This window comes from Schistocerca americana, chromosome 2 (genome assembly GCF_021461395.2).
Source record: "Schistocerca americana isolate TAMUIC-IGC-003095 chromosome 2, iqSchAmer2.1, whole genome shotgun sequence".
Taxonomy (NCBI): Eukaryota; Metazoa; Arthropoda; class Insecta; order Orthoptera; family Acrididae; genus Schistocerca; species Schistocerca americana.
The window spans coordinates 64,759,678-64,831,766 of NC_060120.1; the positions used below are offsets into that span (position 1 = coordinate 64,759,678).

At 40.5% G+C, this 72,089-nt stretch overlaps 1 long non-coding RNA gene across 1 annotated transcript; it reads right to left on the bottom strand.

Annotated features, from left to right (window-relative positions):
• Positions 1-25,670: 25,670 nt before the first annotated feature.
• Positions 25,671-26,940, bottom strand: LOC124595206. Its single transcript, XR_006978185.1, has 2 exons — positions 26,757-26,940; positions 25,671-26,668 (listed from the first exon to the last, which is right to left on the bottom strand). It is a non-coding gene; the product is annotated as an uncharacterized LOC124595206 (long non-coding RNA).
• Between the last annotated feature and the right edge of the window lie 45,149 nt (positions 26,941-72,089).

Consider the following 72,089-nt stretch of genomic DNA (forward strand, 5'->3'; position numbering starts at 1 on the left):
GTGAAAGTGTATTGGGTGTGACAGCAAGCTGTAGAGTGCTCACATTGGCCCCAGCATCAATGGGGAAAAATGTGTGCAGGTGCCTGACATGGACAAATAGTCGTGGACCAACACTGTGTCGGTGCTGTTTTGTTGTGGTGTCCAGAGATGTCTCGTTAACGATGAGCAGCCCAGTGCGCCTATGTCAGGTCGCCATTCTAATTTGGGTAAGCACAGTGTAGTCTGTCCAAATCTGATGTGAAACCAGCAGTAATGTTGCTGTGTGTTGGGTGTGGAAGCAGGCAATGTACTTGGCCAGCACAGCTTTTGTGTCAAGAAACTCAGCTGTCCAGTAGGCAACTGTTGTCTGCCAGAGCATTGAATGGTAAGAGATGGGGGCCAAGGCCCAGTTCAGGTTGGTATGGCTGTCGTTGGGTGGTCTATAGCTTCACAGAATGTCATGGAAGTTCAACTGGGATTGTGCAAAAACAGTTTCAATACAAGTGTACTGGGTGTTGACTGCAGTGTAGCATTGCTGGTTGTTGATTAGAATGCAGTGTTGTGATAGTGCCTGGATACCTTCAGCGAGTGGAAGTTTAAACTCCAGCAGTGCCTCCCCATGTGCTAGCAGCACTGTCTGGATGTCCTGTGGCAGAGCCAGTGTCCACAGCACGTAATTAGGCAGGAGTTTTGGGTCAAGTAGAACTCCCAGGCAATGCCAGATTGAAGACAGCACACTGTCGCTCAAAGCAGTCTCGTTGATGATGAGATGTAGCTGCAGTTGAGGCATGTGTGTTAGTCATTGTAGCAGTACTGTCTTGGCAGTTTCGTATTTGTGAGAAGCCGGAATGTCCAAAAGCAAGTTGTGAATAAGATCCACACTGTCTCCGAAGTGATTAAGAGAAGTGGTGAACTTCTTGGCATTCCCAATGATGTCACTGGCTGACAATAAACACTCACCAAGGGCAAACAACATCGTTGGAGAATCTGCATGGAGCAACGGTAGTTTCGGACAGTGGTGGATGGTATGTTGGCTGTCTGTGGTTTGATTTTAAGGCACCATTGTGAGGTGGGCATGGCACAGCATGGGAGAGACAGCCTACATTACACTTGTCTGTCCTCTGCTGGAATATTGCTGCGTCATATGGCATCCTTACCAGATATGATTGACGGAGGACACCGAAAAAGTGCAAAGAGGGGCAGCTCGTTTCGTGTTATTGTGCAATAGGGGTGAGAGTGTCACTCATATGATACACGAGTTGGGGTGGCAGTCACTGAAACAAAGGCGGTTTTCTTTGCAGCGAGATCTATTTATGAAATTTCAGTCACCAACTTTCTCTTCCGAACGCGTAAATATTTTGTTGACACCCACCTATGTAGGGAGAAATGATCATCATAATAAAATAAGAGAAATCAGAGCTCGAACAGAAAGATTTAGGTGTTCCTTTTTCTGATGCGCCATTCGAGAGTGGAATGGTAGAGAAGAAGTATGAAAATGATTTGATGAACCCTCTGCCAGGCACTTAAGTGTGATTGCAGAGTAACCATGTAGATGTAGAGACATGGGAGGTGCAAGAGTGTTGGTGCACGAGATCAGCAGGAAATGCGGTTTGGCGTAGGCAGCGCATTATGAGGCAGGTCATGTCACAGTGTAGGTGAAATCTGCGTCATGCAGCAATGTGCGCAGAGCTCAGGTCGCTGTTCGAAGAATGGTCGTGCTTGTGAATGAAGTTCCAGGGCCAACACAGTAAGTATGACTTTCCTAATGTCGGATGTCTGAGATGGTGGAAAATGCATGGGAAAGCACACATGAGGTCCTGGAACTGTAAAGAAGGAAGCCATAGTCCTCTTATTATCCAGAAGCACTGTCTGTGTGTCATGGAGTTCGTGCTGATGTGCAGTAACACATGGCACAGCTGACTCGGGTGTGACATCACTTGAACCAGGAGGTATCAGTGTCTGACCTTGATGAGGCGAGGTCATGAAAAACACATTCTCGGAGTCCATAGTTAGTTTTGGTGTTGGGTGCGAGTGCTCCAAATTTGAAGCATCGTGCTAGATTGGAAGCAATTTGGTTGCGATGTCAGGCACGGCGGGGATATGAGTGATGTCTTAGTCTTCCTCACGGAACTTGCGTTTAATCACAACAGTCAGAAGAAGATTTGGAAAATTGAAATGCACTGGTACTGTATGGTGATGTAAACCTTGACCCCACAGTCTGTTAGCAGATGGATGATGAAAAGGAACAATGGAGTGGTATGGCATGGGCCATTGTTGTCCAAGCATAGTGGCACTGTTGGAAGCTTCCATATGGTTCAGGTTGTCAATGGAAGTGTCATAACGTTCATAATCACTAGCACTGGAACATGTGATGTTTTCTCCTGTCAAAGGCACTTAGATTAACATTTGTTACAGAGGCAGGTGACCATTGTTCACTGCCAGTCTCTAATGCACTTTTGTCTGAAAGACCAGCAATAGATTCACTCGGTGTCAAATCTGGAATGTTTATCATGAAGACACTTAGTAAATTCGGCATTCATCAAGGCACAGTTCACTGCTTGACATCTGCAGGAATGCAAGGTTGGTCCGAAGATTTGGCAAACAATGAAGGCATTTTTGCTATGTTGTTTGTCACTGTAGTATCATCCAAGCCTTGGCAGATATTTAGCAATTTTGCACATGGGATGTTCATGGAATTTACAAGCACTTGTTGAGAAATTATGTCAACATTGTTGAAGAAATGATGAGGTTGTACTGTTTGTAATAGCAGCATTCTCAATTATATAACTGGGGTGGCAGATTTTCCACTTAACAGCAAACTTGCAGCGTGATGCAAAAATTCAGAGTCACCACTGCAGGAAGTGATATTCTGCCATCCATTCAATTGAAGAGTAGATACATAAATAAATCTGTAGTGCAGTCTTTTCAGCAGCAGTATGGCATCCTCATATACCAGTCACTTAAGCTCATCTACAGCCCACCTCATGCAACATTTGGCACATCCTCATGAAACATTTGTCCCTTGCACCCATCAAGCACATCCTATTCAATTTCCATTACAGGAATCTCCCAATAACCTATCAGAGACAGGTCTACCAGTGAAAGCAATTGTTCCGTAAAAAAGATCAGCTGTAACTTCTGCACTGCCTTGTATGTAGTTATGACCATCAGAGTGAATGGTCAGTACCATACTGTGACCAAGAGCTGAACTGACCATCTAATGGCACAACGAACTCAACTTCAATAGCTACTTCACGACCCATGCTATCTACATCTGCATTCCTTCTGGCCTCCATCTCCACTAGCTCCTGCTGCACACTCCCCATACAACCTCATCATTTTGACACACACATTTTCTATCTCTGCCCTCCCACTTCTTCCATTCTCTTCCTCCTCCACTCCACCAGTTTAGTTTTCCACAAGTAATTCTCATTGCTGCAGTAAGGTTACCTCTCAAGTGCCACACTCCTTTCCTGTTCTCTTCCTGCTCCTTCCATCCAGCTCTGTTTCCCTTCCTCCACCCATCCGAAACAATTTCATCCCCTCACCCACACACCTAACACAAGTCAAGCTGCAGCATGGTGAAAATGAGTTTGACTGGGTCAGTGTAGCAATCTGTGATTTCTAAATTAATTAGCTCTGAAAATAGACAATGTTTGAGAACTTTGCAACATTTTCAACCATGTTTTTATTCCAGGCAACTCCTTTGCATCTGGTTAACTACACCATTTTTCTTATTTGTGCATTTTGATTTTGAAATCTCTCTCATATAAAACACTACCATATGTGAAAGATATTTGATAACACATACTATCTGATGAATAGTATCCAGATACCTATCGGTAGACATTAATAGGGAGTGTGTCCACCATTTTACTTTATGACTCCAGTGGGGACACTCTCAATGAAACTTCTGAATGTATGTAGAGGACTGGCAGCCCGTTCTTCCTCAAGAGTCAAAAGAAGAGAAGGTGATGGCATAGGATGCTGTAGCAATGTTGACATTCTAATCCATTCTAAAAGTGTTACCTTGGATTCAGGGTCAGGACTCCATAAAGGCCAGTCCACTTTAGGAAAGTTATTGTACCCAAACCAACAGCAAATGCTATACCTAGTAAAGTACTGGAAATACCCTGAAAAAAAAGTAGGGTGAACACTTAAACTGTAACTGTTTACTAGGATAAATCTGTTTAGGCACAAAGATTTTAAATCACGTTATAAAAATTAATTGTTTACAAGGCTTTTTGGGGGAGCAAAGCTTAGAGCACAGCACAATGCTGTGTTTGCAGGACAAGTCTTGCACCTGTATGCCGAGTCTCTTCTTTGCTGTTTTGTTGCATACAGCATATATCTCTTTTAAGCTCACTCTTCTGTTTTTTGTTGCTGGATTTTCTTCTGGGAAATGTCTACCAGTAAGTTGGTGATAGTCACTGACAACATCAGAGGGCCTTCTTTGGTTCTGTTTGATGGCGCTGTGGCAGTAATTAATCATGAGCTCATGTGTCAGCTTCACTCTAAACTATAAATGGCCCTCCTTGTTCCCATTCTGGCAATACGACATGTAAGCATTTAGAACAGCCACATTCAACAAACACTTCAAAAGTTTTTTTGTACCAAACCTTCCTCTGCTTTTTTTCCACAAGGAAATATTCCAGTAACTCGTCTTTCAAGTCCAACCCCCCCCCCCCCCCCCCCCCCAAGTTCTGGTTGTAGACAGAAATACATAGTGGCACCTCAGCCACTTGCAGTTCTCTGTTCTTCCCCTTTTTTTCCATCTATTATTGATGGACCATGCTTTGCTGTTAGTATTGTAGCTTCCTTTTCATCCCTGCATTTCAGAGCCACCAATTTCCCCTTTTGTACAATGAAGATCTGTTCTTTCTGTGGTTTCCTATTTACAATATCTGGCGTTCTGGTATTCCCTTTACTCCAAGTTTTAGCTGTTCCTACTGCTCCACAAATCTTTTGAACAGGTCATGACTCAAGTAATAGTCGTCCATATAAATACACCTACAACATCTAACAAATTTCCACACAGATTTAACACTGCCTTTATTAACAGATCATCATCTTTAGTCATTTGACAGTCAGTTAAGATCAGTACCTCTTCCAGTGAACAAAATAAAGTGTCATAAATGCCCACTCTCGTCACAAGAATTCAAAAAATTTCATTCCAAAGTGTGTTGCTTTCAAAGGTATGTACTGCTTTCATAAGTCTCTCCCTTTTCACAGTAACAAGGATTTGTCAACACTTGTGTTATTTCCTGCCTTATAAGCTCTCTGAAATCTTGCTTTCAAATGCCCTTATCACAGGCATAATTTTACAAACATTTTTACTGTTTTCTGTTGTCAGCAAAATGTAGGAACCTTGTAAAGAGATTAGGGATCAAGGGCATTCGTAGCATTTTTTTCTGGTAAAATACATTTTAGTCGAACTTTTAGACATTACCCCAATCAGTAAAATTACAGCTAAAAGAAGTCTGACTTCAACATCAGTTGGAAACCACTTTACAAATTATGTTTTCTTCAGAGAAAATATTTTTTTCACTTTCCTTGTGTATTAAAAACTTTCCACATACACACTTGTTTCTTTGACAGTCATTTCTATTATTTCATTATCAAAGAACAATTCAAAGTAAGCTAATGGCCATGCATTACCAGGAATTCAGTGTTTCAGCCTACCTTCAGCAATGCTCGATGTAAATGCAGTTCATGCAGAAATATTGTCACACTTCCAGTCAGGTGAGACTGCTTCCTGCTCTGTCAGCCTGTCATCTGAAGATTTACGAGAAGACAATAAAAACTCATCTTCCTCATTATCATTCTCCATCAAAAATTGCAGAACTTTGTGCAGGGAGGAGACCTCCAAGAGGGATCATTACCGATAAAATTTTATTAAATAATTTTTCCATTCATAACGTACGGCAGTAGCCAACTCGGGCATACTGTGGTGGAAGGTGCTGGCTGGAAGACCGTGGTCGGTACTTTCCTGCCACGTGCTCCTCGGTCAGACGCTAGTCCCACGGGTTGGTTGCGCTGACAAGGGTACGCTACTAACAAGGCGCGTTGGCGGAATCAACCCTCCAATCAAAGACTAGTCATGTGATCATGTGGGGACGCAGCCGGGAGCGGCAAAGCCAGCTTGGAAACAGCTCCGCGCTCTCTTAGCTTCAGACTTCGGCCCCGAGTAGTCGCTCCTCTAGCCTCTGCCTCTCTCCTCAAACCTCCCGATGAACAGGCGGCAACTCCTCTCGGGGCTGCTCAGCCCTACGTAGGCACCCATGTACCATCGTTGCATGAATAAACAGGGTCCATTCCAGCTTGATTACTTTTAATCATCACAACGCCCACCGCTCCTGACCTCTATCCTAACAAACAAGTGACATCAGATGTGGGATGAGACCCACGTTACGGTTGTAAAATAAACTCATCAGTTGAGTATGAGTACGACAAAGGGGCCGAGGCTGAGCAAGTAAAGGACACTATGCCGAACGTGACGAGACTGCAGCGCGCCATGCATGTGCCAGCCAGTCACTTGCGTCGCTGAATGTGCGTGGCAGCGCACTAGCGCGTCACAAGCGCGACACAGTTTGCCGTCGGACGTGAGCCGAGGAGGGTCCACAATGCAGTCACACTTGCCGACACTGCCACCGCCGCTGTCTGTAGCTGCCATGGGTCACCGCCTGCACCAGGGTCCAGGGTGCGGCCCTTGTGCCATGCCGCCATGGCAGCTGTCCTTGCTGTCGCTCGCTGCCTGGTGCCCCCACGCGTGATCAACGCGCCTGTCGTCGCTCGTCGACACCGCTGCCATCCGTTGTCTGCACGTCACCAAATAATGTAAGTCACTAGCGACGCTACAGTGGTGTAGATGCCCACACTATTGTAACATGCCGACCACCAGGCAGCAATTGGAGGCAGGAGCAGCCAGAGAGGATAAAGATCCCCTCTCGGCACTGCAGACCCAGATAAATCAATTAATTTTAACTAACGCGGAGCTTAAGCAACAGATAGATGATCTTCAAATGGCTTCCCCGCAATCTAATGTTGCTAAGCAAGTGCTAGTGGAGGAACAGCCAAAGCAGGTGACTCCACCACTCACTAGTGCAGAATCACCTGTGGCAGTAGCCACCTCTACTTTGGTGCAGAGCTCTCCAGCACTAGCGTTTATTCCGGCGTTCACTGGAAAGCCGCACAAGAATATTCAAACGCTTGTCCAGAATATCCAGGACATCGGAAAGCTTTGCGGTTGACCAGATGAATTTATCTTAAACGTGCAGTCGGTTGAGAGCTTGAAAAATGTCCCTACCTTCCAGTCCCTTGCAAAAGGGTTGATTGAAAGGTATACAGACAAACGTGGCACTAGTTACTATCGCAACTTGCTTCCCACCCTTAAGCAAAAAACGGGTGAGGATTTAGAAGCATTCATGGACAGGATTAGAAGCATTGCATGCCACACATATGCACTAAGTGCCAATTCTGCTCGTAATAAGGTTCTATTGGAAGAATCAGAATGTCGTGCAATAGATGTGTTTATTCGTGGATTAAACCCTCAAATAGGGGGCGAAATCAAGGTAGCTTCCCCCCGCACCTTACACAAAGCCATGCGATTAGTACTCTTGAGAGAGGTGGCGAGCCGATTTGTGGCCGTCTCCATGCGGCAAAGCGAGCCCCGACGTGTCTTTTCGAAAGACACTAAGTGTGGGTGCTGTAATAGACAAGGACATGTGGCAGAGCAATGTCGCATGCCATATTGTCAGTGGTGCAGGAACATGGGTCACCAAAGTGTGAATTGTCCAAATAGTAGGCCACAACCACCTGCAAATTCCAGGCGAAATGCAAACCAACCACAGAATTCGGGAAGCGGCCACAGGGCAGGAAGTGCCACCCCTCCTGGCCCCCGTTAAAAATAGTGACCCCACTAGCTTGTAAGGGAATCACGCAAGTGGCAAGCGTGGTTGTCGATGGTGTTAGAGGCCGCAAACCAATACGTGCGCTAATTGACACAGGCGCACAGATCAGCTTGGCATTTTTATCGAAGAGAGATAAAAGAACACTGCAACTGCTGCAGTATCATATCAGTGGTATTGGTCCCGGCATAGTGAAACCTGATGGCAGCTGTTGCATTGAGTTTATGTTGCACTCCACAGAATATCTTGTACGATGGAGGTTGTACGGAACAGGCGCCCGGATTACGACATCATCCTGGGAAGTGACTTTCTGCGTCATTTCCAGGGGGTTATTGACTATAGGTTAAATACCATCCAATTTGGCGACAACGTGCACCATTTTGGACTGCACGTTGCGGGCGAGCAGAGCTGGGAAAAAGGGATCCGTCTCCCAAGTTTCAGAGTCTCCCGTAATGATGCTAAAAGCCAATAATCCCGTGAAGATATCAGAAGGCACAGGAAAGATTCTTTGGGTGCCTGTCGTGATACGTGAATCTGAAGAGGTTCATTTCTTGGCATATCCACTCTGCCAGAATGAAACTCTTGACCAGATGCAGGTCCACGTAAAACGTAGCCTGTGCAAAGCGCAGAAAGAAAACTGCATACACGCGTGTTTAGACAATTTTAGTCACAAGCTAGCTTTAATACCGCGTGGTACAGTATTAGCCAGCTTACAGGTTATCACAGAAGATGAGTTGCCAATGAAAACCCCTTCGCTGAAAAAGAAAAAGACTGCTGCCGCCTCTCAACACCTTTTGACAATCATGCCACATCTGACAGATAAGTTTAAAGCTAAGCTTAGTCACCTACCATTGCATGAACTAAAGCTAATAAATGAAGTATTAAATGAGTATTCATGGTTGTTTGAAGACAGGAAATATTTACCAGCAACAGATCTAATCCAACATGAGATTCCAACCAGAAATGCTAGGCCAATAGCTCAAAAAGGGTACCGAATTCCCTACCATCTTCAGTCAGTGATAGAGGAAACTATACAACAGCAACTAGAAGCAGGAATAATACAACCCTCTTCTAGTGCGTGGTCTAGCCCAATTGTAGTCGTTCCAAAGAAATCTATAGACAGAGAAAAATCCTATCGCCTCTGTGTAGACATGCGAGCCGTAAACAAGGTTACTACCCCCAGATCATTATGCATTACCTTGGATCCAAGACACACTCGGTCGTCTGGGCAATTGCTGGTACTTTACAACATTAGACATGCACAGTGGGTAACATCAAATTCCAATGGCTCCTCAAGATCGAGCTAAGACACCTTTTGTAGTTCCTTATATGAATTCTTAAGGATGCCTTTCGGGCTTCGCAATGTGCCAGCAACCTTTCAGCGATTTGCAGATCTGCTATTACATGGGTTGAAACCTACTATGTGCCTTGTGTATCTTGATGATATAATTATATTTTCAAAATCCATTGCTGAACATCTACGCAGTGTACTGCTGCGATTGCAAAATGCTAATTTACGCTTAAAATTATAAAAATGTTCTTTTGCTCAACCACAAGTGCAGTATTTAGGTCATGTCATCAGTTCCAGTGGAGTCAAGCCAGATCCACGATTAACTGAAGCAGTAGACACTTTTCCTACTCCAACAAATTTAAAGGAATTACAATCCTTCCTTGGTCTTGCAAATTATTACCGTCGTTTTGTTAAAGATTATGCTACTATTACCAAACCTCTTACTAAATTGTTGAAAAAGGATACTCCTTTTGTGTGGATGGATGAATGTTTGACCGCCTTTCAAACAGTGAAAACTATTTTAACTAGTTCACCTCTACTTGTTTACCCAGACTTCGCTGAACCTTTTACTTTATCTTGTGACACATCTCATTTTGCTGTAGGATTTGTCCTAAGCCAAGTGCAAGATGGTGAGGTAAAACCCATTGGGTATGCCTCTCGTCAACTGAATAAAGCAGAAACTAATTACAGTACTACAGAAAGGGAATTTCTTGCCCTTCTTTTTGGAATTAATTATTTTAGAGGTTACCTTTATGGTCGCAAGTTTACAGTTCTTACCAATCACTCTGCTCTGCAGTGGTTACTGAATCTTATGGACCCTAGCAGCAAACTTATGCGCTGGGCCATGTAATTGTCAGAATATGATTTTGAAGTTCGGCACAAGCCTGGTCAGTTGCATCAAAATGCTGATGCGTTAAGTAGAAAGGCGCATGTCATTCAATCAGATGAGGTACCAATTGAAGAGTTAAAAGAAGCCCAGCAGGTGGACGTTCAATGTCAAAGATACGCCACCTTGCCAGAATTTGAAGTAATAGACGACCTTTTGTATCGAAAAACTCCCCATGGAAATCGTTTGGTAATACCGGAATGCTTGCAGCAGCATATAATACGGCAATGCCATGATACAATCCGAGCATGTCACAGCGGAAAACGCGCTACGAACGCTTGAATTGCAACACGTTATTGGTGGCAATACCGACAATGTGACGTGGACAGGTATGTAAGATCTTGCCTGCCATGTGCACAACGAGCACATAATAGGCATCCGCGAGTGCTGCTGCAAACACTTCTTCAGGCATCTCCACCCTTCGAAATTCTTGGTTTAGACATCCTAGGTACATTTCCACAGTCGCAACAAGGTAACAAATACATTTTGTCTGTTGTTGATCACTTTTCACGTTATCTAATTTTGGTTCCCCTCGCCGACATGACAGCTGAAACTGTGGCGAGAGAGTTTGTAAATCGTGTGATACTACCTTTTGGAAGTCCCGATGCCATTTTAACAGATCAAGGAACCAATTTCATAATTTCATATCTGCTCTATTTGTACAAGTTTGTAAATTGCTAAGAATCAAAAAATGCTGTACAACTCCCTTCCATTCTAAAGCCAACAGTCCCATTGAACGCGTACACCGTACAATTTGTAAAATGTTATCATATTATGGTGCAAAAACGCACGCTGATTGGGACAGATATGTACCGTATATTTCTTCTGCATACAAAACCCAAATACATGAATCCACGGGGTATACCCCTTATGAAGCTGTTTTTGGACGGCTGATGAATTCGCCATTCGAAATAGACAAACTGCCTCAAGATGTAGAAATAAAGGAAGTAAAAGGTTTAGCCCGACGGCTAAAAGCAATCTGGTATAAGGTAAAGATGAATAATATCAAAGCTACTAATAAACAGTTGCACAGGAAGAACAAAAATGCTGTTTTACCGACTTATCAGAGAGGTGATTTAGTGTTACTATGAAACCCGGCATTCGAAAAGGGACGAACTAAAAAGTTCTCTGCCCTCTTTGAAGGCCCGTATCGGATTGTACGGTTGACCTCACTAGTCAATGCTGAACTGCAATTAACCGATCGTACGGTGATAGTGCACTTTGACTGCCTGCAACCTTACCATGGTAGGGCTGTGTCACCACAACAGGTCGCAGCCCCCGATCTGCCTGTGTCACCTCCACCTCAAGTGGAACAAAGACAAAAGAAAAAATGGAGGAGATTACCTCCACAGGGTTGTCCAAGATACGCCTTGCGGAATCGACACCCTTATGCTTTGAGATCGCATGATTAATCATGCCTAATTAATGTTTTATGTTATGTTTTATTGCAGCCTAGTACAAGTCATTTTCTCCAGGGACTTGGAAGCAAGACGTGCCTGTCCACCAAGGAGTTCCCAGCCATTCTCAATTGTCAGTTTCCAGTCTTGTCATATATTTTTGCTCATTTTTATATGTATGATTATGTTTTATGTTTTGCAAGCAATGCCACGCATTAGACGTCACGTAACTGACTTGCTTCAGATGCAACCATTACACTTGGTGTTGGCAGTACCGTGGCTGCTAACTACAAATAATATTCTTCAATGTCATCTATTGCCATCTATTTGGCAAACCAGTACATGTGGAGTGTTTATACTCAGAGTTTTTCTAATACTTGTTATGTTGATGTCTAGTGTATTGTACTATATGTCGTAGTTATGTATTTGCTGCAGCCAACCGTAAGTAATCGGAACAGAAAAAGCCAGGACTTGAAATGCATATGCCTTGTACGCTTTGTTTACGGGACCAGCTGTTGGCGGGGCCACACATCAGCTGTCGCCTCCCCTCCTCTCTTCAGCGCTGTCTCCTCCTTGCACCTCACCTCCCCTGTCCTCGCCAAGAACTGGCCAGCGGCCGTCATTGTTTCTCAGCCAGTAACAGCGCTCCACACGATGACGTATCTTATCACCATGTGTGCTGCCGCCTCCAGCGTCTCGACACGTGGCAAGTCCGAGTAGTTACAAAAGCAAACCGCAAATTACTGCTCTATACTCCGCGTATGACAGGCTACAATGCACTTAACATCATTTTATATAACTAATAGCTTTTTAAAACTTTTATTCTAGATGATTAGCAATTTCTAATTCATCGTTGTTTGTTGTACACGCTAAGTGCGTGATATTTGTTGCTACAGTAGTGGCCGGTCTCTCGTGGCTACACGCCATCTCACATAACTGCTGACATGCTTACTCCGCACCTACGCGTGCGCTGCGCGCTCGCTAACAGCTCCAAGCTGGTTTCTTTCATGCAGCCGGAAGACACAACAAACAAAATTCATTCCAACATCCCAATAAATCTTAACATAAATATTAAGTAGATGTGATTCATTGTTTAATTTCTTTTCCTTGTTTTGTTCCACATTAGCTGGATAAATTACAAGAAGTTCTTAACGATTTACATTATTCTGCATGCCTTAGTCTGCAAATCTCATAAGTGAAGTTTCATTATTGCTTTGATTCATTGTATAAGCTACAAACTACAGCCCTATCGCTCTTACACATCGAACTATGAGGACATTTAACGTTATCTTCCTTGGAAAAGGCCAGACATGGGCGAACTAATGCAATGCCACGGGTTTTTCATGCTGCTGACGTGGCACAAACGACCAATCATCCAGGCAGCCGTACATTGGCGGGCGATTGTTCCTTGGTTGCTACGCAGTTATTTTTTGCCCTCCCCTTTTATTTTACTGTACCGCTGTGGTCGTTATTCTATCCTGTTTTCCTTCTTCTGTCAACGATGAGGCCCCTACAACATGGTAGGTACCCTCTTCCGACAGTACCGGTCTTTTAATATTACCACCCATTTACGCTGAGATATAGCTTCTCCCTTGTTGCAGTCTTGCCCCCAAAATATCGGCCGATGATCCATTGTGAGATAAGTACTTTGCCTCTAATTAGCCGGTGATGTAAGCGCTACGGGAACTGTGCCTAGTTGTCCTTTCAGTTCAATTTGTTATCGTCAGTTTTAAAACTAACACACATGCAGCCTAGCAGCCAATCCCAGATGGTCAGTGTTACCTACATGTTAACATTGAGCAATCTCAGACCGAGACAGACGCCTCGAATCCTAAGACAACACATGTGCGCATCTGCTGCCGTCAAGCTTGCAGTAGTGTTGCGACACTTCTTTCTACGGCATACCAGAGCACGTGCACCGTGCCCTGTCGCCCCAACAGCCTACATCACGCTTTAACTTCAACGCGAAACTCTTATACTATCATTCATAATATTTGTTCCAACTACTTACAGCGCTATTACTATACATCATTGTGTTTAATTACGTCATTATGCTAGTGCTAGTGATTTATAGTTCATGATTTTCATTTTATGTATTGTTATGTACTGCGTGCACAAAAAGTGACGCTATTTATGCATGCATGCTATTCTAGCTTCAGAGCTATTTTTATGGGTTGAACAGCCGACATTTTCCTAGCACAGCACGTCGCTAATAACGCTGCTGATACTTTTATTCGATGTATCGCAGGAGACCCGTGTGCCTGCACTAATTCTTTATTAAGTCAGACGGACGCCGTTAGGCCCGCTGAGCCATCGTATCACAGATAGCTCCAATACACTGCCTACCCATCAATTATTAGACAGATTGCCTTAGCACTGTCCGCAGGTTGCTCCATTGCCCTGCAAATTATGTAATCATCAATGCAAGTCTGCAGATTGCACTAATGCACTGCTGAACTTATTAGTACAGTCACTCGTAGGTAGCTCATTCGCACCGCGACCTTGTACTTACACGTCACCGAATCCTAGGCTCCTCAGTTGACCACCAAACAATTTATACATCAATTACCGTGAGACAATTTTTGCTCACACTACGCCTTTGGCACTCAACCTCAAATGAACTGAGCCCCAGATGCTCTCTTATTACATTTTATACAATGCCACGGTTGTTGTATACACACACTCTGTCGGATCCTACTGATGTAGTCCCTTATGCACTTCGTCAACCGACTAAAAAACAACATCCCCTGACGGATTTTGTATCCAATTCGGAAGTTTATGTTTGGGAAATATTCCCTTGATTTTATTTCTTGTCAATTATTATTACTTCAATGTCATGTTTTGTTATTATTAATTTATAGTTATGATTCATGTTAGGACACATTATGGTTATGGGTTATTTTTGTGTCATATTCGGTATTCCCTTTTAATTTTCATTGTTTTCTCGACTGGAAGTATCTCTGATAGCACCTATTGGCCTTCAATTTGTATCCGCCATCAGCTACCATTAGTCACACATTTACACAACACTTCATACACACAATAACACACTTACAACACACTCACACTGTTCATATTCACATTACCTTGGTGTAACTTGTTGATGTTACCAGACCTCTATTGTCATATACTAAGTACATGAACAAGGCTTTTATCGTTTATGCCCTCCGCTCTTCAGAAGGGGAGAGGGAAGTACGTACATATGTACGTTATGTTAAGTAGCAGTTTCTTTTAAACAACTTTAACCTGAACCCCTATGCGAGGGTTAACCCCTCTGATAAAGACATAAATTGACGGTACTCTGCTTCCTGTAAGATCACTTCATTCCGCGTAGTATCCGTGCCAAGGTGATACGTCTTGCACGATATTTTTCAAGAGAGATACACTGCATTCAGTAGCACTTTCTTTTAATCAACAACGTTGAATATTCAATATCAATTTACCTGTTGAACACTTAAGTTGTTCTGTTAACGTGGAATCAAACGTCTTTGTGACATCAGCTATTCGTTTATTATTGCTTTGCAATAAACTGTCACTTTTAAGTTGCACTTATAATGTCTTAGTCTTGTTCGCAGAGCCTCTAGCGCTCTCTGACGCTGTTATCTGAGCTCAGCCCTCTGCTGGCTCAGCGCTGATAAAGCTGCGCTGTGCCGCCTCCACGGCTTCACGCCCAGCCTCTGTATTCACGAGCAACAGACTCGCTCTCACTAACATTCATTTCCAACTTCAGTACAGTTAACCTCTCTACTGACCACTTCTATAAGTAAAGATACTATGATTATTGCGCTAACTTGAGGTGTCCTACCCTCATTTGGGTTTTCTACAGCTGAAAAACCACTGAATATGATTTCTGAAATTTATGAATTACTTCACCTGTCTCGCTGTGTCGAACCTTAGCCTGGTGGGTGCCCCTGCGTAGTGGCCAATGCATGGGAGGTGCCTAGGCCGTGCAGGTTTACACCGCGATCACAGGATTCCTTCTCATTTCTATTCATTTAGCGAGTTACGCTTAGTCTGCGCTGCGTAGTACTGCCTCTGCGCTCAGCGTCTTTTTTGCTGACACGTGATTGATCAGCGGATACTCAGTGTTGAATTACACCATTGTCTTGCCGCCTTGCTACCCTACGGCTGTCAAACTGTTGGTTGCCTGCCGTGATTCTACTTTGTAGCCTTCTTCATCAGTAAGTGTGACTGAACTGGTTCATTGTCGCTACTTGCCAGGTAACTATTGCTACAACGTTGTACCCCCTGTCATCTCTGAATTACTCACCAAGTAAGCCAAGAAATTTTTACTTGTAGGGTCACTACTACTTTCTCTCGCAGTCGACCGTTATCAACATTGGAAGCTGAAAACAACCTCCGTTCAAATGACTGTCAATTTATCATCAGCAATGGGAAGCATGTTAATCTCAATGGTTGTCGTCGTTGCCGTTAAGGTGCCTCCATTTCACGTCTACCCTTTCACATCTGACGTGCTGTTTGGACGTCATCATAATCTGGTGCATACTCCACATTATGCTACTGTGTTAGCTGATGTTAACTTAACATTATTAGAAGATGAAGACCGTGCTTTATATGATACAGCTCAGCAATTGTCAAAATATGAAACCTTTTTGACGCAGACGAGGGAACATGAGTTTCTCCGATCTTTGTGGGAAGTGACAAGAATTATTTCAACTCTTCAAAGTAAGTTGAACAGTATTAGGGATTCAGTACCACGGCCTCGTTTCAAACGAGCCTGGTTGCCTGTTGGAGGTACATTATTAAAAACTGTCTTTGGGACTACTGATGAAACAGACGCAAAACGCTGGGATTTGGACACACAGCAAACGCTTTCGGAAACACAAGTTAATCACAAAGTGTTGGTACATCAACAGGTGCGCCTGACACATCTTAAGAATAACCTGTTAGCCACAACTAGAAAAATACAAGTTGTAGCCGATAGATTAACACGGCACTATGTTGCACTTGAACAATCCTTTAACCAAGATTGGACTCATCTTCGCTCGGGATTACGTAATCTGACTATCACATTGGACATTGTGAAGACCACGCACATTCTTCTATTTAATATACACACAGCACAGTTACACATACACATGTTACACTCGGCCATTCAACTCTGACTGCAAGGAAAACTCAGTCCACACCTGTTACCCTCAGACCCTTCTTGCACATCCTACACAATGTCGTCGCAAATTTTGGCCCCTAAACAAATGCTTTATGCCGTGCGGGAAAGCAACCTCCCCTTTTACCATCCTGCATTGGAGGTCCGACTTACCCATAATTTGGATGTGAATGAGGTTGCCAATCACGTGCGCAAATTGCGAATACGAGTGCTATCAAATACACACTTTTCCAGTCTCTTGGGCCACCCTTCACCACCATGTTGTTTGGCAGACTCAAGAATTTTTAATAGTTACTCGGGATCGACGAACCCACACCACTCTCTCTCGCGCTGAACTATCCAGTTGCACCCATACAACACATTACTTACTTTCCACGCTAATTTTACACACTAACACTACTGAGTGCTCAAGAACCTTCCTTCGGGCCCTTCAGGGCACTTTGTAACTTTTGCACATATTGATATCACTATGTTATGGATGTTAATTTCTGTGACCCTTCATAATGATCAAACATTTTTTAAAATGAAATAATCAATTGGAATAAGCTCATTCATTTTCATCCAGAGAGCCTTCTTAGGAAGTGGAAAGGATGTGCAGGGAGGAGACCCCCCAAGAGGGATCATTGCCGATAAAATTTTATCAAATAATTTTTCCATTCATATTGTACAGCTGTAGCCGGCTCGGGCATACTGTGGTGGAAGGTGCTGGCCGGCCGGAAGACCATGGTCAGCACATTCCTGCCACGTGCTCCTCGGTCAGACTCTACTCCCACAGGTTGGTTGCGCTGACAAGGGTACGTTACTAGCAAGGTGCATCAGCGGAATCAACCCTACAATCAAAGACTAGTCATATGATCACGTGGGGACGCGGCCAGGAGCGGCGAGGGCGGCTTGGAAACAGCTTCGCGCTCTCTTAGCTTCAGACCTCGGCCCCGAGTAGTCGCTCCTCTAGCCTCTGCCTCTCTTCTCAAACCTCCTGATGAACAGACGGCAACCCCTCTTGGAGCTGCTCAGCCCTACGTAGGCACCCATGTACCATCGTTGCATGAATAAACAGGGTCCATTCCAGCTCGATTACTTTTAATCATCATAACACCCACCGTTCCTGACCTCTATCCTGAGGAACAACTTCACCTTCAGCCTGCCTAATAATTGGGCACAACCTACAAAAAATCAGCAGGCATACAAAGACAAAAATTAACCTGCGCAAGTAATAAATGCAAACTGTGTCAACATGGAGCTAAGGACGTACAACAGTGCCACCTAGCTGTTGTCTTTCAAACTGCGTCCGCAGGGAGGAAAACTGTTTTTGAAAAGTGCAGGTGGCATATGACGCTGCACACACTGAGCGAGCATTTGGCAGAAACGGTATATGCTGTTGCACATGCTTGAGGGTTAAACTTCTTATACATAGACCTTGTGCTGGCTCGTCAGCTGATAGCATTTTGGAACTCATATGTGGCATCTGCCCGGTCTGGGTATGGCTGTGATCCACTTCAGGGACACATCATTAACAGTTGACTTGGGTAGGATCAGAAAGGTTGAAGAGTCCCTGATGTATCTGTCACTTGGGTGACATTCAAAAAATTGCCATATTCTAAGCAACAGCTGTCCTGAGCAACTGTTTCTGCTTCTCTACTAACAATACTCCGCAATTCCTTTTACTCTGGCACACCTGCCTCTTATGAGATGTAGAGGTCAATTCCACATTACATAACGTGTCCGGATACTTTTGATCAGGTCATGTAGAAAAAAATCCTATATTGAAGTGTGTTGCTGTTCTTTAAAATTTTCTCAAAGACTACTACTTTTATTCTGTAGAGGATTTTATGAGTGTTAGTATAAAATAAAATTCAATGTCTCTTACCTGCGTACATTAGTTTTTTAATTTTTACCCAATTCATTTCTAGCATGCAATAAATGTGAACTATCATTGTTTGTTGTTTTCTCTGTTCATGAGATTTTTTAATGTGAAATATACTGCAAATAGTACGTATGGGTGTGGCGCATCATACAGTAATTCTTTACCTGCCATTCCCAATGGCTCCATGTAAGAGCTTCGAATTAAATTTTTAATTATTCAACATAAGTTGATTGTATGTATGTATGTATGTATGTATGTATGCAACTTTAATTTATACAGTTCTCTTATGATTTGTCCCATATCTGTAGGTAATTACACGTTATAGGGTTTCTTGGATCAATAAAAAGAACTTGCAATATGATCAAAATGATTAATCATTACTTTTCACGCTAAAAATAATCTTTTTTGGAAAACCAGTATAATTGTGCTCATATATTCTTTATTCAATGACTTACGATCACAGAATTGTAAAGGACATCTAGTGCAAAATCACATTTACATTTATACACACCAGTTTTAGCTGACCAAAACAATCATATTCATATCATGTGCTTGTCAAGAAAACCATGTGCAATTGTTGAATAACAACATATGATTCCCTGGGTATTGCACGATCAAAAGATTGTCGAGATGGTTGAAATCAGTTATCCACAATCGTAAATGTGATTGTGTCCAAAAATAAAAATAATTTTAAAAGGACACTGATTAATCTTCTTCAGTACAGATACTTCAATCTGTATAATAAGTTAGAATATATTGTGAACACCAGAGTAGGGTAGAAGGTCAACTACATCACACAATTTTAATTAATTTGTTAATTTCTTCTCCAATACACATATTTCTCTGTTTCCTTACAACTATTCTCGGTATGTTACAATAATTTTTATTGTGTAAAGCTACTTCTGGATCTTTATTACTTCTTGCTGTCTCATACAGTTTTCTTTTTCTTACTGAAGCCACTTTAATACCTGTAGTAATCCAAGGTTTCTTCAAAAAGTTTGTGATGTTACATTTAGTAATTTTCTTTGGAAAACAATGTTCAAAAAGGGATATAAATTTATCAAGAAATATCCTGCATTTATCATTAGCATTTGGCTCATTATATACATCTTCCTAGTTTACATTTCCTAAACTTTCTCTGAAGTGATCTATAGATACCGGGTTGAGCACCCTCACACTTTTACTTAATGGTTTCTGAAGTATACGCCCTGTTAGGTTTTGTAAGTTAATCAGTTGTGCATCATGGTCAGATTATCCATTTACCACAGGGAAAGCATGTGTTTGTTCTTCATCCTCTTGCTGTACAAATACGTTATCTATTAGAGTACTACTATCCTGAGCTATACTTGTAGGGAAACTGATAACTGATTCTAAGTTATATGTTGTTAACAACACTTCTAGTTCACTTTTCCTATCAGAATTGCTTAGAAAGTTAACATTGAAATCACCACAGATTAATAACATCCTCTTTTTGTTTGACAGACAGCATAATAGGGAGTCAAACTTTTTTATGAATAGCTCCCAATCTCCTAGTGGAGACCTGTACACTTGTTAATATCAACACAACATTATCTAGCTGAAGTTCACATGCACAAACCTCAAAGTGCTGATCAACACAAAATTTTCTTACTTCAACAGTTGTGTATTTATATCCTTGTTTTATGAAAATGGCAACTCCTCCTTTATCCATCCTAGATCTACAAGTGTAAGATGCTAAATTATACCCACTTAACTGACACTATCCATGCCCACAGTTACACGGTGTTCAGACAGAGTATATCAATCTCATTCTCATTTTTGAGATCATCTAAACACACTAATAGCTAATCTACTTTATCTGCTATGGCCACAAGGGAGAAACAGATTACTAGGAAATACTTTATATGCTTCACTTCTTCACACCATTATTCTGTACTCTTAGCTGAACCAACCCATTAGTCTTACATATTTCAGTATTTATCTTAACATCACAGTACACATTTAAAGAGAATAATACCCCATTAATAAGTACTCCAGCAAAAATTGTACTGACACACGAAGTTTATACCATGTTTTATAATATGAGCTTTATTTACTCCTACTTCGATGGTGCCAGTCTCTCTTCCATATGGTAACAGTCCAATAAATCTAAAAGTAAATTCCCATTTTCTGTTAAAACTGTTCATTTGCAGAAGATGCATTGTAATGATAACACGTCTGATTTATGGAGGTAACAGCAATGATGATGAAACAGCAGGAGAGAGAGAGTGGGAAATTACAGCATCCTGTTGAGCATACATAACGTATGCACTACACGCAGGAAGTAGCTACAAAGGTAGCAAAGTGAATTTATCCAATCCTTTAATTTACACTGGTGTCCAAAATTAAAGCAACAAATTGCTGTTTCCCCTTCCTGTGTCTAATTCACAACATAATCATACAATCTGTCAACAGATGTTTAAACGATTGTGTTCTGCATGGAAGATGCCATTCTGATCAACGGACAACTACACCAAAATGATGTCAGGGCATCTAACAAGTGGGGTGGTGGTTCCAGGGTAGTTCCAAATCCACAATCACTATGTATAGTCACAGACAGTGCAGTATGTCACAGAGAAGACACCTACAGGCTCTCTTCTATGGAGGGATAGAGGAGGAATGGAAGCAGGAGAGTTGCAAATTGTTGTGGCCTGATAGCTTAATGTGAATCGTTCCATTATTTCTCAGACAAGGCAACAGTTTAGAGAGGCCGAAACTGTATCCCGGAGACCAGGACATGGTCGACCATGTGTGATATCAGAAAGGTTGGACTGTTATTTGGCTGTAAGGATACAACAGTACCATATTCGTACTGCACTACAACTGGCATCTGACATTGCAGCACCCACTGGACATGTATCGAGGCAAACGGTGTATAAAAGGCCTACATTGATGGAGACCTGCTGTCTGCTTACCTCTGGTGTCTCTTCACAGAAGGGAACGTCTAGAGTGGAGTCATGAACATTCCACCTGGACCGTCAAACATTGGGCCAATGTTCTTTTCACAGATGAGTCCCGATTTTGTATGGAGAGGGATTCTCAACGGATTTGCATCTGGAGGGCACCTGGAACATGATTTTGGGACACTAACATTGTGAAGAGAGACTGGTATCAAGGAGGATGTCAAATGGTGTGGGCAGGGATTATGTTGATCACTGGAACACATTAGGAAACTGTATGTGTGACTCAGCAAGATTTAACAGCTGTCATGTACCATAAAGAGATCTTGGGATCTCGTGCATGGTTGCTGCGAGGTGCTGCAGGCCCAGACTTTGTATTGATAGACAATAATGCTCAACCTTATGTAGCACAGGTGGTTGATGTTTGTAACGGAAGATACTGCACACATCGCTTGGCCTGCTCACTCTCCTGATTTGAATCGTATAGAGCATGTCTAGGATGCTGCATCATGTCAGCATCCTCTAACTACTCTCCGAGGCTTGAGAGCAACTCTGCAGGAAGAATGGGCATTATTGCCTCAACATGAGATTGATGACATCACTCAAAACATGTCCCATCATTGTCAGGCCTGTATTGGTGCCAGAGGTGGTCACATCCCATACTGAGGACATTAACCAATTGTCAGAATGTGTGTGCAAATCCATTAAGTAGGAAAAAAATGAAGAAAATTTTTGTCTACTGTTATGCATGTGGCAGTTTATTACACTCTGTATTCTTTACACGGTTCCTATTTTACTATCACCTGTTTATAGGGCTTTGTGGCAAAGTAAACACAGCCTTGCAAAATTTCTGTTTGTTGCTTTAATTTTGGACACCAGTGTATTTATTTTTGGGGATCGCAAAATCTCTACACAGGCCCCATAACTCACAATCTGATTTCAGAGACAGAATATCAGCACCATTCATTACAACGGGTAACATTCCTCATGGAAGATCAGAAAGAGAGATGTTAACACAGTACAAGTCAATTTTAGTGTTTGCAGAAATAACCCGGAATTAGCCCATCTTATAAACAATAGTAAAGGTCACTTGCTGCACTAGGGACAAGAATCTGTGTGAAACCAGATGTTAATAGCAATGAAAATCTACATTCTGACTGAAATTTATATTGCAGAGATAGGCTGATGTTTGAACAGAATATGACTGCAAAAATATTTGGGTGAAGAAATATGTTAAAAGTGGATAAAATTGGGTAATCAAATGCTTTTATAGATTGTTTACCTCAGGAACAACAGAAACAGTGGAACATTTCAGGGAAACTTGGAGAAGGTTAGTAGCAAATTTCCTGGTCCTTTAACTGATGTTGGGGGAGATTTCCACTTACGAGCTATAGACTAGGAGACTTAAGTGATTGAAGCAAGTAGCAGGGAGTAAGGATTGTGTGAAATTGTTCCAAATTCCTTATCCGAAAATTATCTCTAGCAGTTAAGAATTGGGCAGCAGTCACGCATATTTAAACTAGGCTGTTGGAAAATATCAGCTTTCGGTTACAGTCCTTCATCAGATGATAAAAAACACACACACACACACACACACACACACACACACACACACACACACACACACACAGAGAGAGAGAGATATTCATGTACCAACTCAGGTCCCACACTCGGGGCTACTGTCATCTCCTACAGTCCTTCATCAGATGATAAAAACACACACACACACACACACACACACACACACACACACACACAGAGAGAGAGAGAGAGAGATATTCATGTACCAACTCAGGTCCCACACTCGGGGCTACTGTCATCTCCAGGCACTGTGGCACCTGCCTGCCACTCTAAGCCTCCTCATATGGTGAGTAGAAATCTATCCTAATTATTATTCCATTCCAGATTTTTCCATTGTTTGAAGTTAAAACTAGGGAGATCTGAGCTCACACGAAGGTTTGGGAAAACTGTTTTTCCTCACACACTGTAGTTGCTCACACTCATGTCCCTATTGCTTATAATAATGGTACTTTTAATTTTGACTATTTACAGTATTCTAATTTGTCATCCATACTCCGCCCTCTTTCTGTCCAACAATACTTTTTGACTGTTAAATTTGACTGAACAAAAGCTGTTACTACAGTTTGTATTAATCAGGATAGATTCATCAAACTGCTTCTGATTTGGTAACAATTTTTGTTTTGTATATGTCGTAGAAAGAGGAGGCGCCAAGAAAAACATTCAATGCCAGTTTTCAGCTTCAATCAATGACCTAATGTTAAATGTTTGCTGTGACATCACCTTTTAGTGCATATTTTCACAGTTTTATTGTTACTCAGCTTAGCCATCAAACATGGAACCAAAAAGCTGGTTGTGGTGGCAGACTGTTCTGTAGTTTAGCCCATTTCACGTCATAACCATAATGTTGTTCACAACATTTGTCACATTTCGTACATCACTGGTCAATGCCAGGAACTAGCATGAAATATCTCTCTTTATCCAAAAGATGCAACAAGAGATCACATTTAAATAAGATACAACTTTTTACAGTCTAATTTTAAAGAGAATATTTAGAGCACTCTAATAATTGCTGAAGAAGCCCCTATGACTTCATATTTAATACAAGGTAGCTAGAGTAAAAAAATATTCCACAAATTTGAAAACAATGTTCCTTGTTTAAAAGAAGTTTAATGATGAATTTGATAAAAATAAGAGCACACAAATTTTCTAACACATTGTGCAGCAGGTTCCCTCCCCCCCCCCCCCCCCTCTTCAAGCAATGCAGATATTTTGGTAACTCAAGACCCTTTGGAGAAGGATACATGTTTTACTGGACAGCATGCAGGAGTGACCATCTTCCATAGTAACAGCTGACACAGAAAATCTCGAAGGGAAAGTTGTTAGCTACCATCCATTATGGTTACACTTATTTACCTCTCTGTCGCAGAAATCTAATAGACATGAGGTGCACGAACTGATGATAATGTCATTTAATTACTGTGCTGTCTTGTATTTACATATACAATTATTTCACATCAGAAGCCCATTTTTGACATCATGTTATTCCTTTCGAAACGCAGTTTTCAAACTGTCTTCAAAAGTTCATTGTTTTGGTAAACACAAGTATTATGAATGAAAAGCTTGGAAAGACATATATATATGTCCTTAAGGATGAGACAAACTGACTGTTGAACATGTCATTTCAATTTGCCACAAAGTATTCCAACTGAACACTCCTCTGTGGAATGAAAGATACAGCCTGCATTTGTTACGAATATTTTCTACATAAAGAAAAGAACATACCTTACATGCTATTACTTTGAAAAGATCTCCATACATTATACATGAACTGCTTATAACATCTCTTGGGATCCACATGTGTGGCACAACCTGAATACTAATCAAGCTAAAGCAATAAAAATTCTTTTCAGTATTAAGTTAAGGATACCTTCATACTATAGTGTTGTGGATTTAGTAGATACTAGAAAAAAAATATGATTTAGCTTGAAAATGTACAATTTAGGCAATATTACAGAATATCTTACAGTAGTAGATAAGTTACATGGAATTATGATAAAAACTGTCACCAAGAAATAATTATAACTAGGTTCCCTCTCCCATGGAAGTTAAAGCACTTCTTGTATATTAAAAATGTATCAGAGATAATACCGCTGTTAAAAAGTAATATATAAGAAGCCACAGCCACACCATATCTCCTCTCCAAACATATATACACACTCTCACTCTCTTCCCCCCTCCCCCCCCCCCCTTGTAATCTTCAATTTCTTGTGTCAGATTACAGTGAAAACTTTAGTAAAAGAATGACCAAAATATTGAAGCTGCCCTGATTCGTATGAAGCCATAAAATGCATTATTCTACACTACAGCTGTAGAAGAAACATAAGAACCCCCACCATTAGGCTACAGTTAGTGTAACAAGTTACAGCCGTAGCAATCTATTCACAACTGTGATCATCTGAGTACCGGGAACTACAGTAACACAAATGATCATGCCATAAGAGTGCAACAAATAACAGAAGTAATCTAAATCCATACTTACTGCCTAATATTACGACAATAAAAAAGTATATTTCTAAGTAGCCTATAAGGAACTTTAATTATCAGATCTGGTTCAATGCACCTATGAACTCTGACATTTGTGGACATATTATGTCACACTTGACAACAAAGTTCTTCATAGCTACGAAAGCAATTTTCACATAACTGCATACTGTTTGGTGAAACAGTATACGCTAACAAACATTATCTTACATTAATAATGAGACAGGGGACAGTAATATCACAGCACAGAATTCTTTAATAATGACTGTTCTCTAAATAATCTACAATTTTTGTCACAACTCTTCACAACGAGCGATAAAATACTGCAAAGGAACGTCAAATATCCTGCTTATCGAAGATCAACACTATCAATGTGGCTTTTTATCTTTTCAAGGATTTTCATGTAAGATTCATCCATTCGGTATACTGAATTGTAACTAATGATTGCCTCCGAAAAAGCGTCAACATCTTCATTTTCTGCGTGCTGAATCAGAGTTTTCAGCAACTTATATTCTCTCGATTCTTCGAATGCTGGATGCATATCTGCATATCGCATCAAGGCGTTATGTGCGTTCAGTGTGTCAACACAAAAATGACATAATGCTGCCCTGAAGAAATAATCAGTGGCACTATATTTCAGCAAGGCGCTACGAAGGGCAGCTTCAGCAACATCCTCATAAATCTGAATAGCCTTCGTGTAGTTTTCCTGTTGAAGAGAATATTCTGCTACCTTCAATAGACATTTGGTCGCCGAGGCTGTGCTATTTTCTGCAGAAAACATATCGGCCGCTTCTTGATAATGATGTACGGTTTGCTGCCAGTTCAAGAGCTGTTTCTCATACAATTCTGCTAACGCTTGGTGTTGTTTGGCAGCCATAACAAACTTCCCAGTCTCTTTGTAGAACTCGACAACTTCCAACAAGCAATGTACAGCCTCTTGCGGATTCGTTTTCTTGAAGCAGTTAGCGGCTGTAACTTTATTCATCACTGCGTCGTGCTGTCTACCTACCCTTTTCTGTAGTTTCGCAGCCTGAAGATAGGCGTCTGCGGCACTGTCCCAATTTTTATTCATTTTGAATAAATTTCCTGCCCTTTCATAATAGTCGATGGCTTCATCTGTGCTATCGTTCCCTCCCATTAAAGTCCCCAAAAATCCTTTAGCTGATTTCGATTTCTTCTCCGCTTCTGACATTAGCATCAGTGCTTTTTCCTCGCTGTCTGCCATGACGAGACGGTCTGAAATATCACACACTTTCAAAGTAATATAGAAGAGCATAAATTATAAGAACGAATTGAGTGCTGTGCATCATCGTAATAACATTACATGTATTATCAATCACCAAACTTCTGCTGAACAACTAAATACGACCAACACTATCATCTCCAACTCTACTCACAGTACTGTCAACTGTCATACAAACACTTCGTGTTTATCCAAGGTTAATCAACATGTAAGATATTACGCACGGAACAAATATAAATGCAGAGAAGACAGAATAAAGCAACAAAAATGGCGCCATTTGATGACCAACCGCTACGGTGTCACAGAAGTTGCATTTGGTAACACCTAAATTCCTGCGGTTTCACTCAAGTGGCGACATATTTAGCCAAACTACCAAAGCTGAAGTCGCCTTAAGTTTGTAACGACACATTTTTTCTCCCAACATCGGTTAATTAAAGCTCTGTATAAAGAAAGAAGCGCAAACTCAGGGCCGGTCGCAGTTTTGGACCCAAGACGCTATAGACAGAACGGTTAAATTCTTATTTACGAAAAAGTGAAAGAGGCTATATGGGCATGTGTAAAACAAACAATGGCCTACGGCTTTTAATTGTTTTCTGATTTCAACTGGAAATGTAAAGCGAAAAAAGTGATGATTTTCGTATGCCCGTCACTGAAAATAGGGTATTTTAATTAATCCATGTTGTTGTTGTTGTTGTGGTCTTCAGTCCTGAGACTGGTTTGATGCAGCTCTCCATGCTACTCTATCCTGTGCAAGCCTCTTCATCTCCCAGTACGTACTGCAACCTACATCCTTCTGACTCTGCTTAGTGTACTCATCTCTTGGTCTCCCTCTACGATTTTTACCCTCCATGCTGCCCTCCAGTACTAAATTGGTGATCCCTTGATGCCTCAGAACATGTCCTACCAATTGAGCCCTTCTTCTAGTCAAGTTGTGCCACAAACTCCTCTTCTCCCCAATTATATTCAATACCTCCTCATTAGTTATCTCATCCACCCATCTAATCTTCAGCATTCTTCTGTAGCACCACATTCTATTCTCTTCTTGTCTAAACTATTTATCGTCCATGTTTTGCTTCCATACATGGCTCCACTCCGTACAAATACTTTCAGAAACGACTGCCTGGCACTTAAATCAACACTCGATGTTAACAAATCAGAAACGCTTTCCTTGCCATTGCCAATCTACATTTTATATCCTCTCTACTTCGACCATCATCAGTTATTTTACTCCCCAAATAGCAAAACTTCTTTACTACTTTAAGTGTCTCATTTCCTAATCTAATTCCCTCAGCATCACCCGATTTAATTCGACTACATTCCATTATCCTCGTTTTGCTTTTGTTTATGTTCATCTTATACCCTCCTTTCAAGACACTGTCCATTCCATACAACTGCTCTTCAAAGTCCTTTGCCGTCTCTGTCAGAATTACAATGTCATCGGCGAACTTCAAAGTTTTTATTTCTTCTCCAAACTTTTCTTTTGTTTCATTTACTTCTTGCTCAATATACAGATTGAATAGCATCGGGGAGAGGCTACAACCCTGTCTCACTCCCTTCCCAACCAATGCTTCCCTTTCATGTCCCTCGACTCTTATAACTGCCATCTGGTTTCTGTACAAATTGTAAATAGCCTTTCTCTCCCTGTATTTTACCCCTGCCACCTTCAAAATTTGAAAGAGAGTATTCCAGACAACATTGTCAGAAGCTTTCTCAAAGTCTACAAGTGCTAGAAACGTAGGTTTCCCTTTCCTTAATCTTTCTTCTAAGATAAGTCGTAAGGTCAGTATTGCCTCATGTGTTCCAACATTTCTACTGAATCCAAACTGATCTTCTCCGAGGTCGTCTTCTACTAGTTTTTCCATTCGTCTGTAAAGAATTTGCTTTAGTATTTTGCAGCTCTGACTTATTAAACTGATAGTTCGGTAATTTTCACATCTGTCAACACCTGCTTTCTTTGGGATTGGAATTGTTATATTCTTCTTGAAGTCTGAGGGAATTTCGCCTGTCTCATACATCTTGCTCACCAGATGGTAGAGTTTTGTCAGGACTGGCTCTCCCAAGGCCGTCAGTAGTTCTAATGGAATGTTGTCTACTCCCAGGGCCTTGTTTCGACTTAGGTCTTTCATTGCTCTGTCAAACACAGTATCATATCTCCCATTTCATCTCCATCTAGCTCCTATTCCATTTCCATAATACTGTCCTCAAGAACATCTGTATACTCCTTCCACCTTTCTGCTTTCCCTTTTTTGCTTAGAACTGGGTTTCCATCTGAGCTCTTGATATTCATACAAGTGGTTCTACACTTCATCTTCTACACTTACAGTGAAAAGGTGCTTAATTCATTAGATAAAAAATTGCAGGCAACTGGTATATTTTGTGATCTGTCAAAGGCATTTGACTGTGTAAATCACAATATTCTTTTAAGTAAATTAGATTATTATAGTGTAACAGGAAATGCTGCAAAATGGTTCAAATCTTTTATCTCCGGCAGGAAACAAAGGATGTTATTAGGAAAAAGACATGTATCAAGCTATCAGGCATCATCCAATTGGGAACAAATTACATGTGGGGTCCCACAAGGTTCCATTTTAGGGCCCTTACTTTTTCCTGTGTATATCAATGACCTTTCATCAGTAACATTACCAGATGCCAAGTTCGTTTTGTTTGCTGATGATACAAACATTGCAATAAATAGCAAATCTAGTGTAGACTTAGGAAGATCAGTTAATAAAATATTTGTGGACATTAATCACTGGTTCCTAGCCAATTCCTTGTCACTAAACTTTGAAAAACCACACTACATGCAGTTCAGAACTTGTAAGAAGTGTCCGAAGAGTATATGCCTAACACATGATGACAAGGAGATAGAAGAAGTGGACAGTGTTAAATTCTTGGGATTACAGCTTAATAACAAATTCAACTGGGAAAAGCACACCACAGAACTGCTGAAGCGTCTTAACAAATCTCTATTTGCAAAGCGAATTGTGTCAGACATAGGGGATATAAAAATGAAAAAGCTGTCATACTGTGCTTACTTTCATTCCATAATGTCATATGGGATTATTTTTTGGTGTAATTCATCAAACCAAGCTAAAGTTTTCCAGGCACAAAAACGTGCAGTAAGAGTTATATGTGGTGTGAACTCAAGAACATCTTGCAGAAGCCTGTTTATGGAATTAGGGATAGTAACTACTGCTTCTCAATATATTTATTCTTTAATGAAATTTGTCATTAAAAATATATCACTTTTTCAAACCAACAACTCAAATCATGGAATCAATATTAGAAATAAGAATAATCTTAAGGATTTAAAGTCACTTAATCTTGTACAAAAAGGTGTGCATTATTCAGAAACACACATTTTCAATAACTTGACAGTAGCTATAAAAAACTTAACAACCATTGAAATTCAGTTTAAGAGAAGTCTAAAGGATTTATTGGTGGGCAACTCCTTCTAGTCCATTGATGAATTTCTCAGTAGAACCAACTGATTTGTGTGTGTATGTATATAAGTACAATATAACTTCTGCACAATTTCAGTGCAGTAATGTGTTCATTGTAAATAAGTATTGTAGTAGCTGTATTCCACGTTTTTTACCTTATAAATAAATTTTAAAAAAACTTTTTTATTTTAAATTCAGTGGATTAGTATTTGGAGAATGATTTTTCATATAGTGTTCATTAAAAAATGACGATCATTCCACTTGGGATCTGTGGAATGGTATGTTAGCTTTTTGTTTGAGTTGTAAATATTCGTCATGTATTGTTATTTTTCTGATATGTTCTACATCCTGGAGGACCTCATCACTATGGATCAATTGGAATGAAAGTAAATCTAATCTAATTTAAACATTTGTGATAAATAACATATGCTGTAGATATAATAGAATTATATATAATGCCCATTCCGCTTACATGAGGGAGATATTTGGGAAGCACAGGACATATTAAAAAACTTACAAATAGTTCTCTTCACAAGTTATTGACTTTAATCTTTCTGTGTCTTTTGCAGATGATAACTGTTTTCATATTTAAGTAACTACAATTAGCCAAAAAAATATAGAAAATAAATTATCTGTCTAGTGAATGCCACTTATAATAACGTTATTGCATTGCTCGTGCTTATACTTTTCCTGCCACATTTTGCAGTGGCATGGTTCTTTATCTGTTAGTTATATTTCCTCACAAGTATGTACAGTCCTTTGTTAAAAACCCCTGTACAATTTTCTCTGTGATAGAGTGACAAGATGGAATACTGTGAAGGAGATTCTTGGCTGCATTACATGAATCTCTCTCCAGCGCTTGGAGTGAAAACTTCAATTCCAAAACTTGTTTTACATCAAAATGAAGAACTTTTTCTGAAATTTGAACTGTGTTACGTTCTGCATCTGACATGCATTATGGCATGGGTCATGTAATTTTTGAGTTCATTTAAACTACGAACTCAATCACATTCAGGCTGTTCACTAGCTAAAAGTAGTACATGGAACACATCGCACAACATGTACTTCTGCCTAATTTGTTGTACATTTCTCTGCAAGACAATGCAGAGACTGTTCTACCTTGTGTGAAATCTCACCTATGTCACTTATGTCTAAATTTGTAGATTTGTCTTAAAACTGAGGGAATCTTGAACAGGATTATTTACTGATCCATGCACACAAGAAAACACCGTGGAAATCGTTTTCGATCAGAAGTTAGTTCTGATTGTTAATTGCTGTGATTGTTGCCAGAAAGACTTCTGTTCTCTGGGCACTTCTTATACAAATTTTAAAATTTTCAAAAAGAATAATAATACTCATGAGTAATTGCACAGAATCATCTTGTTTGTATTCAACAGATTTACATAATGTAGTGTTTTGTTCTTTGAAGTCATTAATTTAAACCACTGGAAAATTACTGTATGTCTATCAAGTAATTAGTTTCAGCAGAACTTTAAAGTATCTTTTGTTCAGCTATACCAAACTGCCACTGAAACACTATGATATAAAGTGCTAAAGCAGTACCAATTTCCATTTTATCATAAGTAATGTTCTGGTGTTATTACATTTTCTTGTAGATTCCAGGTAATATTAATTCTTTTCTGTGTCGAAATCATTCGGTTTTACAACAGTATCAGTCGAGAGAGTTGAACCTTAATGACTTGTTTGGGAGGAATAATGTGGTCAGCAATTGTAAAGGTTTTCTTCGGAATATGAGCTACATGAAGCATAAAATATAGTTTCTTAACCATTCTTGAGGATTCATCTCAAATTAATTATGTATAAAATGTAAGTAGGTATTGAAATGTAATATGATATGGATTTTAAACGTCTTACATAACTCCATTATGAATAATGCAAAATTAAGGAGATAGTAATGTTAAATGAAGAGAACAAGAAGGAATTAGGAAAAAATTGACCTGAATCGTGCTTAATCTTGCGAACCTTGCACTTGAAATCTACCACTGAACCAATTGTGTTACCCACGAACTTGTGCTGCCAGTCCCAAACAATTCTATACAAATGGTCATTGTTAATTCATTGATGATGAGAGAAATGTTTGTCTACTTCATATAATCTAGCAAACTCTGATGGAAATGTATCTTTCTTTCCAGTTCGTTGCAGCTTTGCATCTTTCTGGATCCCTTTCAGCTTGAGGCACTTGGAAAAACCAGCAATAATGCTCTGATCCCAAGTAGCAGTTTACTGCACAACACTGCTGCATTCTTAACCAGAGGTATGTTGAAAGTTTTGTTAGGCGCTGAATATAACATAAAATGAGTCTGTATGTTTTACACATCCCCTATACAAAGATAACTACAAATTAGATCAATTCTTGTGCTTAGTCTCATGTATTAATTGGGTCCAAAATGGCTGCCTTGTACTATGTTTCGTTCAACCGACCAAAGGCTCCACTTGGTTGTCGGCATTCCAGACAAAAAAAGTTGTTGCTACTTTCTGTATTCAGTGCTTTAAGATTAGCATCTATGTTCTGATATTTGTATCAATAATTTTGCTGTGTGTGCTTTGCACTACCTAAAAATGTCTAAAAAGTGGTTGTTAACAATAATTGTACATTTTATTGAACTCTATGAGAAGCGATCTTGTTTATGAAAACAGAAAACCTAGTACTACTACTACCGCGCATCTGCACCCTTCTTATCGTTGCTGATGGTGTGTGGGAACATATCCCCAGTCGATTATTTATTACAAAAGATAAAATAAGCATTATCAAAGCCTACAACAGTGAACATGACAAACTATTAAAATCTTATTAGATTGGTAGCTCTGCAGGTCCATCTGGAACCCAAAAAGATCTGAAAGCTGAGTAAAAATATACAGTCATAAACAAAATAAATCATAATAGGAGACTTGTCGCTTTATTTTATGTATGTCGAGAAAAAAATCCTGCAGTTAATTTAAAATGCAAGTAAGACAGTTTGCGAATGTTGGATGAAAATAATTTCATTGCTGTACTTTATCAATACAAAAATTGCACACATTATGCTGTATGGTAAGTGCACAGCTATAAAGACAATGGAATAGTGTGGCTTAAGAGTACATTCTATATGGTGAGTGGACGACCAAGCAATTCTAACAACATGATGTGTCTGTTTTTATTCTAAAGTATATACACCCATATCAATGACAACATTCTGAGTATTATAAAAGGAAAGTAATATCACCTTTCTATGAAATATCAACAAAGTTAATTAAAGAATGTGATTCTGAGCTAAGTAACATATTAAGCTATCTGTGTAACCAGTCGTTTATCAGTGGAATATTTCCTGAATGGCTGAAATATGCTGAAGTTAAGCCACTGTTTAAGAAGGGAGATAAAGAAATAGCATCAAATTTCCGTCCAATTTCACTGTTACCAGCATTCTCAAAAATTTTCGAAAAAGTAATGTACCGTCGTCTTTATAACCATCTTATCTCAAATAACATACTGTCAAAGTCACAGTTTGGATTTCTAAAAGGTTCTGATATTGAGAAGGCTATCTTCACTTACAGTGAAAATGTGCTTAATTCATTAGACAAAAAATTGCAGGCAACTGGTATATTTTGTGATCTATCAAAGGCATTCGACTGTGTAAATCACAATATGCTTTTAAGTAAACTAGAATATTATAGTGTAACAGGAAATGCTGCAAAATGGTTCAAATCTTAAATCTCTGGCAGGAAACAAAGGGTGTTATTAGGAAAGAGCTTGATACATGTCTATCAGGCATCATCCAACTGGGAACTAATTACATGTGGGGTCCCACAAGGTTCCATTTTGGGGCCCTTACTTTTTCTTGTGTATATCAATGACCTTTCATCAGTAACATTACCAGATGCCAAGTTTGTTTTGTTTGCCGATGATACAAACATTGCAATAAATAGCAAATCAAGTGTAGTCTTAGAAAGATCAGCCAATAAAATATTTGTGGACATTAATCACTGGTTCCTAGCCAATTCTTTGTCACTAAACTTTGAAAAAACACACTACATGCAGTTCAGAACTTGTAAGGGGTGTCCCAAGAGTATATGTCTAACATATGATGACAAGAAGATAGAAGAAGTGGACAGTGTTAAATTCTTGGGATTACAGCTTGATAATAAATTCAATTGGGAGGAGCACACCACAGAACTGCTGAAGCGTCTTAACAAATCTCTGTTTGCAATGCGAATTTTGTCAGACGTAGGGGATATAAAAATGAAAAAGCTGGCATACTATGCTTACTTTCATTCCATAATGTCATATGGGATTATTTTTTGGGGTAATTCATCAAGCCAAGCTAAAGTTTTCCGGGCACAAAAACGTGCAGTAAGAATTATATGTGGTGTGAACTCAAGAACATCCTGCAGAAGCCTGTTTAGGGAACTAGGGATACTAACTACAGCTTCCTAGTATATTTATTCCTTAATGAAATTTGTCATTAAAAATATATCACTTTTTCAAACCAACAGCTCAATTCATGGAATCAATACTAGAAATAAGAATAATCTTCACAAGAATTTAAAGTCACTTAGTCTTGTACAAAAAGGTGTGCATTATTCAGGAACACACATTTTCAATAACTTGCCAGCAGCCATAAAAAGCTTAACAACCAATGAAATTCAGTTTAAGAGAAGCCTAAAGGATTTATTGGTGGCCAACTCCTTCTACTCCATTGATGAATTTCTTAGTAAAACCAACTGATTTGTATATAAGTACAACATAACTTCTGCACAATTTCAGTGCAGTAATGTGTTCACTGAAAATTTGTGTGTGTGTGTGTGTGTGTGTAAGTATAATCTAACTTCTGCACCATTTCAGTGCAGTAATGTGTTCATTGTAAATAAGTATTACAGTAGTTGTATTACATGTTTATTACCTTATAAATAAATAAAAACGTTTTTTATTTTAAATTCAGTGCATTAGTATTTGTAAAATGACTCTTAGTGTTCATTAAAAATGACGATCATTCCACTTGGGACCTGTGGAATGGTACATTAGCTTATTTGTTTTAGTTGTAAATATTTGTCATGTATTGTTGTTTTTCTGACATGTTCCACATCCAGGAGGACCTCCTCACTACGGATCAATTGGAATGAAAGTAAATCTAATCTAATCTAATCTAATCTATGTGACTGAATTTAAAGTTGCTGGTAGCTAAAAGTTTTGTAATTGTAATTATCAGCAAAAATGATTCGTTTATGTGGTTAAAGCAGGTCCTATTATCTGATGCACTGGTAAGATATGTTTGTGAGTAAACAGGTATTATTGAGTATTTAGTGAAATTCAACAAATGGTGAAAATTATTGCAATAGTGGCAACATGAATGCACTTATACCTGTTCAGTGAATTAAAGAAGGGAAGTAACAAGGTTTCTACAGGAGTATAACTTCAGCTCCACTGTAGCTTTTAATAAAGGAAGATTAATTTTCACCATTAAGTAAATTACAGTGTCTTTTATTGAAATTTCAGAAAGCATAAGTCCAAAATTCGAAATTGAATAACGTCAACATTTGTCTTTTTGAACTAATTTACAACAGTGAAAATATTAGCTTCCAAATAAGACTTCAGGTCTCAGCATCCAACTCATTATGTAAGAACCATGAAACCATACTTACGAGAATGTGATATAAATATTGTGAAGACATCAGGTAATCGCCCTATGTCAAATACCAAAGCATCACTTCCCGTTTCACTCCAGCCAGGACTGCAACTCTAATGTTAGTACAGGATTTTTTAATAATCCTCAAATCACAGCTGTACAAGTACTCGAAACTGGCTTTTGCTATTCGAAAGTAAATAACGACTGGGTCTTTGTTTAGGAGTGCTATATCCCTTATAAAACAGGTTTACACACACAACCAAAGTGTAGCCTCAGCTAGTGGCATACTACAGTTGCACAACATAAGAGACACAACTTTTGTCTTACCACAAAAAGTTTAACTTGGTTTACTTTGTTGAATCAATTTCCTTCCACCACTGCTCCCTGGTGGCTGTATTTCAAGACACAAATTTCTGTCACAGTTATGTACTGTACTCCATTTCAGTGTGTTTTTATTACTGAAAAAAGTCAAAACACTGGTCAGCAGGCACAATTTGCAGCTTTTTAGCAGTGTGTGTGTGTGTGTGTGTGTTCAATATTTGCAAACCAATGATGTTTGCGACAATCTTGAAAGATTTTTAGATGAATAAATAAATAATACATAGTAAAAAAGCGAGTCATATGAACTGAGACAAAGCACTGTATAAATTGTTGATTATATGTGGGAAATAACACCAAAGTGTGATGTGGCAGCTCTTAAACTACGAATTAATTATTTGAAATGCCTATATCAATGAACACGACGTGATTCTAAAATCTTGGAAGAGTGACATGTCTGCAGATGTACTCACATGTCAGCTGTTAGTTTGCCATTGCAGACAGCATTTTCGTCTTCGAGTGTTTTATTCTTTTATAAATGTGTTTGTGGTCCCTGGTTTATCCATGCCTGAAATCTGTTTCAGGATGCAACACTTGGGATTCATCTATGTTATATTTAACTCCTGTTGCAGATCTAATACCATAACCTGCACCACAACACTGATACCTGCCCATACAGTTTCAGCTGATACCATTTTGAAAACTAAGCAAACATGTACAACTTGTGGCTACATCTGTGAATGGTAGCTCATGGTGCCACTGCAGAAAGACACAAGTTGGGGTGCCACGTTAGTTACGTATGTGAATCTGGCAGAAGTCTGACGCCCCTTTTTTTATTCCTGCTTAAAATCCAATTCCAGATTCAATATTTATGCTTTCTCCTCTTCTTACTGGATTTTTGGTTTAGTTCTAATACCATAACGTGAATGACAACACCAGTGTACATACAAATAATCTCACCTGACGCCTTATTGAAAACAGTGTCAAGAATTTTGACAGAACAGCAGCAACAGTGCCACTTCTGCATCAGATGTCAAGTCACTTGTTTTGGTGTCACTTCTGTTGTAAGTGGAAAATCAGCTTTGCCTTTTGTGGCACGATTAAAACTGGTGTCACTCAAGTGTCCTACAGGAATTTGGGCATATCTATCTGCAAATATGGTGATGCCATTAGAGTGGCGACCAAGTGGTGCTACTTTCGTTGCATGTGAAACCTGGCTTAACAAATGTTGGATAAATCTTTTATTCTATTTTATTCTTTCATATGATTAATTCTATTTTAAGTTCACATTTTATTACTATTGTATGAACATTACTTAAGTAAACTATAGGTCTATATTTTCAGTCTGCTAAAGATCATCCTATTTCAGAATAATTCTTGGATGCATACATCTGCACCATGTCAATACAACTGAATGCATTTAATGACATTTCTCTATATTTATCCCAAAGTTTTAACCCAAGAAAACTTCTCACTTTATTTTACTAATATGGCGCAAAACATGGCAATTTACTACCGATCTTCAATTCCTTAGTAGATGTACTGACTCTTTGTAACTAAACATAATTAGTGTGTTCTTATTCCTTCACAGACAATATCAGGCATGTGACAAAAATTTATGTCCATAACATGTTCCCACTGAGCATTGTAGCATATGCTTTGTGATGTCACCAGTGTGCAGATGTAATTTAAGTTATTCACATTGATAATAAAGTTTGGCACTGGAAAAACAGAATTATTTTCTTTTTTTAAGTTATTTCATTTCCACATTCTTACCATAGGAACCTGCATTCACGAGTTTAAAACAAACAAAAATGTAAATTTTACAATATACAGTGTACACTTTGGTTATTTGTAGAACTCGTAAAAAGGGCCAGTTGTAAAAACTGTGGTTAATAGCCAATGGAGCTCTGTTCTCAGAATAGCATGGGAAATGCGTTGTACCAGCACAGAATAAAGCCTAACCAGAGCATAAATAGCCAGCTTAACTGGGAATAAGTTTTCATAGTGACAGTAACAGCGGTAGACTCAGACTGTGATGACGAGATCTTGGCAGAATTATTTGATGGAATGATACAGCAGAAGAAAGAGAGACATCACCCCAACTACTTTAAACAATATTACAGTTCCAAATTTATATACAGATTCAGATTCTTTATTAGCCATTCAGCATTTACGTATGCAATAGACTCCATCAGTACATTTATTTATTAATATTACAAAACACATATTCACATTATTTAATTGTTTACATTGGAATTACATTACATCTGGAATTTGTAAATAGTTTTCTAAAGAATAAAATGACTTAGATAGAAAGAAACTGCGCAGATTTTCCTTAAATGATTAAATTAACATGTTTTTGACATGTTTACACAGTTGATTGTATACTAAGACTGCCCCATAGGTATAATTATTGTTTGTTTCTGCTAGCCTATTTCCTGGTAAGAACAGAGTATTACTGGTTCTTGTATTGTAACAAAGTCTTTCATTTGTTACACTTAACTTTGGTAGTTCAACAAGAATTTAATTAACACTTTAGAGAATATATAAATAAATTGCAGTTAGAATCTTATACTTGGTGAACAAAGGCTTCCACTGAGTTCTGCTGTCTACTTTTGCCATTATTCTAATAGCTTTCATTTGAATTATAAGAATTTCATTCATTTACCTGCTATTTCCCCAAAGTATTGATCTGTATATAAAAATAGATTGAAAAAAGGGAAATAGGCTGTTCTTAGACATTAAAGGCAGACATATGACAGTAGTCGCTTCAGCAGCTACATTACTCTTGATAACCAAATTGTTATTTGTTCTACATGGGTGTTCCATACCTATAAATTTTACTTTTTGTTTCCCTATTTTTGCCATCTTTGATAGGCTGAACCACATATTCTGCATCTCATGTACGTTTAATAGTACACCATTTGCATTGAACCTGGATGCTGCACTTTCTTTCACAGAATTCATTCTTTTGATAAGGCCTTCAAGTATATAGTTTACAGAGAAAAAAGTAATTTCATTTGCGGACAAATATGTCTTTAAACCTGCATTGTCTGATATGCATCAGGAATAGAAAAGGTTATAATTTTGATCGTTGTGGCACTCCATATTGAACCTCAAGTGTGTCTAATAACTGACCTCCTGAACCCACCACATGCTTTCTTTTATTGAGGTATGATTTCATTAGTTTTAGACTTGTCCCACAAATTCTATAGTATTCTAATTTGAAGAGATCGCAGAAGATCACCTTTGTATGAGCATGGTCTTCGAATGCTGATAAAACTTCTCTAACTAAGAGATGCAAATCTTGCATTCATGATCTTTCTTTGCTGCAACCAAACTATTATGTACTTAACATTGCATTCATTTATAGAAAGTCATACATTTCTTTAAACATAATGATTTCAAAGACTTTGGCAAGTACTGCAGTTAGTGAAACTAACCTGTTGTTTGCACCTTCAGATTTGTTTCCCTTCTTAAAGGCTGGAGTCACCTTGAATAATTTGAGAGGATCAAGCAAAACACCTTCTGTAAGACACGTGTTTATAGAATGTGTTAATGGAGCTACAATGTAATATATTATTTCTTTCGGTAGATTATTTGACATGTTAAAAATATCTCTATGTTTCGAATCTTTGACAATTTCAAGAACTTCCTCTTGGTTTACCTCTGTAAAGTTGCTTAATGAAGGTCTGGCCTGATCATGATCTAGATATGTGTTCTTAAGATAATCCATATATGTTTCTTTAGATTTTTGTATCATATTTTTGATTTCCTCTACACACCTTACAAAATATTGGTTGAATTTATCTACTGGTATTGGAACTATATTATCGAAGTTTATGAATTACTGGCCAGGGTGCTTTGCATTGATTTTTACTGTTTTCTATTAAATTAATGTTGGATCTTTGTTTAGCCAGCTGTAACTCTTTCTTGTACATTTTATTAGTAATTTTTTGCAGATCCTTAATTTCATCAGAATTATTAACTTTGCTTAGGCCTTTTAATAGCAGTAGTTTATTTTTTGAATTCACCAATTATTGGGTGTATGATGGTTTTCCCTTTCAAGTTATATGTTTTTTCTTTCTAACAAAATGAACATTTAAGATACTAAGTTAATAATTGTAGAAGCTTTCATAAACAAGTTTGTCATCTTAGAAATAATTTGTCCCAGTCTGCTATGCTTAGCAGGTGCATTAGTTTTTGAGATTGTATTTTGTTAGTACTACAACCTTTAGTCTTTGTTAGCTTTGTTGGAATTTGTTATTGTCCATTTTTATAAAATGTTTCAACTCTACTGTTAACACAGTGTCATCTGAGAAAATAGATCCTTTCACATACCTGGAGTGAATAACACAAGGCCAGTTAACAAAGACATTTATGTGTCCCCCTATTATTGTTAGATACTCTTCTCACTTTGTTATGTAGCAGAACACCCTGCCTAACAAGAAACCCATTAAATGAAAGGTTGCAGGATCGATCTTTAGTAAAGCTGTTTTGAAAGTGTTGTGTTTATAAGATCCCTTCTCCTTGGAGATTATATGGGTTAATTAATGATTATTATGTTACAATCCTCTTGTTGTAGTTGACTGTGTATATCGAGACTTCGTTCATTGTTAAATGCAATGGTGTGGTACTAACTGATGGAGACGCATTAAGAACTGGTAAAATTTAATTTATTTTCTTTATCACACTGCACAAGCACAAACACACTATTATTCAAACTGTGTGCCACTACTATTAAACATAGAGATAAAATCCTTCGTTACACAACTGCCTTTGGCTCACGCAGCCTACACCTTCCACAGCCTCTCAACAACTGCTCCTCCTTGCGACTCTCTGCACCACTGGGCATTGTCTCCCTCGAAAGGACAACCACTTACAGATACTACACACCAGTACCCTCACGTCCCCACCAAAACAAAACTACAGCTAGGTTACCTTTTGAGGGGACTTAGAAGTCCTAGCGAAAGTTATACAATAAAAAATCAAAATTTGAAAATTACACTAACTAGAATTTCATGTCAAAGTAGTTGCAATAAGTATCTGACCCTGAGACGAAATGACTTTCAAAATATAACTAATGTTAATTAACCTTGTCTCCACGCACATAAAATATGATCAATGAATATAGAAACTTGAAAATTATTTAATGACAGCAAGAACTTTACACAAAATTTACTAACTGTCTGTTAATCAGCAAGAAAAATGTAAAAATGGTAGATAATGTGACTGACACAGTTTCCCTTTTGTTGGAGACATCAAGCATATTAGTAAAGGTTACTCTTAATTACACACATGAATCACAGTAAAGAACATAATTGACACTAAGGAATGGAATCTGAATAAATGAGCCTAATTTTAAATAATCTAATACAAATTTAAAACCTATACACACAAAAGCATTGGCTCTATGCATCTGTCAAAACTACAGTCACAGGCATAAAACATTTTATCAATTAACTATTGAAATTTGTAAACTGGCACAAAGCACACAGACTACTTATACAAAAATCAGTACATATCTTTAAAGAAATATTTTCCATTTAAAACCAAGTTACATTGAGTGAATCATTTATAAACAGAAGACGTTTTGTTGGCTTGAGCACTTTTCACACCACAAGGAAATAATGGGTGCTCTGCTTTGGGGCCCTACCTATAAGCTGAGCAGAACTTCATATGATTCCACAAGGGGGAGTGGCATCGTCGCCGCTGAGGACTCACAAACACTATATGTTACACTGCACTTGTTACTCTGCTTTTATCACTGTCCTATGTGTTGAGCTGGTTGTCACACGCAGTTACGACGTTTGATGCAAGGGAAGAGTGAGATCGACGCCACCGGAGCCAGGAAGATCTAGGAGCTGTTGTTACGCCCACGAAGAATCGCCGCATTCCACCGTATGGTTGGTCGGTGACACGTTCCCGTTATGTTGACAAGTGCCAGATGCCAGTCAGCTGTTCGTGACGTCAGCCACCTCCTCCTCCCCCAAACCTTAGTGCGCCGGGCGTCGAAGATCATTGGCAGACAGGCTTGAAAACAATAAAATAACAGTATGGCAGCGTGAGGTAACAAAAGACTAACGCGCTGCGCACTTAGCTGTGCATTGTTGCCTGCTTCTTGAAAACCAAAACACACGCTACCAGCGTCGATCCGTTGTCCACTGTTGCGCCTGTCACAGGACATAAGAGAAAGTCACATGATATCAGACACAGAGAATAAAATGCACTCACTGCAGTTACCGACTACAGTCTTCAACATCTCACAATAGCTACCGACTATTGTCCAAAGGTTTGTCCATCAGTAACGTAGCATAGCGAGGCAGAGATCCGTATAAATCAAGAGCTGATATTTCTCTGGGTTTCTTGGGTATTATGCGGAGCATTAATCCTTTATGTTGAACAGTAAACACTTTCGTCTTCTGCCAAAAATAGCAGGATTGCAAAATTGATCGAACTTTTCGAGCCATGTTATCAAAAATTACACTTTCTTGCAACTTCAACATACACTTTTGAGGTCCAAAATGAGCATAGCTAACGTGTATATACTTATAAGTTCATCCACTACGTGTCTAGGAATGCACAACCGCCATTTATCTGAGTTCACATTTGTCCTTCTGTACAACACATTGCCGTGTTTTAAACTGATACTGCCGTATCTTCTCACCTCCTTCTGCATTTGGTTCGTCATATTTTTCTTTAATCATTGCGAGGACCTCATCAGCGTCCTGTTCGCTTCTAATATTACGCACCACTTTTCTGATATAACGTTCACCTTCCACATCTCTCATAAAATGAATTCAAACGTCCTTTTGTTTCGGATGAGCAACATTGACAGATTCATGTCCCTCTGACAATCTTGACAGAGCGTCTGGCACAATATTCTGCTGTCCAGGTACATACCGAATTTCAAAACTATATTCTTGAAGAGCTAATGCCCAGCGAGTTAGTCAGTTGTGCATCAGTTTACAATTTAATAAAAATGAAAGAGCCTTGTGATCGGTAACGACGACAGTGTGTCTTCCAAACAGGTAAAAGTGAAACTTTTCAAAACTCCATACAATTGCAAGTGCTTCCTTTTCGGTCACTGTATATTTTCTTTCCCAGCTAGTGAGAGCACGACTTGCGAAGGCGACAGTACGATGTTCAATGACTCCATTAACTTCTACTGACTGATACAATTCTGCACCAAGCGCATAATCACTTGAATCAGTGCCAAGGTAAAATTTGTCACTCAGGTCAGGATGATGAAGAATCGGTGCTTCACACAGCTGTCGTTTAATTAACTCAAAGGCTTCTTGTTGTGTCTTACCCCATTTCCATATCGTATCTTTCTTTAGCAGATCCGTAAGTGGAGGTGAAGAAAGACTGCTTCCCGGAAGAAACCAACGATGGAAGTTGCAAAATCCGATAACAGATTTCAGTTGTTTTCTGCATCTCGGTACTGGAAAATTCCTTACTGCTCCCATTTTCGTCGGATTATTATGTTACAATCCTCTTGTTGTAGTTGACTGTGTATATCGAGACTTCGTTCATTGTTAAATGCAATGGTGTGGTACTAATTGGTGGAGACGCATTAAGAACTGGTAAAATTTAATTTATTTCCTTTATCACACTGCACAAACATAAACACACCATTATTCAAACTGTGTGCCACTACTATAGTGGCATAGACATAGAGATAAATTCTTTGCTACGCAACTGTCTTTGGCTCACGCAGCCTACACCTTCCACAGCCTCTCGACAACCGCCTCTACTTGCGACTCTCTGCGCCACTGGGCATTGTCGCCCTCGAAAGGACAACCACTTACAGATACTACACACCAGTACCCTCACATGTTAACAAATATGGCAGCAAAAATATTAGCTGCTAATGACTCGCCATTTGCATAAGGAGGCCGATAGAAAATGAGGTGCAGAGATAAACCTTCTACAGGATGTACGTATTACACTCCACAAAAATGGGCATCGTCAACATTCAATAAACGTTCAGAACAAACCACTAACATGCACCAAAACACGGAATGAAAAATCGCGTGCCACAATGATCACAAAGGTTCAAGTCATCTAGATTGATGGCAAACGCCTTTGGAGTTACAAACCATGCATGACCATCTGCTAAGTATCCGCTCTTAAGGAATGCATATAGAGTGATGCTGATGTAACGTGGTGACGAGAGGTGCTAGAATGTGGTGACATACAACTTAATACGAAATAGTCTGTTATGGAACTTATTGTGAAACTAGATATCCTTTAAGGTGTACCTGCATAGTGCAATAATATGCTTCATAGGCACAGAAATAACAAACATCCAGATGCTACATTTGTCCAGAGGTTCCAGGTGGTATCAGTTGCAATGTCATTCACTTTTCAGTTGGGATAGTTTGCTCTAAAGGAGTATGATTTACATTTGCAGACCAGGGATCAAGCAAATGCAAGTTATTTTTACCAGCTATTGTCCAAAAGCACTGCTCATACCATAGGTCTAGTACTCTTACGCCCATTTTCCCCACTCTTACTTGCTGTGACGAAAATATTCCCTACTGCCTTTGTAAGATCATGCACACGAGAAAGTATCATAGGGGGCAGAACACCTCCAACTTCCCACAACACAATAAGTAACTTTCCAGTCAATTTACCATCCAGATTAACAGTGACATAATAGTACATGGATGCATTAAGGCACTGATGTTAGTTGATCATGATCAGGGGCGGCTCTTGGGTTCCATACTGTGGAAGGCTGCAAAATTTATCGATCAGAACTATCCCTGACCTCGCGCTATGCTGTCACCATAGCCAATATTTAAGAGTGAAGGGTTTGGAGGGAAACATCACAGTCTAGCCAAAAGTTTACAAACTATATCTTCTTTTTGTTTCACAATCAATTACTAAACAACATCAAAAGCTAAATCTAAGTCTTCAAGTAACTTATTTATCCTCCAGCATACAACAAATCATAGTAAAAGATGCGTTTTGGAGACATCATTAATGTGGTTCATGTTAACTTCACTGTATGCATAATGTTATTTTCATTTCTGAACTTCAGATGTTTAATGTTTACCGTGCTCAAACTGCAGCGTTTATGAATTCACTTGACCAAACAGTGATGCTGCCATGAATTCATCAATCTTCTGCTGTGACTGGTTGACATGAGCAACTGGAACAACCGCCATGGTAGTTTACACACCCTATTTGTCGTATTTATGCGTATGTATTACGAAAATATGCATTTTAAGTCATATAGCGCGCACAGAGGCTCAACTGTATTTTGAACTTTGCTCTGTTAAAATTACGTGTATATACTTGCCTATTTTTGTTCTTGAATCATATTTACATCGGATCTGGGCACACCAGTTACCTTCACATTCATGCTAACATCAACTTCCAAAATTTTGCCTTGTAAATTGTACACTTGGTAGGACACTCTCAGGCTGAAAGACCACAACCTTTGGAATGCAGTTGTTAGATCGGTGATTGCTGCTACAATGGCAGGTTAACAAGATTTAAGTGAATTTGAACGTGCTATTACAGTCGGCACACGAGCGATGGGAGACAGCACTCTGAGGTATCAATGAAGTGGGCATTTTCCCATACGACCATTACACGAGTGTAGCGTGAATAGCAGGAATGCGGTAAAACATCAGTCGTCTGACATCACTGCTGCCGTAAAAAGATCCTGCAAGAACAGGACCAATGACGACTGAAGAAAATCGTTGCCGGCCGGAGTGGCCGTGCGGTTCTGGGCGCTACAGTCTGGAACCAAGCGACCGCAACGGTCGCAGGTTCGAATCCTGCCTCGGGCATGGATGTGTGTGATGTTCTTAGGTTAGTTAGGTTTAATTAGTTCTAAGTTCTAGGCGACTGATGACCTCAGACGTTAAGTCGCATAGTGCTCAGAGCCATTTTTTGAAGAAAATCGTTCAACTTCACAGAAATGCAACTCTTCTGCACACTGCTGAAGGTTTCAATGCTGAGCCATCAACAAGTGTCATCGTGATGAAAATCATCCATATGGGCTTTCAGAGCCGAACACCCACTCGTTTACCCTTGATGAGTCCACGACACAAAGCTTTACACCGCGCCTGGGCCCATCAGCACTGACACTGGACTGTTGGTGACTGGAAACATGTTGCCTAATCTGACGAGTCTCGTTTCAAATTGTATTGAGTGTATGGACGTATACAGGTATGGAGGCAATGTCATGAATCCACAGGCCCTGCATGTCAGCAGAGGACTGTTCAAGCTGGTGGAGCCTCTGCAATAGTGTGGGGCATGTGCAGTTGGAATGATATGGGACCCCTGTTACATCTAGATACGACTCTGACAGGTGACACGTACTTAAACATCCTGTCTGATCACGTGCGTCCATTCATGTCCATTGTGTATTCCGACGGACTTGGGCAATTCAATCAGGACAATGCAACACCCCACACTTCCAGAACTGCTACAGAGTGGCTCCAGGAACACTCTCCTGAGTTTAAACACCTCCTCTGGCCACCAGACTCTCCATAAATGAACATTATTGAGCATATTTGGGATGCCTTGCAATGTGCTGGTCAGAAGAGATGTCCACACCCTTGTACTCTTAGGGATTTATGGACAGCCCAGCAGGATACATTGTATAATTTCCCTCCAGCACTACTTCAGATATCAGTCGAGCTCATACCACATCATGTTGTGGCACTTCTGCAAGCTCGTGGGGGCCCTACATGATATTAGCCCAGATACGGCTGTTGTCATTCTGGAAGAATTTTTACAGTGGCGCTTAAAACTGCTTATAGCAATTAGTTATTCTGCTTACCAACTGATGGCATCAATAAACACTTCATCCAGTACGGCCTTTCCATTGTTTAAAATATAATTTAGCTTCCATGGTCGAGTAAAGCTTATTCTCTGTATGCGTGAAAACTTGGTGTGCTCAAAATGGATTGCCTGCCCGATTTTCTCGTCGATGGGTAACTATAACGTCTATGTGCATATATTTATTAGTGATACAACTATTCATATATTATCTCATATTGCTGTGTTAGCATACTTCCTTGCCAGATATTACCTCCTTGACCGTCTATTTTGGCAAGCAATGTTTGCTGGGATTCCCATTTCGCCACAACATAATTACGTGTGCTTATACAAAATGTTAGCTACAAAGGTTGTGGTTTTAGTCACTAAAATGTATAAAATATGCTCTTAAACACGTTTAACATCACATAGGTTTTGTTTTTAATTTTCGTTGTTTTTATATCATAATTGAGAACCCAGGTTTATATTACTTTTTCATAAATTCTCGTATAAAAATCCTACTTAAAAAAGTTTTTTTACAAGCCATACTTTTCGATATAATTGCTCTTATTCAGTTATATGAAAATTAAATGCAGCAGTAAGAGTAAATGCTATCAAAAGCATCGCTAATATAAGCAAAAAATACTTTTCCTGGGCAATTATTTGTAGGGAATGGGTAACATTAGATGAACTTCTTGAAATTCTAGAGAACAGTGATGATGGTATTCCTAAAAATGGTTTGTGTGTTGCGTTGTTACCACTTGCAAACGCTACAAATGGTCTAACAGACGAAGATTCTGGTGATGAAAAAGCACCAAATATTCATAACGTTCCAGCAGGTGAGTTGAAAGCCCCAGCTGCGATTTGCAGTATGGTTATGTCTAAAAACATAGAAAATCCAATTCCATCTATCTTTACCAATGATACAGATACTGACCTTTCAACAAGTAGAGATTCTCTGCCTTCCACATCCACTGCTGAAATATCCTAAGCAACACCAAAAAAATCCACTGCACTAAAACGAAAGAAATCAACTAAACCATCTCGAACATACAACTGGGTAAAACAGACACTTTCACCTACAACTACCATCTGGCCACAAATGAGTACTGCAAAATATTCAATGAGGTAACCACTGGAATGTTTTGAACTATTTTTTGACAATGATGTTATAAGCGTGATGGTGAAATGCATCAATCAATATGCAGCGAAGAGAAACCAACTTGGAGATTGCTCTGAAGAGGAAATGAAATGTGTTTTAGCTATTTTGTTTCTTAGTAGTTACATCGTCCTGCAAAGGAAAGACATGTATTGGCAGAAGTCAACAGATGTACACAACATTTTAGTTTCTAATGCAATATCCAGGAACCGCTTCAAGTTCATTATATCAAAATTTTTCTTTTGAAAATTCAGTCTTGATCACACTATGTATGTCACAAGCACATAGGTGACCGGTTTTGGTCATATCACATGACTATCATCAGACCTGTAATTTAATTTAGAAAATAATGGAAACCTTACTAGATTGACAATAAAATATGACCAAATGGTTACAAGGATAAAATACAATAAGACGTGTTAAACCCATGGCGTCCTTCAAAGATGGTAGGCAGAGCACTCTTCTCAGCTGCTATGATGTCAACTGGTGCCAGCAAGTGACGAGCATACGCTTAAGTACGAAGATGCTCCACCTACCTCTTCTCCCTCCACCTCACATCAACCAATCAGTATAAAACGGGTTCACATAATCGTCAAAACGCAAAAAAAACAAAGTACAATAATAAAATAAAATAGTTATGTATAAAATATCTCTTTACAATTAGAATTACTTAAATGTTATATAAAATATGAATTAAAAGCTTTAAAATAACTGTACAGACGATGTATACTCAGTGTGCTCTCTATGGGCTAAGGTGGTACTACCACCCTGGTTTCAAAGTCAACAATGTTGTGGAGGTCTTTGGCATTGCGGCACTGGAGATATATGTAATAATGGAATGGTCAGCTGCAGAGTGGTATGATATTGCATGGATTTTTTAAAATGTCATAAAACTGATTTATTAAAATTGGAGTCATACTTTGCAATTTCTTGTTGGAAGTTTAAAATTGTGATATTAATATTTACGTACTGTTCTAAGGTACCTTTCTGTCATGGATACAACTGGCTCCTATGATTTTCTGAACAAAAGAGTACATATGTGTTCATAGAATTTCGTCAAAGAGGTCATAAAAATGTTTTTCACGAATATCCAACTGTTCATTGAGAAGCACTGACGATTCATCTCTATGATGGGCATATATCTCGATCTCCTCCTAAATATTTAATAATAAGCCTTTATTAGCGTAATGAGGGACTTGCAAATTCTGTTGTACCATCCCTTCGGCAAGCTTATTAAAAGTTATGTGATGGTCAAAGACTGATTATGCTCGTGCGGTACCTGATGTATGTTCTTTGTATCGTGTATTAAAGCTTCGGCCTGTTTGGCCAATGTATATTTTTCTACAATCACCACATTGGATCTTGTAAACCCCTGATCTGAGAAATCTATCGTTATCATTACATACAGGATGGCTTAATTTATTTTTCGAAGTATTGTTGGTTTCAAAAGCTATTGTTATTTCAGAATTCTTAAACAGATTACTGATCCTATCTGATATGTTCACCATGTAGGTCATTTTTGTGTGTTTATGAGCTCCTATTAGTGGTGTGCTTAGTGATTGTTGCATTTTATGGAACATAATGTCAACTTGATGTGTGTCAAAAGAATTGGTCTTCACAATCTGTTTTAGAATAGTTGTTTCTTTTTTAATTTCATTTTCTTCAAGGGGTAATTTTAACATCCGGTGGATCATTAACTTAAAAAATGATTTTTGATATTTGTCAGGATGACATGACCTAGCATTAATAAGATATGTAGTTGTAGGTGTTCTGTATATGGCGAAGCAATGTTTGCCATTGTTATAGGATATAACGAGATCCAGATTGTTAATACCTTTTTTATTTTCGTGTTCAACTGTAAATTGTAGTTTTGGATGTACAGAGTTCAATTTTGTAGTAAACCTATCGATTTCATCTTTTGGACCATTATAAAGTATTAAAGTATCATCTACATACCGTTTATAATACAAAATTTTGTTTGCAGTGTCTGGATTATTTAAAAAAATGTAAATTACATTGAAATAAAAGGTACCACATGAGCAAAATTAGTCTTTGGCCATCACATAACTTTTAATAAGCATGCCGAAGGGACGGTACAACAGAATTTGCAAGTCCTTCATTATGTCAATAAAGACTTATTAGTAAATATTTTAGAGGAGATCGAGATATATGCCCATCATAGAGATGAACTGTCAGTGCTTCTCAATGAGCAGTTGGATTTTCGTGAAAAACATTTTTATGTTCTCTTTGACGAAATAATATATTAGCAGTTTCATGGAATGACAACAGCGTGGTGAAAATAGCAACAAACTTTGACACTATATATCCAACTCATCCAGTAATGCGATATTCATGTCTGGAGAAAAGACAGATAGCAATTCAACAACCAACAGTAAGTTAGTAGTGGTAAAACACACTAAATATTTCACTCTACAGGTTATTTATCAGGGGTAATAAATGGTACTTCCCCATAATTGCACATTTCGTCGATGTAGCTGAGCGCAATGTATGACACCTCTTCAGGGAGAATGGTGGTAAATTAGATCACACGGCATTTCGCCAAAGAATCATCACTGTCATTCTGGACTCAAACTGATGTGTTGCTACGCAGAGAGGAAGGTCATCTAAAATGGCAAAAATTGGTTCTAGATATGACAGGCTATTGCGGATTTGCCACTATAGCCTGCATCACCTAGGTTGGCACTTCCGCGCATAGAGCTGTAGCGGAGCGGCAGTGTGTGCGTGGGGGGGGGATGGAGGGAGGGGGGGGGAGTTGAGAACTGCATGCGTGCAGCAGCAGAGAGTGGGTAAAGAAAGTCCATGGTGCTGAACTGCATTGCTGTGGATAACAGTCAGGCTTGTTTGGCTACCGTACATTGTATTGCACGTTCAGATCTATGAGGGGAGTAATAAATATTAAAAACAATTTCGATCAATCGTCATGAGAGAAATATTGATTCACTTCCTGATGATGTTGCATCCTCCGCTCCACAGATTTACTCTAGGTGGCATCAGGAGGCGAGAACAGCTGACACAGCTTTGCGAAGATGTGAAGTACAATTTTTCTCAAAATGATGATTGTCTAACGACAAGATCATTGAAACTGCTTGCAATAATTACCATTTATTGCGATTTGAACTGCATGATAAATAATAATTTAATACACAACAAAATTAACTTCAAGCACAACCGAAAATCATTATATTTGTCTGACAACTGCTTCTACTCAATAGAATTTCTAAAAATGTGTGAGCTGTGTAGTTGTGTTTGACTATAGTTAAGTGTAGAAAAGAATTACTGGTAGAAAAGACTAATGTAAAAAACTATCGTAAAAATTGTCAGTAAGTTGTGATACCTTTCACTGTTAACCAGCACTATGAGCATAAACTAACACGTCCGATATTACAGTGAGAGACCAGATTTATAATCCTTTAAACAAGCAAACAATTAACCGTCATCTGTGAATAACTCCAGGAAATGTTACTGTATTTTAGGGCCTTATCCCACTCGTGCCTTGAAAATGACAGAGGTTTACATGTGGAAATATTGGACTTCAAATGAATTTATCTGGCTCCATTTTCTCATGTTATTAAAGCATAAAAAGTACTGGGAGAAGCTTAACTTCTCCTAGGGCAATATTTTGAATGTTATAGCCTGCATAACTAAAATGATACAATGTCCTAATCAAAAGGGCTAGGAAGTTCTCATTATTATGTATGCAACTGATATGTTGACAGAAACATTTTTTAAACCACGAGTCTTTAAAACTAAGATATATTATTTCTTTTTCGCAAAGTTTATTTCGTAATATCATTGTTACTTCTATTTGAGTCTGTTCCTGAACAATCTGATCGTAAATTTACGATGATAGGTTCAATGGTTATATCCATCATCATACCTGTCAAATTCTTCTTTCTGAAGCTTTTCAGCATTCCTCACTAACTGTGCACATGCTGGAGGTGGAGTGTTGTCTATTGCCTCATTAGGTGGAATGTTGTCTATTGCATCGTTGTCTACTGTCTCATGCACAAGCGATTCACTGTATGTTATCTTGATGTTTTCTTTTTTTCTCCCACATAGCCTTAAAACCCTTTGCCCAAATTAATTTTATGGAGCTACTCTTGCAGTGACATGGGGATAAACGCAAACTGTGTGACCCCATTCCATGCAAGGAAGTAAAGTTAGTATGCTCTGTCACATGGCTTGTATAAATTAACGAGCTGCAGGAGATTAGTACGAGTCACCAGATGGTGCTTAATATTTTTATTTTTAAACCGGGGAAAAATATCCGCTTTTCTGGTGTTTGTACTTGATGTTTTCTCTATAACAGTTGAATTATAATTGACAATGATCGACTTCAAAGCAAGGTATGACAATAATTGTGAATCCCACCATGAAAATTACAGCATTCATTTCCGATTGGTAATCACTGATGTTTTTCTTATATGTAAATACAAGTTTATTCTGAGAGACAAAACCAGAATATGAGTCAGAATGCAGAATAATTATCTGAGAACCTATTCCTATGAGAACATTAAAACTGCCAGTACCATCACTCATTTTCCAGCAGATCTTCTTCGAATGATTCTAACTGACCCATGTTTCATCAAAGTAATACACTACTGAACTACCTCCTTCTCTTGTATCTTGAATCTACGTATGCGATATAATTCGTGCTGCACCTGTGTCACTTCTTTGAACTAAAAACTCTCTCCTTAACGTATCTGGAACCAATTTATTTTAAAATTCTTTACATTGACGAACCTGCATAGCTGTAACATGTTTTTCTGACATCTAGCATTCATCATTCAAATAAGGCACTTTAAAATGTCATTGTTAAAACCATCCATTTGTGTTACAGGTTCCTTGCGGTTTCGATGCTTCCCAGGTGCGACGAAACCATCTGTTTCTACCCTTCTTACAGCTCTGATACTTTCGTTTATAACTCTTTTTGCAGTTCTTTTGCAAACACCACATGGTTCTGCAGTCCGTTCTTGTGTTTTCAAAGGCCAACAGTAGGAGACCTGCTTTCAAATTCATGTATGAAAAAGTTATAAATGCAATAAATAATTCGCCTGACCTACTTGTGAAGCACTTCACATTTGTTGCCATCACCTGACTTTTTTTAATTGCACACACTTACAACTATACTGCTACAAGAAAAAAAAGAAACAAAAAAATGGACTGTTGAATGAATAATTCGGTTGTTGCGAAGTACGGCAACAGTGCAGCATGTAGGAGCGAGATTCTCGTTCTCTAGCAGTGACTCTGTGCTAACTGCCCGGAAAGAGAATGAATATTATTGGCTGCCAGTGGCTAATGGATGGGGGATGCGCAGAATGGCTGAAAATAGGGCTGCCTTCTTACATGACACGAACTTCAGAACCTGTTACAGGAAAGAAGAAACAACTTCAATGCTGCCAATGTCAAAAAAATTCTACAACACAGTGCATTAAATATAGTGTGCCACTTCATGTATTACGTTTCATACTGTTCCACACAAAATAGTGAGGCAGTATTGTTCGAATGCTTAAGTAGTGACATTGTGTTAAGTGAACGTAAATTCAACTAAAGTCCTTCCAGAAGGATGGGCCATTTTTCAAAATTCATACAAATAAAAATTGTAAAACTATCATATACAAGTGATTAAATAAAGTTTTTATTAAAATGCAAAAAAAAAAATAATTCATCCTTATCTGGGTTAAGTAGATGTACCAATTTCCTAGTCTCTTCAGTGTATTTCTCGTTCAGTCCGTTAATTTCCGTTTTACGGCCATAATCACGTCGGAAATTTTTTCACTTGAATCATCTGAGTACAAATGACAGCACTGCCAATGCGCTGCCCTCGTACACATTGCGTACGCGTTACTACCGCCATCTGTATATGTGCATATCGCCGAATGAAGAGCATCAAATTTCGTCACTAGATCGGTTAGTAAACTCGAGAGCATCGGTCGGCGGCTGGCAGACCGCTGTCTAGATCCTACTCCACAAAAAGTATTCTCAAAGTATAAATTACATACTCAAATTATTTACATTTTTCCTGCAGATAGCAATTCATTTGAGCGCCACCCTTGTTATTTTTTCTAGTAACGTATAATAAACTGCTGAATAATTAGAACTCTCAGTGGTTAGTTGTAGGCGGACTAAATTATATGGTTGCTTTGCTGTGCAGCGCAGGAGTGTGTGCTAAATAGCGGGAGCGGAAGGGGCTGAGCTGTTCGGCCGGCGCAGCGTGTTACGTCGATCTACATAAAAGCTCTGTACACACGAATGCAACACAAGTATTTTAGTTAATGAACAAGGAAATTTTATAAGCCGTTTTCAGACTCTTTCAACCTCTGAAACCTCTATTAAATCGGAGAAATTATATTCATTTAAACGCCATTTTTGTGCTCGCTGCTCGAACGACAGTTTGAAGCTGCTTTATGAAACTCCGTGCGAGTTCACTCGGCACTACGGTGTTTGACAACGAAAAGCCCCCTTGGCAGTGCGGCTCCTTTGGTGTGCGGTTGCATACACTTTGACACGGAAGTAGCTCGTTTGCAGTGCGTCGGCACGTGCTGCGTATCGTGAGCCGGTATTTTTTTTTTATTTTTTATAAAAGACGAATCTAAACGAAGAACACAAATTTTATTGCCACTTTTTCAGTAGTTGCGATCTTGTACGGAGCGCTTCGTTATTATCGAGGCTCATAACGTTTCTTTTGCATCGATATGGATCCTAAAAAAGCCTGAAAGTTACAGTGAAAATAGTAAGTTTTTGACCGAGCGGACTGAACAATATTTTTTTACACTGCCTGATGGGCCTGGAGCTGTTCCAGTCTGATTCATATGTAACAGAACTCTCACTCTTGTTAAAACAGCCAAATTAAAGCGGCTCCACGAAACAACTGATCGGCAGTTCCATAAACATTTTTCTCTGGGTAGTGAAGCTCGTCGAGAAAAACTTCAGGTATATCTAGCTTCTTATAAAAAATAAAAAAAAATAAAGAAAACGGCCTTCCTATTTCGCTCTATGAGCGAGAAAGAGAAATCTGCAGTAGCAGCGCGTGTATTCGGACGCTTAATAAACACCAGAAACCTTTTTAAAACTCTAAGATGGTAAAAAAGTGTATGTTCGAAGTGGCTGTGGGACTTTTTGAGGAGAAAAAGGATTTGCCTCAATTCAATGCATTCCACTGTCGGCAAGAAGTAATAGGAGAAGAAGCGAAGTTCTGGAACCGAAATTTTGGCCACTGACATAAAGTAATTTGTTCGATCTTCTGCAGAGGGCGCCTTGCTACGTCATAGCACTAGATGAATCATGTGATGTTGTTGTTGATGAAAAAATGTCCATTTTCGTGCGGCTGTTCGATATTAAAAGTAAAGAATTTAGGGAAGAATTATCAACAACTTTGCCATGGAAAGGCAAGAGTCGCGGAGAAGATTTAGTCAAGATTTTTGATGGCTTCATGACAAAATGGTATCTATTTCAACTGACGGGGCCCCAGCAATGATCGACAAAGAAAAAGGACTAGTAAATAGAATCAAAGATAAAAATGCTGGGCTACTATTTTATCAGTGCATAATTCACCAGGCAACCCTTTGTGGAAAACTGAGTGTGACTGTGAAAAAGTAATGGACAGTTTGATAAAGTTGAATGATTTTATGAGGTCTCGTTGTGGTCTTCATCACAGACAGGTCAAAGAATTTCTTTCTGAGTGTGATTCGACGCATTTTGACCTGCTGCATTGCAACTACGTTCGTTTGCTAAGTAAAGGTCAAATGACAACGTTTCTTGGCAAATAAAAGAAGAAATAACGTCCTTCTTACAGAATCTGGATTCACAAGAAGCAAGAAACCATTTGGACCTCCTAGCAAACGAATGTAGTACGCTAGCTGTGGTTTCCTCGAAAGACATTCTGAAACATTCAAATTCCCTCAATACCGAGATACAAGAAAATGAGAAATTAATATGTGATCTGATATAAAATATCTCCTATTTCCATCGCAAACTGGATATCTTTGAAAAATACATTGAAAGTCAAGAATTTCTTTACTTTCCAACAATTTTTGAATACAAAAATAATTCTGAAATAGACATTTCAGTATTCTCAAATGCTATGTCAGATTTTAAGAAGGAATTTGCAGCAAGATTCCAAGACTTTTCAGACATAGAGAAGCTGTTGCGATTCTTGAAATCCCCTTTTGAAGTTTATCCAGTGGCAGAATGAACGGATGTGGCTGCCAAGTTGTCCTGCCTTTCGAAGCCTTTACTCCAAACGGAGCTAACAGACTTGCAGGAAGACGTTTCCTTGCAAACGTATAAAACTGCATCCAATGAAGAATTTTGGAGTTAACACGTCCCAGAAAAACATGAAAACTGCAAAAAAATTAGCCATATACTTGGCTACTATGTTCGGTTCCACATATATTTGTGAAATTTAATTTTGAAAAATGAATTTTTTGAAGAAAAAGTATTGCTCAAGATCAACGGCCGCCCACCTTGAAGACACCACCCACACAAGCTCCTCCCAAATTGAAGCTAACTTTAATAACCTGGCTCAAGATGTGAAATTATCATTAACACAGCTTATAATTTTGTAGGGTGTACTCATCCATTTGCTTTATATCTGCTGCTGCCACAGACTCATGTTGTCCACTGTAACGTGGTTTTTACGCCAAGAATGATCAATAGAAACATTATGATTCAGAAGCTTTATTCTAAATTACGTCATAATTATACTGTCATGCTTACAACAGTGATGTACATCTTACTTAAGCAATTACATGCTTCTCGCAAAATAGCTTCTAAGAGACTGCTCTCCGATGTCAACATGGCTGCCCCTTTATATACACTCCTCGAAATGGAAAAAAGAACACATTGACACCGGTGTGTCAGACCCACCATACTTGTTCCGGACACTGCGAGAGGGCTGTACAAGCAATGATCACACGCACGGCACAGCGGACACACCAGGAACCGCGGTGTTGGCCGTCGAATGGCGCTAGCTGCGCAGCATTTGTGCACCGCCGCCGTCAGTGTCAGCCAGTTTGCCGTGGCATACGGAGCTCCATCGCAGTCTTTAACACTGGTAGCATGCCGCGACAGCGTGGACGTGAACCGTATGTGCAGTTGACGGACTTTGAGCGAGGGCGTATAGTGGGCATGCGGGAGGCCGGGTGGACGTACCGCCGAATTGCTCAACACGTGGGGCGTGAGGTCTCCACAGTACATCGATGTTGTCGCCAGTGGTCGGCGGAAGGTGCACGTGCCCGTCGACCTGGGACCGGACCGCAGCGACGCACGGATGCACGCCAAGACCGTAGGATCCTACGCAGTGCCGTAGGGGACCGCACCGCCACGTCCCAGCAAATTAGGGACACTGTTGCTCCTGGGGTATCGGCGAGGACCATTCGCAACCGTCTCCATGAAGCTGGGCTACGGTCCCGCACACCGTTAGGCCGTCTTCCGCTCACGCCCCAACATCGTGCAGCCCGCCTCCAGTGGTGTCGCGACAGGCGTGAATGGAGGGACGAATGGAGACGTGTCATCTTCAGCGATGAGAGTCGCTTCTGCCTTGGTGCCAATGATGGTCGTATGCGTGTTTGGCGCCGTGCAGGTGAGCGCCACAATCAGGACTGCATACGACCGAGGCACACAGGGCCAACACACGGCATCATGGTGTGGGGAGCGATCTCCTACACTGGCCGTACACCACTGGTGATCGTCGAGGGGACACTGAATAGTGCACGGTACATCCAAACCGTCATCGAACCCATCGTTCTACCATTCCTAGACCGGCAAGGGAACTTGCTGTTCCAACAGGACAATGCACGTCCGCATGTATCCCGTGCCACCCAACGTGCTCTAGAAGGTGTAAGTCAACTACCCTGGCCAGCAAGATCTCCGGATCTGTCCCCCATTGAGCATGTTTGGGACTGGATGAAGCGTCGTCTCACGCGGTCTGCACGTCCAGCACGAACGCTGGTCCAACTGAGGCGCCAGGTGGAAATGGCATGGCAAGCCGTTCCACAGGACTACATCCAGCATCTCTACGATCGTCTCCATGGGAGAATAGCAGCCTGCATTGCTGCGAAAGGTGGATATACACTGTACTAGTGCCGACATTGTGCATGCTCTGTTGCCTGTGTCTATGTGCCTGTGGTTCTGTCAGTGTGATCATGTGATGTATCTGACCCCAGGAATATGTCAATAAAGTTTCCCCTTCCTGGGACAATGAATTCACGGTGTTCTTATTTCAATTTCCAGGAGTGTATATAAATCCAAACAATCTTCGGTATTGTTATAAAGAGTTATTTAATAAAATTACAATTAAAACTGCTGCCATTAAATTAATGAAATATTTCAACAGCTGCACTGGCTCTGATAGAGCAAATACGTTTATCGATTTTTAAGTATTTAACATTTTAGGAGTGTGTGAATACACAAATATGAAATATTGACAATACTTTTACTATTTGTATAAAATGCAAAAGATGCATGGTACGGAAAATGTTCCTACCAATGTATATGTTTCCAAGTCTCCAATTGAATGTGGCAAAATAGGTCTTTTATTTATTACTGACAAGACACCTAAAGAACTAGAGTATAGAGAAGTAGTATATATTGGGTCTATACAGGGGCGATGTTCTTGAGGACAGTATTATGGAAATGGAAGAGGAGGTTGATGAAGATGAAATGGGAGATATGATACCGCGTAAAGAGTTTGACAGAGCACTGAAAGACCTAAGTCGAAACAAGGCCCCGGGAGTAGACAACATTCCATTAGAACTACTGACGGCCTTGGGAGAGCCAGTCCTGACAAAACTCTACCATCTGGCGAGCATGATGTATGAGACAGGCGAAATACCTTCAGACTTCAAGAAGAATATAATAATTCCAATCCCAAAGAAAGCAGGTGTTGACAGATGTGAAAATCACCGAACTATCAGTTTAATAAGCCACAGCTGCAAAATACTAACGCGAATTCTTTACAGACGAATAGAAACACTGGTAGAAGCCGACCTCGGGGAAGATCAGTTTGGATTCCGTAGAAATGTTGGAACACGTGAGGCAATACTGACCTTACGACTTATCTTAGAAGAAAGATTAAGGAAAGGCAAACCTATGTTTCAAGCGTTTGTAGACTTAGAGAAAGCTTTTGACATGTTGACTGGAATACTCTCTTTCAAATTCTAAAGGTGGCAGGGGTAAAACACAGGGAGCGAAAGGGCTATTTACAATTTGTACATAAACCAGATGGAAGTTATAAGAGTCGAGGGTCACGAAAGGGATGCACGGAAGGGAGTGAGACAGGGTTGTAGCCTCTCCCCGATGCTATTCAATCTGTATATTGAGCAAGCAGTAAAGGAAACAAAAGAAAAGTTCGGAGTAGGAATTAAAATCCATGGAGAAGAAATAAAAACTTTTAGGTTCGCCGACGACATTGTAATTCTGTCAGAGACAGCAAAGGACTTGGAAGAGCAGTTGAACGGAATGGATAGTGTCTTGAAAGGAGGGTATAAGATTAACATCAACAAAAGCAAAACGAGGATAATGGAATGTAGTCGAATTAAATCGGGTGATGCTGAGGGAATTAGATTAGGAAATGAGACACTTATAGTAGTAAATGAGTTTTGCTATTTGGGGAGCAAAATAACTGATGATGGTCGAAGTAGAGAGAATATAAAATGTAGACTGGCAATGGGAAGGAAAGCGTTTCTGAAGAAGAGAAATTTGCTAACATCGAGTATTGATGTAAGTGTCAGGAAGTCGTATCTGAATGTATTTGTATGGAGTGTAGCCATGTATGGAAGTGAAACATGGACGATAAATAGTTTGGACAAGAAGAGAATAGAAACATTCGAAATGTGGTGCTACAGAAAAATGCTGAAGATTAGATGGGTAGATCACATAACTGATGAGGAGATATTGAATAGAATTGGGGAGAAGAGGAGGTTTTGACTAGAAGAAGGGATCGGTTGGTAGGACATGTTCTGAGGCATCAAGGGATCACCAATTTAGTACTGGAGGGCAGCGTGGAAGGTAAAAATCGTAGAGGGAGACCAAGAGATGAATACACTAAGCAGATTCAGAAGGATGTAGGCACTGGGAGATGAAGAAGCTTGCACAGGATAGAGTAGCATGGAGAGCTGCATCAAACCAGTCTCAGGACGGAAGACCACAGCAACAACATGTTAATCCTAAATACTCCTACCAGTCACAGGACCTATACACCTCAACACAACTACAATTCAGTAAACAGTTTTATGGTATCAGTTTTGTAAGTACAGGTTTATCTATATCACTGACTTCATCACTGATTCCTGTTTGTTTCAAATTGGATCGAAAAATACGTGTTCTTGGTCCAAATGGCTCTGAGCACTATGCGACTTAACTTCTGAAGTCATCAGTCGGCTAGAACTTAGAACTAATTAAACCTGACTAACCTAAGGACATCACACACGTCCATGCCCGAGGCAGGATTCGAACCTGCGACCATAGCGGTCGGACGGTTCCAGAATGCAGCGCCAAGAACCGCACGGCCACTGCGGCCGGCATACGTGTTCTAATGGGTTTCAATGAAATGTTACGCCTCAAAGGCCGCAAATGTAATTTCTTCCATTGATTTGTTAATACAAATATGCCTGTCTACTGCATTTCATATTTTATCAAAACTAAAATAAAAAATGGAACTGAATATAATTTTTTTCTGGATTTTTCAATACAAATATGCCTCTCTATTGTATTTCATATTATTGTGTGAGGGAGAATTGATATAAAAAATTAATCACTTGAAGCACGGGCCTTGAGCGGATGGCAGAGTGTAGACAGCCCCGGCTGTGCGCTGCGGGCGTGTGCTGTGTGATGCCGCCCGCGGAAGCGAGTCCCGGGCCGGCTGCGTACAATGCTCCATTGGCGGCACGAACACAACCCCGCCCTGCACGAAATACCTCGGCTGGTGCACACACGCCGACAGTGCAGAGTCTTCCGCGTCTCAGCAGCAACGAGAGCATCAGAGGCAACCGCTTCCCAATGAGATCTACGTCTACGAGGGCTAGTTCTAAATTAATAATTGCCACCTCGAAAAAATCCAGCTGCGACCATCAAATTTCATGATGCGACACTTTCTTCTTCCCATAGGTTGATGTTAGGTTAGGTTAGTAGCTTGCTTATACAGGGTGTTACAAAAAGGTACGGCCAAACTTTCAGGTAACATTCCTCATACACAAAGAAAGAAAATACGTTATGTGGGCATGTGTCCGGAAACGCTTACTTTCCATGTTAGAGCTCATTTTATTACGTCTCTTCAAATCACATTAATCATGGAATGGAAACACACAGCAACAGAACGTACCAGCGTGACTTCAAACATTTTATTACAGGAAATGTTCAAAATGTCCTCCGTTAGCGAGGATACATGCATCCATCCCCCGTCGCATGGAATCCCTGATGCGCTGATGCAGCCCTGGGGAATGGCGTATTGTATCACAGCCGTCCACAATACGAGCACGAAGAGTCTCTACATTTGGTACCGGGGTTGCGTAGACAAGAGCTTTAAAATGCCCCCATAAATGAAAGTCAAGAGGGTTGAGGTCAGGAGAGCGTGGAGGCCATGGAATTGGTCCGCCTCTACCAATCCATCGGTCACCGAATCTGTTGTTGAGAAACGTGCGAAAACTTCGACTGAAACGTGCAGGAGCTCCATTGTGCATGAACCACATGTTGTGTCGTACTTGTAAAGGCACATGTTCTAGCAGCACAGGTAGAGTATCCCGTATGACATCATGATAACGTGCTCCATTGAGTGTAGGTGGAAGAACATGGGGCCCAATGAAGACATCACTAACGATGGCTGCTCAAACGTTCACAGAAAATCTGTGTTGATGACGTGATTGCTCAATTGCGTGCGGATTCTCGTCAGCCCACACATGTTGATTGTGAAATTTGCACTGAAATGAGGATTGACACATTGTTGGATGAACCATTCGCAGAAGTGTACCCGTGGAGGCCAATCAGCTGCTGATAGTGCCTGCACACGCTGTGCATGGTACGGAAACAACTGGTTCTCCCGTAGCACTCTCCATACAGTGACGTGGTCAACGTTACTTTGTACAGCAGCAACTTCTCTGACACGGGCATTAGGGATATCGTCAACTGCACGAAGAACTGCCTCGTCCATTGCAGGTGTCCTCGTCGTTCTAGGTCTTCCACAGTCGCGAGTCATAGGCTGGAATGTTCCGTGCTCCCTAAGACGCCGATCAATTGCTTCGAACGTCTTCCTGTCGGGACACCTTCGTTCTGGAAATCTGTCTCGATACAAACGTACCGCGCCACGGCTATTGCCCCGTGCTAATCCGTACATCAAATGGGCATCTGCCAACACCGCATTTGTAAACATTGCACTGACTGCAAAACCACGTTCGTGATGAACACTAACCTGTTGATGCTGCGTACTGATGTGCTTGATGCTAGTACTGTAGAGCAATGAGTCGCGTGTAAACATAACCACCGAAGTCAACATTGCCTTCCTTCAATTGGGCCAACTGGCGGTGAATCGAGGAAGTACAGTACACACTGACGAAACTAAAATGAGCTCTAACATGGAAATTAAGCTTTTCCGGACACATGTCCACATAACATCTTCTCTTTATTTGTGTGTGAGGAATGTTTCCTGAAAGTTTGGCCGTACCTTTTTGGAATACCCTGTATAAGCAGTGATATTCAGTGTGTGGTCCACAGGAGGAGAGGGGGGGGGGCGGCTAGAAATTCCAGCCCGGAAAAGAATTCGTATCGACGATACTGCAGTGCCTGTGTTGTTCAGGAGAATAATGCAATGTTCCTTCAGATACTCATCCATGCATATCCGATAGAACATTGCACCGTTCTTCTTGATAACACAGACTCTGCAATGTCGTACTTATCTGCCGATACTGGGCAGCGATTTTCAATTAAAATATCCTCCCCTATAAAAGAAATACATAATGTTTGTACGAGTACAGGTTGAGACGCAGGAACGACGAAAACGACGAATATGAATACGGATGTTTGGGTCCGGTCATGAGTACTGTGCGGATAGCAAAAGCGGAGGTCTCTGCCCGCAGTGCCACCGCCCAGTCTCTGATTAACACCAGAATGAGATTTTCACTCTGCAGCGGAGTGTGCGCTGATGTAACACTTCCTGGCAGACTAAAACTGTGTGCCGGACCGAGACTCGAACTCGGGACCTTTGCCTATCGCGGGCTAGTGCTCTACCTACTGAGCTACCCAAGCACGACTCACGCCCCGTCCTCACAGATTTACTTCTGCCAGTACCTCGTCTCCTACCTTCCAAAATTTACAGAAGCTCTCCTGCGAACCTTGCAGAACTAGCACTTCTGAAAGAAAAGATATTGCGGAGACACAGCCACAGCCTGGGGGATGTTTCCAGAATGAGATTTTCACCCTGCAGCGGAAGTAGAGCACTTTCCCGGGAAAGGCAAAGGTCCCGACTTCGAGTCTCGGTCCGGCACACAGTTTTAATCAGCCAGGAAGTCACACATCTGATTAGCACCTTTTAACACGTGGAACAGCGTTTGATGTATGGATGCTGGTACGGAAGATACTCGCCTGTTACCTTCACGCCCAGCCTCACACAACTGATCCCCAGCTCCTCCTATGCTCGGGGAAGAAGTACTCCCCGAGCTCGTAGACTCAAACTCTACATCTGCATCTACATACATACTCCGCAATCCACCATACGGTGAGTGGCGGAGGGTACCTCGTACCACAACTAACATCTTCTCTCCCTGTTCCACTCCCAAACAGAACGAGGGAAAAATGACTGCCTATATGCCTCTGTACGAGCCCCAATCTCTCTTATCTTATCTTTGTGGTCTTTCCGCGAAATATAAGTTGGCGGCAGTAAAATTGTACTGAAATGCTGGTTCTCTAAATTTCCTCAGTAGCGATTCACGAAAAGAGCGCCTCCTTTCCTCTAGAGACTCCCACCCGAGTTCCTGAAGCATTTCCGTAACACTCGCGTTATGATCAAACCTACCAGTAACAAATCTAGCAACCCGCCTCTGAATTGCTTCTATGTCCTCCCTCAATCCGACCTGATAGGGATCCCAAACGCTCGAGCAGTACTCAAGAATAGGTCGTATTAGTGTTTTATAAGCGGTCTCCTTTACAGATGAACCACATCTTCCCAAAATTCTACCAATGAACCGAAGACGATGAAATGTTACTGTATCTTACTGCTACCTATCAGAACCCCTCAGAGAGCATTAAAGATAAACACCCGTCCTAATTGTCCAATTGTAAAGTGACCTGTTTCCAAATTACGTACAAAAGTAACCACTATTTCAGTACACATATAATTCGAAAATGATGCTTTGCTGATTAACATTGTTCTTATGTGAGAAACACAATATAAATGTGAAATTAATACTGTAAGTAATCGAAAGAAATGTACCACATGGTCAGGATGTACCAGTAAACCTATCATTATAAAATTACTACAGCAAATTAAATAGAACATATAAATAAAGCACGTTAATTGAATCTCCGATGTACGTTAGCACTAAAATTCAGGCACTAGTTGATTTGTTATAAACAAATTTAGAAATGTAATTGTTACCTGTAACATAATTAGTCAGAAAATGTTATATTAACTCATAACTAAGTTGAAAATAGGTTCACCTTGTTCAGCACTGTGATTGTAAATTTTTAGCAATGTGTATCTCATATATGGTTTGACTTTTAATTGTGATTTTAAATAAAATTGTAATTTTCATTGTTGTAATTGTTGAAAAAAGTATAAATAGAGGTCACGTAGGCGCCTTGAGGCACTCGTTTTTTGGTTAGGGTTGCGAGCAAATGTATTATTGTAGGCTCACTCATTTGTTGATGTCAACTTTGGGTACATGTGATGTAACCGGTACAGTTTACCAGGCTCGGACACCAGAGTCCTGGAAATACACTCCTGGAAACTGAAATAAGAACACCGTGAATTCATTGTCCCAGGAAGGGGAAACTTTATTGACACATTCCTGGGGTCAGATACATCACATGATCACACTGACAGAACCACAGGCACATAGACACAGGCAACAGAGCATGCACAATGTCGGCACTAGTACAGTGTATATCCACCTTTCGCAGCAATGCAGGCTGCTATTCTCCCATGGAGACGATCGTAGAGATGCTGGATGTAGTCCTGTGGAACGGCTTGCCATGCCATTTCCACCTGGCGCCTCAGTTGGACCAGCGTTCGTGCTGGACGTGCAGACCGTGTGAGACGACGCTTCATCCAGTCCCAAACATGCTCAGTGGGGGACAGATCCGGAGATCTTGCTGGCCAGGGTAGTTGACTTACACCTTCTAGAGCACGTTGGGTGGCACTGGATACATGCGGACGTGCATTGTCCTGTTGGAACAGCAAGTTCCCTTGCCGGTCTAGGAATGGTAGAACTATGGGTTCGATGACGGTTTGGATGTACCGTGCACTATTCAGTGTCCCCTCGACGATCACCAGTGGTGTACGGCCAGTGTAGGAGATCGCTCCCCACACCATGATGCCGGGTGTTGGCCCTGTGTGCCTCGGTCGTATGCAGTCCTGATTGTGGCGCTCACCTGCACGGCGCCAAACACGCATACGACCATCATTGGCACCAAGGCAGAAGAGACTCTCATCGCTGAAGACGACACGTCTCCATTCGTCCCTCCATTCACGTCTGTAGCGACACCACTGGAGGCGGGCTGCACGATGTTGGGGCGTGAGCGGAAGACGGCCTAACGGTGTGCGGGACCGTAGCCCAGCTTCATGGAGACGGTTGCGAATGGTCCTCGCCGATACCCCAGGAGCAACAGTGTCCCTAATTTGCTGGGAAGTGGTGGTGCGGTCCCCTACGGCACTGCGTAGGATCCTACGGTCTTGGCGTGCATCCGTGCGTCGCTGCGGTCCGGTCCCAGGTCGACGGGCACGTGCACCTTCCGCCGACCACTGGCGACAACATCGATGTACTGTGGAGACCTCACGCCCCACGTGTTGAGCAATTCGGCGGTACGTCCACCCGGCCTCCCGCATGCCCACTATACGCCCTCGCTCAAAGTCCGTCAACTGCACATACGGTTCACGTCCACGCTGTCGCGGCGTGCTACCAGTGTTAAAGACTGCGATGGAGCTCCGTATGCCACGGCAAACTGGCTGACACTGACGGCGGCGGTGCACAAATGCTGCGCAGCTAGCGCCATTCGACGGCCAACACCGCGGTTCCTGGTGTGTCCGCTGTGCCGTGCGTGTGATCATTGCTTGTACAGCCCTCTCGCAGTGTCCGGAGCAAGTATGGTGGGTCTGACACACCGGTGTCAATGTGTTCTTTTTTCCATTTCCAGGAGTGTATATTGGTATTAAAACTGCACTGTACTTTGGAATTTATTTGGGAGTCTTCCGCAATCCTTTTCATAGGCTGAATCTACATCTACATCTACATTGATACTCCGCAAGCCACCCAACGGTGTGTGGCGGAGGGCACTTTACGTGCCACTGTCATTACCTCCCTTTCCTGTTCCAGTCGCGTATGGTTCGCGGGAAGAACGACTGTCTGAAAGCCTCCGTGCGCGCTCTAATCTCTCTAATTTTACATTCGTGATCTCCTCGTGAGGTATAAGTAGGGGGAAGCAATATATTCGATACCTCATCCAGAAACGCACTCTCTCGAAACCTGGCGAGCAAGCTACACCGCGATGCAGAGCGCCTCTCTTGCAGAGTCTGCCACTTGAGTTTATTAAACATCTCCGTAACGCTATCACGGTTACCAAATAACCCTGTGACGAAACGCGCCGCTCTTCTTTGGATCTTCTCTATCTCCTCCGTCAGACCGATCTGGTACGGATCCCACACTGATGAGCAATACTCAAGTATAGGTCGAACGAGTGTTTTGTAAGCCACCTCCTTTGTTGATGGACTACATTTTCTAAGCACTCTCCCAATGAATCTCAACCTGGCACCCGCCTTACCAACAATTAATTTTATATGATCATTCCACTTCAAATCGTTCCGCACGCATACTCCCAGATATTTTACAGAAGTAACTGCTACCAGTGTTTGTTCCGCTATCATATAATCATACAATAAAGGATCCTTATTTCTATGTATTCGCAATACATTACATTTGTCTATGTTAAGGGTCAGTTGCCACTCCCTGCACCAAGTGCCTATCCGCTGCAGATCTTCCTGCATTTCGCTACAATTTTCTAATGCTGCAACTTCTCTGTATACTACAGCATCATCCGCGAAAAGCCGCATGGAACTTCCGACACTATCTACTAGGTCATTTATATATATTGTGAAAAGCAATGGTCCCATAACACTCCCCTGTGGCACGCCAGAGGTTACTTTAACGTCTGTAGACGTCTCTCCATTGATAACAACATGCTGTGTTCTGTTAGCTAAAAGCTCTTCAATCCAGCCACACAGCTGGTCTGACATTCCGTAGGCTCTTACTTTGTTTATCAGGCGACAGTGCGGAACTGTATCGAACGCCTTCCGGAAGTCAAGAAAAATAGTATCTACCTGGGAGCCTGTATCTAATATTTTCTGGGTCTCATGAACAAATAAAGCGAGTTGGGTCTCACACGATCGCTGTTTCCGGAATCCATGTTGATTCCTACATAGTAGATTCTGGGTTTCCAGAAATGACATGATACGCGAGCAAAAAACATGTTCTAAAATTCTACAAGAGATCGACGTCAGAGATATAGGTCTATAGTTTTGCGCATCTGCTCGACGACCCTTCTTGAAGACTGGGACTACCTGTGCTCTTTTCCAATCATTTGGAACCCTCCGTTCCTCTAGAGACTTGCGGTACACGGCTGTTAGAAGGGGGACAAGTTCTTTCGCGTACTCTGTGTAGAATCGAATTGGTATCCCATCAGGTCCAGTGGACTTTCCTCTCTTGAGTGATTCCAGTTGCTTTTCTATTCCTTGGACACTTATTTCGATGTCAGCCATTTTTTCGTTTGTGCGAGGATTTAGAGAAGGAACTGCAGTGCGGTCTTCCTCTGTGAAACAGCTTTGGAAAAAGGTGTTTAGTATTTCAGCTTTACGCGTGTCATCCTCTGTTTCAATGCCATCATCATCCCGTAGTGTCTGGATATGCTGTTTCGAGCCACTTACTGATTTAGCGTAAGACCAGAACTTCCTAGGATTTTCTGTCAAGTCGGTACATAGAATTTTACTTTCGAATTCAATGAACGCTTCACGCATAGCCCTCCTTAAGCTAACTTTGACATCGTTTAGCTTCTGTTTGTCTGAGAGGTTTTGGCTGCGTTTAAACTTGGAGTGGAGCTCTCTTTGCTTTTGCAGTAGTTTCCTAACTTTGTTGTTGTACCACGGTGGGTTTTTCCCGTCCCTCACAGTTTTACTCGGCACGTACCTGTCTAAAACGCATTTTACGATTGCCTTGAACTTTTTCCATATACACTCAACATTGTCAGTGTCGGAACAGAAATTTTCGTTTTGATGTGTTAGGTAGTCTGAAATCTGCCTTCTATTACTCTTGCTAAACAGATAAACCTTCCTCCCTTTTTTTATATTCCTATTAACTTCCATATTCAGGGATGCTGCAACGGCCTTATGATCACTGATTCCCTTTTCTGTACATACAGAGTCGAAAAGTTCGGGTCTGTTTGTTATCAGTAGGTCCAAGATGTTATCTCAACGAGTCGGTTCTCTGTTTAATTGCTCGAGGTAATTTTCGGATAGTGCACTCAGTATAACGTCACTCGATGCTCTGTCCCTACCACCCGTCCTAAACATCTGAGTGTCCCAGTCTATATCTGGTAAATTGAAATCTCCACCTAAGACTATCCAGGAATTTTACAAAACCCCGAGAACTAAACAACTCTCAATGTTGGTAGAATTGACGTGAAAACAACAGCGTATCGACTGGGCATTTCACTCAAAACATTTGCAACGCGGAGGTGGGAAAATATAAACATCTCAACGACTATTCGCTTCTCTCTCTCACGTGATTTATAGGCATGTCCATTAACTACTTATTCCGCGATGATGAGAAGATGGTTCTTGACTGTTGGCAGTATCTCTACGACAATTGTAGCATACTTGAGCGCACTCCGCGCTACCAACAGCCCTTCACAAATTATTTGCGCAGTGTCTTCGTAACCCAGCTCACAGTTGGGAAGTAGCAGGCAGAGGACGATCCCCGTAGTGAATCTTGATGCGAGGCGAAATTGTTATGAACGTTGTCCGCGTATGGAAAGCGCACATGGAACGGCACGCAGGACTTTTTTTCCATTACTTTAATTTCCTTTGCGTCATTGTTCAAGCGATGTAGCTGTCGCAATTTACACGCTGTCATTTGTTCTTACAAGGGAACTTCCCCGTTGCACCCCCCTCAGATTTAGTTATAAGTTGGCACAGTGGATAGGCCTTGAACATAAGAGTTTGTCACATAAACTGCAACAAATGAATGCAACAGTTTCACAGTCGCACAGTTTTCCCTGTGCTCTGTCAAAACATATGTTTTTAACGCTTTAAAATTTTTCCGTTTAGGTCTAGTGTCCCCATACTACCGTTACCTCGCATCGGACGGACGGACGGACAGATAATAATTGACTGAAAATAACACTCGAGGGAAGACTTGAACCAAGGACTTGTCGTTCCGCAGCTCCTCACGCTAACCACGGGACCACGGCGCTCCTCAGCTCAAAAGTCTCCTTGATGTTGCCTATCTTGCGCATGGACTACTCAGTTTGTATATTGTGCTTATTTTTTTCGTAGTTCCACACAACTTCTTCCTATTTTCTCGATTGATCTGTGTTCAGTTTTTCAAGGCCTATCCACTGTGCCAACGTATAACTAAATCTGAGGGGGGTGCGATGGGGAGGTTCCGATGTTAGGTTTTTTTAGTCCACCTATGTGTTGGGAGACGGACGCATGAAGCAAATGTGATTAAAATTTCTTTCGTGTAGAGGTGACTTAGGTTATTAAATTGTTTACAGTGTTATCTCTATAACAGAAACAATTTGTATTAAGTCTATTCCCACATCTTGGAGTTAAAAAAAGCCTTCAAGGCAACCACTCGCGAAAAGCTGGAAACCTTGGTTCGAGTCCTTGGCCGGCACAAATTTTCATTTTCGTCATCTTCCTATATAGGTGATGGTTGTTCGTATACACTTCATGAAATTCATATCGATTTCTATGTAACATTAAAACTCAAAATTCATTCATTCATTTCGTATAGGCCATCTTTGGACCACGTTATTTCAACTGCCTTGCTTTACGTGTTCTGGCGTTTGCCCAGTGCTTCCGCATTAGTTCTCGGTGTTGCTGCTTCCTCTCCTGGGTCCAAGCCTTTCCTGTTTTTAGTTTCGCTTTTATTGGAAACCCTGCCACGCCGTAAGTTTCTCCTTGAGTAGGCCACGCTCCGAGATGTCATCATGGGTGATCCACACTTCTTTAAGATCTTTCTCCACCTCTGTGAACCAGGCCAATTTTGTTTTCTTCTCCTGAAAGTAGGTGATCATAAGATTGGTGCGTCTTCTGGGGCTCATTAGGGTCATATGTCCATAAAACATAATCCTTTTCTTCCGGATGGTATCGGTTATCTTCTCTATGTGGGAATACAGTTCATGATTATGACGTCTCCTACATTCCCCATTCTCTTTGATGGGACCTTAGATCTTTTTCAAAATATACCTTTCCTTGGCCTCTGGTTTTTCGATTAGGCCTCTTTTGTTCATTACTAGGCAAAATAATGAATGCAAATATATTATTATCTGAGCTAGTGTAACGTAACAACTAATGAGCTTGTATTGTTTTGACAAATTTCAACTGTGCCGGCACCCACTGTTTACGAAGTCAATCGACAATGGACAAGTATTGATAACTCCGCATATACTAATACGCACGAAAAGGATCTACCTAAACACAAACGCTGCCGCTTGCTACACACTACGGCAATAATAAGCTTCCATTATAGTAATAATTTTCAACTTCCTACATGCAACTATTTTAACGGTTATTCAGTCAACAGTTTACTGTGGAAGAGGGATATGGTCATGTAACAAGCGTGCGGTTTTCGTCAATTCGTCTATAAAGAGAAATATTGGTGTCAAAATAACGAACTTTATTTGCTTTCCTTTCTAATAAAATACAGCGTATTGAGGAAGGCACATATGATGTGAGTCTATTGAAAAAAAAAAATGCTAGTGGATGTCATGCTGTATTGTTTACTGAGTCGTCACTTACTCTTCCTCAGTTTTCGAACGAAAAATGTACTATTTCTCATCCATCCTTAAGACGTCATTTTATACAAAGCATTGAATGCGTGCATAACTCCCAGCAAAAATGGGAGTGTAGCTACAACTGGTTGCACTTTGGCCGCGATCAGCATGGGACTCTTTGTTAGTTGTGTGAAATGCATTTAAGAATCTGACATCGTAGCTTGACGCACCCTCTTCTCTGTATTATCGGATAAACACCAAGCAAAAATGAATCCAGACTCTTGCACTTATTTACCTTTTATCGCTAAGTGTGCAGTTAATTATTAGGCGAGTAGGATAAATACTCAGTAACTCTTCATTATGCTTTTCGAGGAATTTCTTGTTCGTAGAAAAAATGGTTCTAATGGCTCTGAGCACTATGCGACTTAACTGCTGAACTCATCAGTCCCCTAGAATATAGAACTACTTAAACCTTACTAACCTAAGGACATCACCCACATCCATGCCGGAGGCAGGATTCGAACCTGCGAACGTAGCGGTCGCGCGGTTCGAGACTGTAGCGCCTAGAACCGCTCGGCCACTCCGGCCTGTTGTTCGTAGAGATTTGGGGTTCACTGTAAGTAAAATTGCTCGTTTCTAGTATTATTAGGGTTGACAAAATAATTCGGACATCCACTTGCATTTGTTTCTTCGTCAATTGTTTTATTTTCTTCGTATAACAAATTAAAATTTTACTGAAAATAAACAGTAACCAAATTGTTCCAGGCACCAGACGAATTTAGAGTCTAACAGCTCATCCCAACTTCCAGCTCATTCCGCAATTACATACAGAAAAACAGGAAGTAACTACTTGTTGATTATTCCAGCGATATTC